Consider the following 72,089-nt stretch of genomic DNA (forward strand, 5'->3'; position numbering starts at 1 on the left):
GGCAACGTCACCCTGGATCCCGTGAGCTTTAACCTTCTGCGACAACCTACCATGCGGTACCTTGTCAAAGACTTTGCTAAAGTCCATGTAGACAACGTCTACTGCAATGCCCTCATCTACCTTCTTGGTCACCCCCTCAAAAAACCTGTGACACCTGCTCTTGTTCCTTTTTAACCATCTGATAAAAAATCGTTTCTGATAATTGCACTTCAACTTCATCTTCACTCTTTGATTTCTCCTCTTGTCTTAACTTGTGCCTTTGCGACCTTGTTACTACACAATCCGGAAAAACTACACATGTCCACATTGACTCTTACCAACGTTTACAGATGCACCATAGAAAGCATCCTATTGGGCTGCATCACAGCCTGGTATGTCAACTGCTTGGCCCAGGACCGCAAGAAACTTCAGAGAGTCGTGAACACCGCCCAGTCCATCACACGAACCTGCGTTCCATCCATTGACTCCATCTACACCTCCCGCTGCCTGGGGAAAGCGGGCAGTATAATCAAAGATCCCTCCCACCCGGCTTACTCACTCTTCCAACGTATTCCATCGGGCAGGAGATACAGAAGTCTGAGAACACGCACGAACAGACTCAAAAACAGCTTCTTCCCCACTGTTACCAGACTCCTAAATGACCCTCTTATGGACTGACTTCATTAACACTACACCCTGTATGCTTCACCTGATGCCAGTGCTTATGTAGTTACATTGTATATGTTGTGTTGCCCTATTATGTATTTTCTTTTATTTCCTTTTCTTCTCATGTAGTTAATGATCTGGGGAGCTGCTCGCAGAAAAATACTTTTCACTGTACCTCGGTACACGTGGAAATAAACAAATCCAAACCAATCCAAAATCCCAGGATATTCATCCTTCAACACTTCAGTTGACTGATTTTCCACTGGCTTATCAGCCACAGTGGCATCACTCCCACCTGCGATCTCGCTATATCATTACCCAAGATAAACTGTATTCCTGGACAAGATAGTTTCTCTATTACTCCTGCTACCACTTCACCACTCTTCACTGGACTTTCCAACCTTAGCTTATAGAATGGAACACTACTCCTCTCACCCTGAATTCCACACATCACCACCTTTTCTCGCAATATTCTTCCCAGACTACATAATTCCTCATCTCTTACCATTAAAGATTGACTAGCTCCCGTATCTCTTAAAATTGTGACTCCTTTACTTGCTCCTCCTGAGTAAACTTTACCCACACAAGTAAATTATTTAAAGAGATCTGGGATCTTCTTATCAATCACCTATTGATCAGGCTGTACAAGCTTTTGCACCTCCTTCGTTTTACTTGGCCTTTCCTTTACCACTTTCACAAACCTCACTGTCTTATCCTGTTTTACCACATCAGCCTTCCCAATGCTTTTCTTCAACAACCAACACTGTGACTTTACATGGCCTAGTTTATTACAGTGAAAACATTTGACATTTTTCATTTCTCATCCACCCTCCAGGGTTTCTTTTTTAATCTGAGGTACACTCTCTTTATTGTCTCCCATTTACCGCTTGAGTATTTCTCATGTCCCCAGTTTCTATCCCTCACAGGCTGAAACTGATGTCGGAAACCAAGCTATGATTTATGAACTAATTCTTAATCATCTGCAATTTCTGCTGCTAATCTTGCAGTTTTAACCCTCTGCTCTTCCACATGAGTTTTCACTACATCAGGAATTGAACTTTTAAACTCCTCAAAAAGTATAATTTCTCTGAGAGCTTCATATGTTTGGTCTATTTTCAAAGCCCTCATCCACCTATCAGAATTACTCTGTTTCATCCTCTCAAACTCCATGTATGCTTGACCAAATTATTTCCTTAAATTTCTAAACCTTTGTCTGACGACTTCAGGCACTAGTTCATATGCACCTAAGATGGATTTTTTCACCTCTTCGTACGTCTCAGATACTTCCTCCGGTAGTGATGCAAACACTTCACTAGCACTACCTACGAGCTTTGTTTGAATCAGTAATACCTACATGTCTTGTGGCCATTTCATTTGTTTAGTCACCTTCTCAAATGAAATGAAAAAGGCTTCTACCTCCTTCTCATCAAACCTTGGCAATGCTAGGACATATTGAAATAGATTCCCACCAAGCCTTCGACTATGACACTCTTTCTCACTATCCTCATCAAAATCCATCAACTGTACGTTTCCCTTTACGTCTGCCAATTTTAACTGACTGTCATGTTTCATGGCCATTTTATGAAGTTCAAACTCTGTCACTTTATCTTTTTCTCTAATCTGACCTCCCTTTCTCTTTGTTTTTATTCTGCTAGGACTATTCTTTCTTTCTCCTCTCTTCTCTCTCTTTTCCTCTCTCTCTCTTTCTCTCTCTCTTTCTTTTTCCTCTCTCTCTTTCATATTCTAGCTGCTTTAATTCTTTCTCATGTTCCATTTGTTTAATTTGTAACTGAATTTTTGCCATTTCCAATTAGTCAAACTGTATCTCAGGCAACTTTAAATGCTTAGCCACCGCTATAATTACCTCATCTTTTCACATTTTGTCAGGTAATGTTAACTGCAATGTTTTTGCCAAATTTAAGAGTCTGCTTTTAGTCTCTGTCCGTAAGGTACTGCATGTGACCGTCTCCACCCCCAAAAACCTCAGAGCCTCTACACACTCCCTACTTAAACTGAAATACCACACCTGAAAAGCAACCACAATATGCTCACCCCTCACTGTCTTTAAGTTCACTAAGCCAATCCAATAGAGAAACTTTTATCCCCCTCAATCCCCCAATGTTTTATGGGCCTGCGTTTAGAGAAAACCAAAGTGTATCATGGAGTTCACCTGACACACAACTTTTACTAGATTATGGTGTGGGGAGCCCACAGCCCACTCTACAGGTGTGGTACAGCAGGAATGGAAAAATATTTCTTTAAGCAAAACAATGTTTATTCTATAAACTCAAGTTAACCTTTTTAAAACATACAGTGAACATCTTAGCAACCATTTATTCAAATACAACCCCCAAAGAATACAACACTATGTAATCCTTTAAGCTTTCCGTTTAATATCCATAAGACTTAAAACACCTTTAACAAGAAGCACATCAGGTTAAAGTCGCTACTGTTATTAGTTTTAAATCACCAGGATCGATTTACAGTCTTTCGATTACAGAGGGTGATTCATACACCTTCTGCTGTGTCTGCAGCTACCCAGCTCTGAAAACGAAACTAAAACGCACCCTGCAACAAACAGCCTAAAACGAAAGTAAAGAGATGACAGACAGCGCTGCTCTACCCACTCTCGGACATCACTGCAGTAATAAACACCCATTTCTTAAAGTTACTCTCACTACAGATATTTATATACACACCCATTTATAAACACCCATCTCATAAAGGTACTCTCACATGACAGAGGCCATTGTTTTTAGACACCACCTCAATATGTGTTCCTTCGTCACTGAATCCAACCCTCTCCCTGGCAACAGTCAAAGATTAAACAATCTGTTTGCAACTTTGGTATCAAATTGATCATGCGATGAGCTTCCAACATCATATTTGTGCCATTATGAAGACCACCTTTTTCCACCTCCATAACATCATCCACCTTTGTCCCTATCTAAGCTGTGAAGTTGAGGATAGTGCAGTTGCTGTAGTTTATATTGATTTCAGCAAAGCCTTTGACAACGTCTCACATGGGAAATGTATAAAGAAGGCAAATGCACATGGGATACAGGGTAATTTGATACGGTGGATTCAAAATTGGCTTAGTTGCAGGAGACAGAGGGTGATGACAGACGGCAGTTTTAGTGACTTGAAGCCAGTGACCCAAAGTTGTGGAATTATCTCCCTACACCTCTCCGCCATCTCTCTACCTCACTTTTCTCATTTAAGACATATCTTAAAACTATATATTTGATCAGACTTTTGATCATCTGATTTCTCATCTCATATAAAATAAAAATGGGAAATGCCGGATAAACTGGGCAGGTCTTGCAGCATCTGTACAGAGAGAAACAAAGCTCATGTTTCAAGTCCGTATGACTCTTCTTCAGAGCTGAAGAGGGGTAGAAATATCTTAGATTAAATAGTTGGAGGGGAGGATGGAGGATGTGGAGCAGAGTAAAAGGTAAGGGATCGGTGGGAGTTAAGGGCAGAGTGATAAAGATACCATGACACAAGACAAAAGGAGTGTTAATAGTAGTATTAAGAACTAAAGGAAATGCTGATAGTGGCAGAATGTGTTTATAGGAGAACAAAGGTTAGCGCGTTGTGAAACAAAACTAAAGAACTGGTGACAAATGGTCATGTTGTGAAGATGGATGGGTGGGTTGGCGTTCGGACTAACAAAGAACACAAAAAAGGGTCAAGGTGGAGTGGAAAATTCTCAGTCTAAAGTTGTTGAACTCAATGCTGACGCCAGAAGACTGTAACTGTGCCTAATTGGAAAATGAAGTGTTTTCCTCCAGTTTGCATTGGTCTTCACTGGTGCATTGCAGCAGGACAAGGGCAAACATGCGGGTGTGAGAGCAACATGGTGAATTGGGACGACGAGCAATAGAAAGGTTAAGGTCATGCTTGTGATCTGAGTGAAGATGGTCCGCAAAGCGCTCACCCAGTATGTTTTTAGGCTGCTCAATGTAAAGGAGACCACATTGGAAGCAGCAAATACAGCAGACAAAATTGAACGAGTTGCAAGTGAAATGATGCTTCACCTAAAAAGAGTATTTGGGGTCTGAGACAGTGAGAAAGGAGAAGGTAAAGGGGCAAAGTTTTGCACCTTCTGTGATTGCATGGGAAAGTGCTGTGTGGTAGGGATAAGGAACCAGGGTTGACTAAGGAGTGGGCCAGGATGTCACGGAGGGAACGGTATTCAGAATGCTGAGAGGGGTATGTTGGGAAGATGTGTTTCGTGGTGGTATCATACTGAAATTGGAGGAAATGACGGAGAATGATCCTTTGAACGTGGACTCTGGTGGGGTGAAAAGTGAGAACAAGGAGGACCCTATCACGTTTCTGGGAGGGCGGGAGGGGAAGAGGAGTGGACAAATGTACAGGAGTTGGGAGATGTCCCTGGAAACCAAAGCAGCATCTACTCACTTCAAAGTCAAGGAATAAGTTAAGCTCACCAGGTGCACAACACTTATGTATAATTGTAAATGTAAACGTTCTAATTTCTGACCAGTGGAGAACTTAATTTGGAAGCGGAAATTTATTCTGGCGAGGTGGTCATTTGATGGGCATCCATGGCTTGCAAATGCATACAAAAGGACTTCCCAGCATTCTTCGTCAGGAAGATCAACCAGCTATTCAAATCACAAGAACTTAATGGCTAAAGTTCATCCTGCCATCGAGTCACAGCTATACTTATTTCAGCCATGTTCATGTCACAGACGGGCCCATGTGCTCTCCATAAAATTGGACTGCTGTGCACAATTCAGCGATTTAGGGGGTGAGATTCTCTGCTCGCTGCCACTGAAGTTGGGAATCCCAATTGCGTGGAGAATCCAAAGACGGGATCGGCACCAGCCGACAGAGTCGCCCTCAATCCAGCCAAAACGGCTACTTGCCCCACGCTGGCAGGACCATGCAAACAGCTCATTTGTATTCAATTGAATGCGATTAATGGACTGGTAGCCAGAATCTCCATCTCACCCCATTGTTCTGCACCCCTACCAGCCGGGACTCACGCAGGCGTAATTTGGTGCAGGTATTTACAAATGGGGTCCTGGGTGCTTTGGCTTTTGAGAAGGAGAAAAGAGATAGGAACCATTTTCATTGTCTGTGGACTTGCTGAGGGTGTATGCATTGAGCTCTGGGATTGGTGGGGAGCAACTGGGATTAGTGAGCAAGAGTTTGGACTCGGGGTGCCCCCCTCAGGATCGGTAAGCTGTGGCTGATCCTCCCATTGCTGCTAGCAATGCCCCTTAAGCATTACTTACAGGCTCCTAACTGTTTAAACTGTTGACTGTTGCCAGAATCCTTGAAATGCTCTGAGGTCCCGTGATCATGTAGCGATTCAACTGCCCCGCCCTTCTGGAAACCCAGCAGTATAATCAAGGGGATGGGCGTAGCCATGCTCAATCACTGGATCACCAGGTGTTGAGACTCCTCTTGGCTCTCTTTAGATGCACAGCTCCACAGCACAGAAAGCAGGGGATTGATAGAGCTAACACCACAAAAAGGACACATGCATTGATGGACACTGGAACTCTCTCTGGCAGACAGCCCCTCTCAGAGTAACAGCCTCACATGTGAGACTATCAGCCAAACCACTCCTAGGTATCAGGTGATTTCTCCTGGCTCTGTAGGCCAACTGTGCCCCATTGGCATCATATGGTATATGAGTGTATGATACTGGACCAGCCTAGGAAACTAGACAGCTCCCTGTCACAACATCTGTGGTAAACCCAGGCTCCACATCACACTGTGATCTTCATCTGTAGGATGAGCCTGCCCACCAATCTCTCAGCATAGAGCTGCATGCCTGCACAATATGAAAGTCTCCAACACACAACCTGCTGCCACTGTTCTGGCAGGAAGGCACAGCAATCACTCAATGAGGACACCCACAGTAGACCTCACTGGGCAAACCAAGACAGGGGCATCTGGGCCCATTGTTAACACCTGTTGTGGCAGCCACAGGTATCCCATTTGACTAAATCTGGTTGCTAAATCTATAAAATGCAAAATAAATATATTGTTGACTTTATCCCAGATCTTAAGGTCCATGGCCACAATGTCGTTAAAATCCCTGGCCAAAGGTAGGGCTACTATCGGTCGTGCTGGTGTCCTTCTGTACTTCCTACAAACTTCACAGCGGTCACTAACCTGTTCTATCCGCTTAGTATTGTCTTCATCCCTTTCCCCTGCGAATACATTTTTCAGCCTCCGAGTAGACGGATGAGCAAATTGCCTATGCAGTTTTAATACAACAAGCTTTTTATCAGCTAAAGTCCCATTTTCAACTGCCATTGACACATCCTTAACAACGCTACTTGAAATATTATTTATCAGTAATGGAATACAATTGTGTCCCGACTGTGTAAATTGTAAGTCCACCGTCTTTCTAAAAGCTGTTGCCTTCTCCTGTTCCATATCCAGTTTCATGTGTGCTTTCTTCATCGACGGTCTGCTCAGAAGCAAAGGTATCTCACTTGATACAACATCCGTGCTTATGAAATGATTCACTCCTGCAATATTCCAAGGGATCACCACTCTTTTCAGCAACTTCAGAGTATTATCATCCCCAAACCTGAAACCTGTAGAACTTTCAAATTCCTTAACCTTGTTACGATTTTCAGCATTCAAGGAGTCCAGATATTTTAACCAGTCAATTCCACAGACAGTAGATGTGCAGCCACTGCCCAATACAGCACAGTTGAAGGATTCTGCAACCAACACCCTCATTACCGGCGTAAAACTGTTTGTTAATAGGACAATGTCTTCTTTCTGGACATTATCTGTTTTCTCTTCTGACTCTTCCATGTTATGTGTCGCTTCAAACACTATTATAACGTGTTGGACAGTGGAAAGCATAATGGTATTGAGAGTCACATCGAAAACATCGATTTATCATGCACCGTGCATTTCTGGGGTTCATATTCCTATTGTAGGTTGTAACTGGGTTTCTGTCTTTATACTTTCCGGGTCCCGATATCCTCCTATAGTTTTGGAACCTGTTCATAGCCGTACGATTTCGCCATCCTATTAGTAGTGTATCTTCCATATTCTGCTTTATTGCAGGCTGAACTATTTGGGTCATCAGAGCCATCGGAATCGAATGTTTCCACAGAAACGTTTTTTAAAGCTTTTGTCATCTGATCGAATACGGTATCCTTATCAGTAAACTGAACTCCTGTCAAAACCAGGAGCCTACCCATGTTGCTCACTCTAGCACAGTCAAGTAATTTAAAGGCCAACACAGGCTCTGGAAATTCCAGGTTGTGTTTCTGCAGCTTTTTATATAGTCTGCAAATCCATTATATAGTCTTCAATGGAGAAATCCGCTATTTTCCGGAACCTATCAAAATCCATCCATGCTTCATGCACTGAACAAGTCATCCTTTTCATAAATCTTATCCATATAACGTAATAGAGTCTGCAGACCTTCTTCTGAGTCTAATTCTTCCAATTCCAGCTCAGAAAACACTTTGCTCCAGATGTTACTGTCATAAGGTAGAGAAAGAGCCAATGCCGTACCTTGTTTTCTCTTTCCCAAGGCAGTTACCTTCGTCCACATAACTACTGCACTTCTCCATTGGCCGTACGATCCCCTTTCAGAAAATAATGGGGGATGGGTAGTCATCTCCGGCCATCTTTATCCTTGGTTCAGCCATATATCTTCTTTTTTTTTCTTCACACTCACTCCTTGGTTTGATCTGGAAAAGTTGTATCTTTCAACCCTTCACATTTGCACAGCAACCATCCTCTGCTACCATTGTTAGACGTTTAGCTGCTGTTGTAAAAAGAGTCAACGGTTCTGCTCCTTTTCTCAAACACCTTTATTTCACTTTAACAGACTCTGCACAAAACTCTCTCATCACATCACCTGACACAAAGGCCACCTGAAGCCCCTTTACATGTCAGTTTCAATTATTAGATACTTAACATAAATGAGGCAACTAATTGGAATGTCTCTTAACCCATTACTTAACATCTGGGCCATGTCCTCCGTGGGGTTGCTGCCCTCGGTACCCTCAAGTAGGCCCACAATGCGGGGGTTTTCACGGCGCAACCGGTTCTCTTGGTCCTTGAATTTCACCTTCAGTGTCTCGTGTAGCCAGCAACCTTGCCATCTGCGTCTCCAATGAGGCATCTGGTCGGTCACAGCCTTCTCCAACTCTCTGTTCATCGCCTCCTGTATCTCCAATCATTGCTGTGCCTTTTCCAGCACTGCGCGAAACGGGACCAATGCCTCTGCTACTGCCGCCTTCACCGTTGCCGTCATTTCTAATTTGTGCAATGCGACCTCCTGTGTTCGGAGGTCCATCCATTCATTTATCGGAGGGTAGCCCGGAGGGCAGCACGGTAGCCTTGTGGATAGCACAATTGCTTCACAGCTCCAGGTTCCCAGGTTCGATTCCGGCTTGGGTCACTGTCTGTGCGGAGTCTGCACATCCTCCCCGTGTGTGCGTGGGTTTCCTCCGGGTGCTCCGGTTTCCTCCCACAGTCCAAAGATGTGCAGGTTAGGTGGATTGGCCATGATAAATTGCCTTTAGTGTCCAAAATTGCCCTTAGTGTTGGGTGGGGTTACTGGGTTATGGGGATAGGGTGGCGGTGTTGACCTTGGGTAGGGTGCTCTTTCCAAAAGCCGGTGCAGACTCGATGGGCCGAATGGCCCCTTCTGCACTGTAAATTCTATGATAATCTATGATAATCTATGATATGACGTGGTGACCCATCCCGTTCGAGTGCGGCCGATCCCTCATCGCCCCTCGTGTTTGTTGTCGCCTCAGTGTTTCTCTCCAGGCTTTTACTGATTCTACCTCCTTTCGGCTCCTCAAATTGTTATCTGGCATGTCTCGTTCATTGTGGTGGTGTTGTAGAAGGATGGATTCTTTTAAAATTTGGGTTTAGCAGCCTATTTTAGGGCTAAAAGTGTCTCGGACAAAACCCTGTGGCACCCCACTAGTTACATCTTGCCAACCTGAAAAAAACACTTTTACTGATTCTTTACCTTCTGCCGGTTAGCCAGTCTTCTATCCAGGCTAATAAATTACCCCTAATCCCATGTGATATTACATTGTGTATTAAACTTTTGAGTGGCATCTTAGCAAATGTCTCCTATAAGTCCACATATTCTACATCTACAGTCGAAGAACTCGAGCAAATTAGTCAAACACGATTTACCCTTTATAAAACCAGCCTGACTCTGATGGTTTGCATTTTGACTTTCTAAATGGCCTGTTATTACTTCCTTAATAATGGATTCGAACACTTTTCCAACTACAGCTCTTAAAGTAGCTGGTCTCTGTATTCTTACTTTCTGCGTCTCTCCCTTTTTGAATGAGGGCGTTACATTGGCATTTGTTCCTGAGAAGACAGTGGAAACAGAGAATCTTTGAATGTTTTGAAGACGAGGTATGTAGATTCTTGGTGAGTAATAAGGTGCTAGGTTATCGCGGTAGGTGGGATGCAGATTTGAGGTAACTATCAGATCACAATGATTTTATTAAATGGCAGAACAGTTCAAATGGGGCGGATGTCCTACCCGGTTCCTGCTCAACAGCCAGCGCAACATTCACTTGCACTTGACGTGGAGTACGAGTCGGGAAGTGGTCAGCTGTCTAGGACTGGGGGGGATGCATCTGACGACAGTCACACCTACCGGACAGTGAGAGGTAAGCCAGGTCAGGTTTGTCAGCGAGGAATGCCAACCAAATGAGGCCAGTCAATACACTGACACATGTCAACTATGGAAGAAACCTACACATTCATAACTTTGTGCCACTGCTCTCTGAGAACCAGGAAGAAAGCGCTTTTGGTGGGAATGGAAAAGGAGATGACTTGGATGTTTGAATAGTTCTATGCAGTGGAACCAGTAAGAAATAATAATAATAATATTTATTAATGTCACCAATAGTTTTACATTACAATGAATTTATTGTGGCATTGTATATGTTTGACAAGTTCCTCCACCTAAAGACTCCTTCTGATTGGGACACCCTCCATTCATGGATTGGACATCTGCGGGCCCCCCTCCCGCTAGCCCCCCCTCCCCCAGCCTATTCCCCCAATAAAATTCTCACCCTCAGGCCATCCGCTACGAGACCGTCGACTGGACCCCTGTAACCTACCTCACATCGGCTCCCTGCACTTAGTTTCATGCATGGCGCTGCAGTGTCTCTTTCGGACTCTGCAGCGCTGTGCCTGGATGTGCTGGAGAGTTTTTGGCCAATCAGATTGACAGAAAGCTCTCCAAGGCGGGACTTACTTCCAAGTTTGGATAGAAGTCACGTCTGCTGCCAATCAATGCTCATTTGAGCGTGAAATAGCAGTGGGCCGGTCAGAGTAGCTCAGGGTGTGTTCCCCAGCCATTGTCTGGTTTATCGGAGGGTTCAAAACATTCAGGCTGAAGTGAATCCTGCTTAGTGTGATGGGTACACTGAATTGCAGCCAACCATTTTGTTCCTGAATGTTCAATCTTTAAAGAATTGTCAGGCGCAATTCACCCAAAATTGTGGTGGCTTTGGCGGGGTGTTTCCCGCCAACTCTTTGGGTGATCCAGACCTGTATTCACCCACACACATTTTTGGGGGGCTTGGGGAGTTCTCACCAGTCAATCCCACAGTAAGGGAGCGCACTTAAAGTGTCTCGGCCAGTCGATGCCAGGAGATTCTTCTTCCGAGTTCTGCCCAGCTTGCCACGCTTCTGAGATCTACCATGCTTGACATAACAATCTGAGTTCCCCCCTCCTGTGGGCAGGATCACTATTTTACAAATCTGCATATAAAACGTTTTCATTTTTCTCTGAAAACAACTTTCAAAACAAACTGCTTGCTGCACAGTTGGATTTTAAGTGGAATCTATTGGATCCCTTTCTAATTCAGTACCTATGTACATATAAGTTAATGTATTTTTAAGGTTGTTCTAGTGTGAGAAGATGGAAGATCCAGAAACACTTGTGTTATTTTTTCCAGAACATTCTGTGCAAGTGAACAAAGCAGCTTCTTCACTGGGACGATGATATTGCAGAATTAAGGTTAATGCATTGGAACCTGACACACATTTCTGCACAATCAGTAAAATTAATAATTTTCATGGATATTCACAGAATTCTGAGCATTTTGAGAGGAATTTTGCTGCCTTAGTTCTAAACCACAGCTCGGACCATTATTGGTTCCTGACCCCAATGATTATTGTGGTCTTCCCACCTGCATGACATTCCTGGGAGGTGGCCAATTAACACGAGGAGCAGAAAGAAAGTAGGAAGGTACTGAAGCGGGAAATTAGGAGGGGTCATGAAAAGTCCTTGGCAAGTAGGATGAAGATGAACCGCAAAGCTTTTTATTTTATTCATTTGTAAAAAGTAAGAGAGTGACGTGGGAAAGGATTGGACCACTGAAGGACAGTGGGAGAAATCTATGTTTTGTGCCAGAGGAAATGAGCTGGGTAGTGAATGATTACCTTGCATCAGTGTTCACTAAAGAAAGGGACTTTGCAGAAGTTGATTCTGCGGTAGGATATGTGGACAGTCTGGATCATGTTAACATCGAAAAGGTGGAGGTATTGAGTCGTTTACAAGATATTAAGGTAGATAAGTCTCCTGGGCCGAATGGCATTTATCCCAGAATACTGAAGAAAGCAAGGGAGGAAATTGCTGGGGCCTTGACTGACATTTTTGTATCCTCGTTGGCTACATGTGAGTTCCCAGAGAACTGGAGAATAGCTAATGTGGTACCGCTGTTTTAGAAAGGTAGCAGGGATAATCCTGGAAACTACAGCCCGGTGAGCCTCACGTCGGTAGGAGGTAAATTATTGGAGAGAATTATCAGGGACAGGATTCATACCCATTTGGAAACAAATTGACTCATAAGCGATAGGCATCATGGTTTGGTGAAGGGGAGGTCGTGCTTCACTTAACCTGATCGAGTTTTTTGAGGAGGTGACAAAGATGATTGATGAGGGGTGGGCGGTGGATGTTGTTTACATGGACTTCAGTAAAGCCTTTGACAAGGCGCCTCATGACAGACTGGTACAAAAGGTGAAGTCACACGGGATCAGAGGTGAGGTGGTAAGATGGATACAGAACTGGCTCGATCACAGAAGGCAAAGGGTGGCAGTAGAAAGGTGTTTTTCTGAATGGAAGGTTGAGACTAGCGGTGTTCCACAGGGATTGGTGTTTGGGCTACTGTCGTTTGTGGTGTACATAAACGAGTTGGAGGAAAATGCAGCCGGTCTGATTAGTAAGCTTGGTGGAGTGGCAGATAGTTTTGAGGATTGTCAGACGATACAGCAGGACATAGATAGATTGGAGACTTCGGCAGAGAAATGGCAAATGAGTTTAATCTGGACAAATGTGAGGTAATGCATTTTGGTAAGTCGAACATAAAGGGGAAGTATACCGTAAATGGGAAATCTCTAAGAAGAATAGAAAGTCAGAGAGATCTGGGCGTGCAGGACCATAGATCTTTGAAGGTGGCAACACAAGTGGACAAGGTAGTCAAGAAAGCATACGGAATGCTTGCCTTCACCGGACGGGGCATTGACTATGAAAACTGGCAAATCATGCTAAAGTTGTACAGTTGGTATGGCCGCACTTGGAATATTGCTGGTTGCCACACAACCAGAAGGATGTGGAGGCTTTGGAGCGGGTGCAGAGGAGGTTTACCAGGATATTGCCTGGCCAGGATGGTGTTTGACTATGTGGAGAGGCTGAACAGACTTGGACTGTTTTCATTAGAAAGACGGCGGTTGAGTGGTGACCTGAAAAATATCTACAAGATTATGAGAGGCATGGATAGAGTGGATGGGCAGACACTCTTTCCCACGGTGGAGGGATCAGTCACCAGGGGGCAGAGGTTTAAGGTCCATGGGGTAAAGTTTAGAGGAGATGTGTGAGGCAGGGTTTTTACGCAGAAGGTGGTGAGTACCTGGAACGCTTTGCCAGGGGAGGTTGTGGAAGCAGATACATTAACTGCGTTCAAAAGGCATCGTTTCAAACACATGGAAAGGATGGGTATAGAGGGATACGGCACAAGGTTTTTGCAAAAGTTGGCATCATGACCGGTAGAGGCTTGGAGGGCCGAAGGGCCTGTTCCTGTGCTGTATTGTTCTTTGTTCGTTAACAAGACACGCCTGGGAGCCCTGTCAAATTTAGGGCAATGGGAGAATCAATTGGAATGCCTGCAGCTGTAAACACTGGGATAGCAAGGTGCTGCCGTTATGGGAAGAAGACTGGGAGGATACCCTCACGGTGGTGGCATCTTTACAAACAAGTAAGTATGGCCCTGCTGCCAGGCTATCATTGGAGGTCACGCTGGCACCTGTGGACTGTCACCGTGAGCCCATTTTCAGGCACCTGCTAGGCTTTGGCCTCAGGTGGGTAATCAATCTACCTGAGATCTGATCCGGTGGCATCACCAATTTGTCTCTAACTGAGCACTTAATTATTAGTAATTAGCTACCCGCTGCTGTCAGGTAGTTAGTTGTTGCCATTAGATTCTGTCTCCGGCAGGATTGTTTGCAAGTAGAAATCAATAGGCAATCCTATTCCAATGCAAGCTTTTCTGAAATTGCTTTCTTTCAGCTCCCAAGTTGCATCTTTTATGCTGGTAAGATTTCACCCACAATAGAAAGGTAATCCTGTGGAAGCAGGGGGGCTGCAGAAGGACTTGGACAGACTAGGAGAGTGGGCAAAGAAGTGACAGATGGAATACAAAGAACAAAGAAAAGTACAGCACAGGAACAGGCCCTTCGGCCATCCAAGCCTGTGCCGGCCATGCTGCCCATTTAAACTAAAATCTTCTGCACTTCCGGGGTCCGTATCCCACTATTCCCATCCTATTTATGTATTTGTCAAGATGCCCCTAAAATGTTACTATCGTCCCTGCTTCCACCACCTCCTCCGGTAGCGAGTTCCAGACACCCACTTCTCTCTGTGTAACAAATTGCCTCATACATCTCCTCTAAACCTTGCCCCTCGCACCTTAAACCTATGCCCCCTAGTAATTGACCCCTCTACCCTGGGGAAAAGCCTCTGACTATCCACTCTGTCTATGCCCCTCATAATTTTCTAGACCTCTATCAGGTCGTCCCTCAACCTCCGTCGTTCCAGTGAGAACAAACCGAGTTTATTCAACCGCTCCTCATAGCTAATGCCCTCCATACCGGGCAACATTCTGGAAAATCTCTTCTGCACCCGCTCTAAAGCCTCCACATCCTTCTGGTAGTGTGACTACCAGAATTGAACACTATACTCCAAGTGTGGCCTAACTAAGGTTCTATACAGCTGCAACATGACTTGCCAATTCTTATACTCAATGCCCCGGCCAATGAAGGCAAGAATGCCATATGCCTTCTTGACTACCTTCTCCACCTATGTTGCCCCTTTCAGTGACCTGTGGACCTGTATTCCTAGATCTCTCCGACTTTCAATACTCTTGAGGGTTCTACAATTCACTGTATATTCCCTACCTGCAATAGACCTTCCAAAATGCATTACCTCACTGTTGTCCGGATTAATCTCCATCTGCCACCTCTGCGCTCAAGTCTCCAAACAATCTAAATCCTGCTGTATCCTCTGACAGCCCTCATCGCTGTCCGCAATTCCACCAACCTTTGTGTCGTCTGCAAACTTACTAATCAGACCAGTTACATTTTCCTCCAAATCATTTATATATACTACAAACAGCAAAGATCCCAGCACTGATCCCTGCGGAACACCACTGGCCACAGTTCTGTATCCACCTTGCCAGCTCACCCCTGATCCCGTGTGACTTCAGCTTTTGTACTAGTCTCACATGAGGGACCTTGTCAAAGGCCATACTGAAGTCCATATCGACAACATCCACTGCCCTACCTGCATCAATTATCTTTGTGACCTCCTCGAAAAACTCTATCAAGTTAGTGAGACACGACCTCCCCTTCACAAAACCATGCTGCCTCTCACTAATACGTCCATTTGCTTCCAAACGGGAGTAGATCCTGTCTCGAAGAATTTTCTCCAGTAATTTCCCTACCACTGAAGTAGGGCTCACCGGCCTGTAGTTCCCTGGATTATCCTTGCTACCCTTCTTAAACAGAGGAACAACATTGGCTATTCGCCAGTCCTCCGAGGCATCACCTGAAGACAGTGAGGATCCAAAGATTTTTGTCAAGGACTCAGCAATTTCCTCTCCAGCCTCCTTCAGTATTCTGGGGTAGATCCCATCAGGCACTGGGGGCTTATCTAGCTTAAAAAAATTTAAGACGCCCAACACCTCGTCTTTTTGGATCTCAATGTGACCATGGCTATCTACACACCCTTCTCCAGACTCAACATCTCCCAATTCCTTCTCTTTGGTGAATTCTGATGCAAAGTATTCATTTAGTACCTCGCCCATTTCCACTGGCTCCACACATAGATTCCCTTGCCTATCCTTCAGAGGGTCAACCCTTTCCCTGGCTACCCTCTTGCTTTATATGTACGTTTAAAAATCCTTGGGATTTTCCTTAACCCTGTTTGCCAATGACATTTTGTGACCCCCTTCTAGCCCTCCTGACTCCTTACTTAAGTTCCTTCCTACTTTCCTTATATTCCACACAGGCTTCGCCTGTTCCCAGCCTTTTAGCCCTGACAAATGCCTCCTTTTTATTTTTGACGCGGCCTACAATATCTCTCGTTATCCAGGTTTCCCGAAAATTGCCGTATTTATCCTTCTTCCTCACAGGAACATGCCGGTCCTGAATTCCTTTCAACTGACACTTGAAAGCCTCCCACATGTCAGATGTTGATTTGCCCTCAAACATCCGCCCCCAATCTAGGTTCCTCAGTTCCCGCCTAACATTGTTATAATTAGCCTTCCCCCAATTTAGCACATTCACCCTAAGACCACTCTTATCCTTGTCCACCAGTACTTTAAAACTTGCTGAATTGTGGTCACTGACCCCGAAATGCTCCCCTACTGAAACTTCTACCAGCTGGCCCGGCTCATTCCCGAATACGTGGTCCAGTACCGCCCCTTCCCTAGTTGGACTGTCGACATATTGTTTTCAGAAACCCTCCTGGATGCTCCTTACAAACTCCGCCCCGTCTAAGCCCCTGGCACTAAGTGCGTCCCAGTCAATATTGGGCAAGTTGAAATATCCCATCACCACAACCCTGTTGTTTTTACTCTTTTCCAAAATCTGTCTACCTATCTGCTCCTCTATCTCCCACTGGTGGTTGGGAGGCCTGTAGTAAACCCCCCAACATTGTGACTGCACCCTTCTTATTCCTGATCTCTACCCATATAGCCTCACTGCCCTCTGAGGTGTCCTCCCGTAGTACAGCTGTGATATCCTCCCTAACCAGTAGCGCAACTCCGCCACCCCTTTTGCACCCCCCTCTACCCCGCCTGAAACATCTAAATCCTGGAACGTTTAGCTGCCAATCCTGCCCTTCCCTCAGCCAGGTATCTGTAATGGCAACAACATCGTAGTTCCAACTACTAATCCAAGCTCTAAGTTCATCTGCCTTACCCGTAATACTTGCATTAAAACGTATGCACTTCAGGCCACCAGACCCGCTGTGTTCAGCAACCTCTCCCTGTCTGCTCTGTCTCAGAGCCACACTGTCCCTATTCCACAGTTCTCCCTCAATGCTCTTACCTTCTGACCTATTGCTCCCGTACCCACCCCCCCTGCCATGCTAGTTTAAACCCTCCGTGTGACACTAGCAAACCTTGCGGCCAGGATATTTATGCCTCTACAGTTTAGATGCAACCCGTCCTTCTTATATAGGTCACACCTGCCCCGGATGAGCTCCCAGTGGTCCAGATAGCGGAAACCATCCCTCGTACACCAGCTGTTTAGCCACGTATTGAGCTGCTCTATCTTCCTATTTCCAGCCTCACTGGCACGTGGCACAGGGAGTGATCCCGAGATTACAACCCTAGAGGTCCTATCTTTTAACTTTCTGCCAAGCTCCCTGAACTCCTGCTGCAGGACCTCATGCCCCTTCCTGCCTATGTCGTTAGTACCAATATGTACAACGACCTCTGCCTGTTCCCCCCCCCCTTCAGTATGACCTCTATCCGTTCGGAGACCTCCTGGAGCCTGGCACCAGGGAGGCAACATCCTATCCTGGAGTCTCTTTCACGTCCACAGAAGCGCCTATCTGTGCCCCTGACTATAGAGATCACTATTACTATTGCTCTTATGCGCATTGACCCTCCCTTCTGAACATCAGAGCCAGCCGTGGCGCCACTGCTGTGGCTGTTGCTGTTTTCCCCTGATAGGCTATTCCCCCCGACAGTATCCAAAGGGGTATACCTGTTCGAGAGGGGACAACCACAGGGGATTCCTGCACTGACTGTCTGCCCTTTCTGGTGGTCACCCATTTCTCTGTCTGCACCTTGGGTTTGGCCACATTTATATAACTGCGATCTATGACGCTTTCTGCCACCTGCATGCTCATAAGTGCATCCAATTGCCGCTCCAAACGAACCATGCGGTCTGTGAGGAGCTCCAGTTGGGTGCACTTTCTGCAGATGAAGCCATCCAGGACGCTGGAAGCCTCCCGGATCTGCCACATCTCACAGTCAGAGCACTGCACCCCTCTGACTGACATTGCGTCAATTAATTAGTAAATTCAAATTAAAAGTTTAAAAATTTTGTTTTTTAAAGTTACTGTTAACTATCTGTTTCACAGCACTAGATTTCTACTATAAATGTGAAAGCTAAATATAGTACTCTCCGATCTCTGCCTTAGATACCCCTCTAAATTATAATTAAGTAATTATGTTTAATTAGTTACCAATGCTTAGTTTTTTAAATTTTGTGTAGATTCCCAACCAGCCACTCAGGTCACAGCTTTTCTGTGATGTCACTTAAGTCCACCCCCCCCCCCCCTACACACACACATACACACACACACACACAATTTGAAAAGGTAATAAAAGTAAAAATGAGTAAAAATCACTTACTTACCTTCTGAGGGACCCAGATGTTCTCAGGTTGTCTCCCTGACAGAGACTGCTCCTCCTCCTCCGAACGGCTCCCGAAACTAGGCCGCGATCTTTTTAAATATCCGCTCTGACTCTCCGCTGCGGCGTTTTTTAAATCATTCCAGGATGCTGCCTAGAATGGTGGGTGGGTCTTATGAGGAAAGGTTGAGGGAGCTAGCGCTTTTCTCATTGGAGCGAAGGAGGATGACAGGCGACTTAATTGAGGTGTATAAGATCATCTGTAAAGTGAGATAGCGACTGAGCTGCAGGCATACTTCTGGAGAGGAACAAAGAGAGAGGAAAATGCAGGGTGACTGAGAGAGAAAGAAAGAGTTAGATGGAGGAATACCTGGACATAAGTGATCTTAATATACTGCATCAAAAGACTTCGAAGACAGGACTATATTGGAGAAGAACCGATTTCGAGGAAACTGAAATGGACAAAAGCATTGACAAGCAATGGCATATATCAATAATATGAAATTGTTTATCATTATTTTCAGCAGCGTGCATGACAAAATACAATCAGACAAATCAGCAAGAAAAACAATGGGAACATTTTAAACTGCTCTATGGAGGCGAGAATAATTTGAACACGAATAAGAACACATAGGTGAATAGAATCAGAACGAAAACTGGATTTTAAGAAGTGCAGCATGTACCAAGTACATAATAAAACAGAGATGGGGATGGTGGGGGAGGGCTGAATAGCTGATGGCTGGAGGCACAGAGCAACAAAGGATATTGGGAACTTGGAAGAGTTGTAAAAATAATCCAGGAGGGATTGAGATTAATTTAAAAAGGAACGTTAAACAAAATACTATAATATTGCACAGCAACATGAACAAAATCGACAAATTCAGCATGAGGCTAGAACCAATTAATTACTAATACTGTGAAATCAAAAGGTTGGAAATAATAGGAACATAGAAAGCCCATTGACACTTTTTCACCATCCAGAAAGCTTATAGCTGATATGATTGTGAAATTGACGCCTCTTTCCTGCCTGTGCATAATCCCAGATTCAACAAACCGTTGTGTGGAGCCTCAAAAATATGCAATGACGCATATTGGCTCCCTGGAAACGAGAGTATATCCCTGGTAGCGACATCCAAAGATAAAAACCCTTCTGAAAAAAGAGATTCAACCACACTGAAATCTTAAATGCAAGCATCTTATTTACAAATTGTATCCACGTGTAAATAACGAGCATTGACAGTGAGATACAACAAACATTGTCGTTCTTCAGTGTTTACCCTGGAGGAAATGAATGGAGATGACATTGGAAGATTAGATTAGAAGTGATTTAATCTCTTAAAACGTAAATGCAGACATTAAACTGACTAAATTGAGGAGGAAAATATCCATGCAATGGATATGCATGCAATTTTTAAATCTAAAAAGGCAAGAAAAGTAACATTACAGATGTTTAACAATTGATTAGATGATGATGTAGTGCCCGTACTGTCAGACAACTATCAGTAATGAAATATTGAAAATGGATATGAGATGTCTCCTTGGAACGATGAAACATCCAGTTTAATATTGACAGGGGATAAGGAATGAAACTTCTGCTATTCAGAATACGAGAAAACATAAAACAACACAAATATACAATAATGACTCATCAACATGCATTTAAAAATGAAATGCCTTGCTGAACCAACATCATCAGAAACTTTTAAAAGGAATCAAGCATGTTACTGTTCAGATTTTAATTCAGGAATATTTCCAGTTGTCCATCGATAAAGTGCCGTATTATAGACCAATGAATGTAATGAACGCATATTTGGAAGCGTCGGCAGTTGGCAGTGCACTTGTTTTTCATGTCGAAGTTACTCCAGCAAGTGAACATCGGATTCAGGATTGATACTTCAATGCAGGGATGATGGTAGACTCCATTGTCACAGATGTTTTAATTTCCGGTACATTCTGAGCTGAGACGCAGTATTCCTTCGCATATCAACACATTTCTTTCAGGGCACTACTTTAAATAATGGGCGGCCGGGATGTCCACAGTATCCTGGCAAATATTATCCCCTCAATCAAAATCGGAGAAGTATTTTACATGATGTTCACTGTATTTGTTTGTGGGTAATGCTGTGCGCAAATCGGTTACCTTCCCTGGGGGAAGGGCAATTAAGATGCCATTAGACATGACTTGGGGGGAGGGGGGGTAGGTCGGAGAAGTAGGCTGCAAGTGTTGGGCACACTGGATAAGTGGAGCTTGTTCAAGGAACAGCTACTGCGTGTTCTTGATAAGTACCTACCGGACAGGCAGGGAGGAAGGCTTAGAACGAGGGAACCGTGGTTTACCAAGGAAGTGGAATCTCTTGTTAAGAGGAAGAAGGAGGCCTATGTGAAGATGAGGTGTGAAGTTTCAGGTGGGGCGATTGATAGTTACAAGGTAGCGAGGAAGGATCTAAAGAGAGAGCTAAGACGAGCAAGGAGGGGACATGAGAATTATTTGGCAGGTAGGATCAAGGAAAACCCAAAAGCTTTCTATAGATATGTCAGATATAAAAGAATGACTAGGGTAAGAGAAGGACCAGTCAAGGACAGGGATGGGAAGTTGTGTGTGGAGTCTGAAGAGATAGGCGAGATACCAAATGAATATTTGTCGTCAGTATTCACTCAGGAAAAAGATAATGTTTATGAGGAGAATGCTGAGACCCAGGCTATTAGAATAGATGGCATTGAGGTACGTAGGGAAGAGGTGTTGGCAATTCTGGACAGGCTGAAAATAGATAAGTCCCCGGGGCCTGATGGGATTTATCCTAGGATTCTCTGGGAGGCCAGGGAAGAGATTGCTGGACCTTTGGCTTTGATTTTTATGTCATCATTGGCTACAGGAATAGTGCCAGAGGAGTGGAGGATAGCAAATTTGGTCCCTTTGTTCAAAAAGGGGAGTAGAGACAACCCCGGCAACTATAGACCGGTGAGCCTCACGTCTGTTTTGGGTAAAGTCTTGGAGGGGAGTATAAGAGACAAGATTTATAATCATCTAGATAGGAATAATATGATCAGGGATAGTCAGCATGGCTTTGTGAAGTGTAGGTCATGCCTTACAAACCTTATCGAGTTCTTTGAGAAGGTGACTGAACAGGTAGCCGAGGGTAGAACAGTTGATGTGGTGTATATGGATTTCAGTAAAGCGTTTGATAAGGTTCCCCACGGTAGGCTATTGCAGAAAATACGGAGGCTGGGATTGAGGGTGATTTAGAGATGTGGATCAGAAAATGGCTAGCTGAAAGAAGACAGAGGGTGGCGGTTGATGGGAAATGTTCAGAATGGAGTTCAGTTACAAGTGGCGTACCACAAGGATCTGTTCTGGGGCCGTTGCTGTTTGTCATTTTTATCAATGACCTAGAGGGCGCAGAAGGGTGGGTGAGTAAATTTGCAGACGACACTAAAGTCGGTGGTGTTGTGGACAGTGCGGAAGGATGTAGCAGGTTACAGAGGGACATAGATAAGCTGCAGAGCTGGGCTGAGAGATGGCAAATGGAGTTTAATGTAGAGAAGTGTGAGATGATTCACTTTGGAAGGAATAACAGGAATGCGGAATATTTGGCTAATGGTAAAGTTCTTGGAAGTGTGTTGGAGCAGAGTGATCTAGGTGTCCATGTACATAGATCCCTGAAAGTTGCCACCCAGGTTGATAGGGTTGTGAAGAAGGCCTATGGAGTGTTGGCCTTTATTGGTAGAGGGATTGAGTTCCAGAGTCATGAGGTCATGTTGCAGCTGTACACAACTCTGGTACGGCCGCACTTGGAGTATTGCGTACAGTTCTGGTCACCGCATTATAGGAAAAACGTGGAAGCTTTGGAGCGGGTGCAGAGGAGATTTACCAGGATGTTGCCTGGTATACTGTGCTATATCGTTCTATGTTCTATGTTCTATTACAACACCGACTGTACTTCAGAATTACTTCATTGGTTATTTTAAAGCCTTCTGTTTTTGGCTCGACGTGGTGGGAGGATGTGGGGGAAAAGTGGAATGGGAATAAAGCCTTTACTGATTAGTACAGTTCTTCCTGGGGACACTGCTTTTGCACGTTGATAGTCAGAGAAGGAAATTGTACTCTTTTATTTTAAGGGACACGAGGAGTCCTCTTGTGGCGGAAGACTAAATAATATAATGCACGAAATCAACGCTCAAGCTGAATGAGCGTATTTTCCATCTGAGCCTCTTCCTCTCCAATGCATTACTGCCAGAATATCATGCCATTTATCTCCGCTCATATGTTTGTCTAGTTTTGCCTTAAAATGTTTTATTTCTCGACTGTTCCTTGCGATTGAAAGGTCCCTCCTGCAATCATGTTTGAACTAGTCAGTGTTACTTTTGTCATTGACGGAGCCGAATGTTGGGCACCGATTCATCACCCATCACTTCTTGCTACGCTGACCGGTTTAAAAAAAAACTCTCTATATCACCCCTGAGTCCGATTCTTCATGAAAGTAAACTCTCAGCGTGCTCATATTCAGAATAAGGGTGACATCTTGTAGAGTGAGTTTTGAGAGGCTAGACAGCGATCATCATCTATGTCGGAGGGATTGAGTTGAAGAATCATAGAAACAAAGAACCAGATCTTCCTTCACAACGTACCTAGATGACTTGTCTACCTTTCCCATTGGGTTTACCTTTTACATTATTCATAGATTCTTAGAGCACATCATCGGGCCATTCAGTCCTTCGTGCATATATCTACCATTCAATGGGAAGGCGTGAAGCCAGGTATGGATCGTCTGCTTGCCCAATCGTTTCCAGGAAGATTCATACTGGGGCTTGTTTACTGGCTAAGTGGAGGGGAAGAATTTACAAGTGAGAGAGGGAGGGTTCTTCTTCCTCATTGCGTGGACATGGAACGGTGGATAGTTTGAGAGGTCAAAGTGAGGAACGCAACGCCGGGTATAACTGGGTGTGATGGAAAATTAATTTCAGGCCTGGGCCCAAATGGCGGCTGGTACTCCTGTGTGGAGGGAGTGGTCAAAGCTGGGCTGCCTTCTGATTTATGTCTGTGGCCTCAACCAGAGTGAGTTGAATGAGTGGGGTTATAGTTTATCGCTTGGATGATCACTGGGGTCAAGGTGCATGGCATAATTGATCATTAACGTTATTGGGGAAATGCATGACTGGAGGTCAAACATTTACTCTTCCATAAGGAACTTAGTTCATAGAAATGTTATCGACATCCACAGTGAGACCCCTCAGTGTCTTGAGTCATTCATTAATTTTCTACTGGGAGATGAGCGATTTAAAGAAGAGATTCAGAGTTGGGGAATATTTTCAATCGCGCACACGCAAAGAAAAACAGCTTCGAACCTCGGCAATGCCAACCTGCATCATGGCAGTGTCCCTGCCAACTGGCAGTGCCAGAATGGCACTCAGGCGACACCTCCAGGGTGCCAGGATGGCGCTGCCAGGGTGATGAATGTGATATAAAATAGTTACTTTCGAGATATTAGTTAATGTAATGTAGAAATAAGCCACTTTGATTCTGGCAGGTAGAGACAAAGGGATTTGAGACCGCATGGAAAACGCAGGAAGAGGTGTGTCTATGAGAGTGATGCTGCATTGATAGGGGCCGGAGAAAGGGATTGGAAGTGAGCCAATCAGAATAGATCAAACAAGTCAGGAGGGACATAGGATGACCTATGGGTGTCGAGTATGTGAAACTTGATGCCATTTGAATGTATGAGTACTGATCTCTTTGTCTGGGACCTTCACTTAGTTCCCGGGACTGCAGACAGCAACATGTTGTCTGTATCACTGTGGACTAGGTAGCTTGCAAGCTGAATAAAATAACTTCTTTTTACTTGCAAATCCATCTCGACTTTTATTGAGGCCAGACTGACGGAGAAAGAAATTTGGGAATCAACATTTGGTGCCGAAAACCGGGATTTCTCAGGGCGATCCTCATCCAACTGCGAAATCAGAATTAGACTGATTATGAACAGGAGGATGGGGAACAAAGGGCCCTCAATGTAGAACTGGAAAACGACCGCGCATTGATTGTTCCCCTCTTCTTATCGTCTGATTAGTCTGGTCACTCGCGGTTGGCACAGAAAGACCGCCTCGACGAAATCACAGGTCAGTCTGGGGATTAGCAATTTAATTGATGGGATTTCATATTGTTGTTTCGGCTTGGGTTAGGGTTTTGGGTTGATGTGACATCTCAAATGATGATTCAATTCCAAGTATAAGGGTTCAGAGGCTGATGGGACTTCAGTAATGAAGGTTCAGTCTATTATATGGGTTCAGGGGCTGATGGGACTTCAGTAATGAAGGTTCAGTCTATTATATGGGTTCAGGGGCTGATGGGACTTCAGTACTGAAGGTTCAGTCCAGTATAACTGTTTTTAAATCTGAAGATGGTTCAACTCTATGTGTGAGTGTTTTAAATATATAGTTGATTAAGCTAAAATTGTCGCCTTGGACTGTATTGGCGAAAAACGCAGTTCCGAGGACTAGTTGAGATTGTGGGGAATGCTGCATGTTGGTTGAAGCAGAAGTCTCTCAAAGGGTTAACAGCAGCAGGCAAAGTTAAAGACAGACAGTGCTTCTCACTCAGGCCTTGAGATAACAGCACCAGTCGCTAGTGTAATCGGATACCTTTCCTTTGAGTCAGTGAACACCAGGAAAGTTACGTTTTGAATTAATTAAAGGAAACCAGTGGGTTTCTCCACCTCTTTGATAAAAGTTATTATTTTCGAAAGCAATTGATTGAAATTGCCAGAATCTTAAGTTTTACTTACTTGAAATAAGGTTTATCTCATTTTATCTGGAGATTAATAGAGACTTAAAGAAGATCATGGACACCATTTTAAAAAGTGTCAATCTGGAGATGATAGTTGATTTTGCTAATACTTATGTGTATGTAAAAGAAAAAAACTTGTTAAAAGAAAAATTGTTAAGATAAAGAAATAATTAAGTTGTAAATGTTATACAAGTTTGTGTTAAGCAAATTGTAAATTTAGTTCTGAGTTGAGATCAGAGCTAAGCTTGCAAGTTGCAGTAATTCAATTTGAATTTTCAAACATTTTTAAGTTAAAAAAAAAAGCGCAAGTAGAGGAAAGGCGTGGGTCAAACAAGAGATGAGCTACGTAGTTCAATGGCTGGCCTTGAATTGACAGAAAAAGAAAAATTCAATAATTTGGAAAAGTAAGCATATCACCTAAGTCTCTCCAAACTAAGCAGAAACCACACGATTCGGGAACAAAGGAAGCTGAAACAACTTCTTTTGAAGAGAAAGAACCCCCCCTAGTGACAGGGAGAGACGTTGAAGTCTTGGAACAACCAGGGGAAATAGCTAGAGTGCCCCCTGGTGACATTCGGAGACAGTTACCGATTAGGAAGATGCGAAACCCCGACCCAGTGACTGCGGGAGCGAACCCCACGATAGACGTTTACTTCCCATGGACACCCAGTGAGATGATGGCTATTATGTCTACAATCCCAGATAGAAAAAATCTCCTGCTGCCTTCATGGATTCCTTGAGAACTACCATCTCAAGTTATCAAGCTGATTCAAGGGACCTCTGGGCCCTAGTCCAGCAGATTTTAACCCCAGCAGAGTACCGCAATTATCTTAACCACCTGAATTATGCTAGTCATGCCGCACTCCAGCAGGCCTATGCGTTAGACGACGATAGAAGGACACAGATCTTGAATGCGTTGCATAGCACATTTCAAAGGCCCATAAATCTTTCTGTTATCTTAGACCTAAAACCTAAGAAGACTGAAGAGCCAGAGGAATTTCTGGAGCGTTTTAATGAAATCTACCGGGGGCAGTCAGGCGATTTGCTGTATCAAAATGGTCAGAAATCCCCTCAATACTGTGCTATGTTAATGCATTGCCTACCACCTTCTGTGGTTACTGCTGTGAAATGTAATAACATGAATTGGACAGAGAACGACCCTTCCCAGATGGCAAGGGCAGTCAGATGTTACTGGAAGGAGGGTGTAGGCCAAGAAGGAGGCTCAGTTACAAAGGTTAAGACTGAGTATGTAATGAAAAAGGATGATCTGCGACCCCAACAAGCGGCAGAAATGGTAGTTTACCAGCAGGAGCCCCAATATAGTGACTTTGGGTGGGTGGATCAGCGAAGAGGAGGATCCCAAACCCACCAAAAGGGACCCTCACCCCCTTTTTATGGCCCACCGAACGAATCAATAGCTCTACAACCGCAGCCCCCTCTGAGGGGCCATTGGTCTACTGGAAGAAGAGGACGGGGCAGCCATGTCTTCTGTGCAATCAGCACTTAAATTACCATTATCCGACCACACGCAGCAATTGTCAGGGTTCCAAGGACAGGTGTGTGAGTAGCCTATTTCTGAACCTGTGACAGTCACTTACGAGAATAAGTCTGCAGATCATCAGTTTGTAGTGACGACTGGATTGGACTGTAACTTGTTGGCCCGAGATTTACTGTGTATCTTCCAGCTACAGCTAGAATGCGGAGATGAGGGGGTAACGGTTAAATCATGGAGGATGAGACAACAGTGCTATATTTCTATTACCCCCCCCCCCCCCCCCAAGTGGTGGACGTTAGACGTTGAACAGTCACTGCATCACGTTACCCTGGCCTATGACAAAACGGGACGAAACAGGGAGTTGGAGGACAAATACCGGCCATTACTTGAGACCGAATGGCCAGTCAAGGTTACAGACACAGTCACGGGAAAAGAAGGTACAGCCGATTTTGTTATGTCAATCCACAGGTCTGGGCGGAATACCCATCACAAGTGGGAAAGACAAATGTTACACCTATTAAGGTGATGATTAAGGATCATGTAAAGCTACCTTCCATTCGACAATACCCCCTGAAATCTCAAGCTGCTCCATCAATAGATAAATTAATTCAAGAGCTGTTGAAACAGGGTATTTTGGTCCCTTGCCAATCAGAATGTAACACCCCCATACTTGCTGTGCCTAAACCAGCCAAACCAGACCAGTACCGATTAGTACAGGATTTACGTTCAATCAATGCCATCGCATAGCCATTACATGCTCTCACCCTCCAACAGGATATTACGGTGTATAGCTCCCACTCGGTCATCGCACTACTGAGGCAACTGCAGACTCAGCATCTTACCGCAGCTCGTCAGAATAGGTATGAGATATACCTTTTGAACAATCCACGTCTGACATTTAAATACTGTACCACTATCAATCCAGCCTGTTTTCTTAGTGGTCCCCCTGTCCATGAAGACGCACCTGGCCACGACTGTTTAGCCTTGATTCAGGAAACTACCACAATAAGGGGCGATTTGAGTGACATTTCGTCAGAACAACCTGACATGATTATGTGTGGTCAAATATCCCACCGGGGTTTAGTTAATGACCTACTGCAGGCCCTCCTTATGCCCGCGCAGATTTCCGTTATTAAATGCGCTGCCCACACGAATGGTACAACCCCAGTTGATGTTGGTAATGAACGAGCAGATTGTGCAGCGCGAACAGCCGCGCAAATTCAGCAAGTGATGGTGCCTAAGATGTTAAGTCAGACTAAACGATCTACTATAAATATGTCTGCTTCTGACAAGCCAATGCCAACCATCCAAGACGTCATAAGGTTACAGGAGGACGCTCCTGAGAGTGATAAACAAATGTGGAAACGGTTAGGTTGTACATATGATTCTGTTTCCTCTTTATGGACCACGTCTGTACATCAGACTTGTATGTCTGATGTGCTGGCTTTATGGGTCATTGAATGTGTACACTTTGCAACTCATTGTGGGGCTCGAGGGACTAGTGATTTGTTGCTGGACACTTGGTGGCACCCTAAAATGCAGGGGTTGGCCCAGAGTATCAGTAATCGGTGTTTGATTTGTCAGCAATATAACACCGGAAAAGGTATCCCTTGTGGGAAGGGGCAAACCCCGTTGCCCAGTGGTCCCTTTGAGACGCTCCGAATGGATTACATTGAGTTGGAAAGGTGTCAATGTTATAAATATGTTTTGGTCATTGTGGATGTGTTCAGCAAAAGGGGTGAGGCATATCCGTCTATCGATAATAAAGCTGCTACTGTGGTTAAAGTCTTGATGAGGGAAATCATTCCCCGGTACGGTATACCAGCTCAGTTAAGTTCTGATAATGGGCCTCATTTTATTGGACAAATTAACAAGGAGTTTTGCTCCCAGTTGGGCATACGCCAGCAGTTACACTGTGCTTACAGACCGCAGGCGGCCGGGTTGGTTGAGAGACACAATCAGACCCTCAAAACTAAATTGGCTAAATTAAGAGCAGACACGGGACTGACATGGCTTAAGTTGCTCCCCGTTGCCCTCTTCCAGCTGCGGGTTACACCTGCGGGACCGGCCCGGCTCTCTCCCGCCGAGATTCTTTATGGCAGGCCTCTTAGAACTCCCTGGAGCCTGCAGGTTCCCAGACTGGTTCAGTTTCATCAGATGACTGAAGAAATGACCACCTATGTTCTAGCCCTCATGCAAGTGCTCAAGGAACTCCATGGCCAGGTACGCGCGGTTCACCAGCCATTGCCCCCAGTACCTAGCTCACTTTCAGTCCAGCCCGATAGTTATGTCATGGTCAAAAATTGGACTAGGAAGGGGTCGGAGCCGCGATGGGACGGGCCCTTCCAAGTTTCCCTTACCACCCCCACAGCACTTAAAGTGGAGGGGCGAAGTGCTTGGGTCCACCTACATCACTGTAAATTGAGTCCATCTCCACTACTGTAAAAGGTCGGATACTAACCTGCCTCCCTTCTCCAGTGCTATTTTACAGGTGTGGAGCATAATGGAGTGGCTACGCATCGTCTGTCTGATATTTGGCCTCACTTCGCTTGGCGTGTTATTGGCGATGGACATGGAAAAGGGGAATATCATGTATCTGTGTAGCCCCAACCAATCTACAAGGTTACATCACCTCTGCAAAGGTGATGTTCTTCGCTGCCCCCATATACGAGGACATGGTATCGACTCATGGAAGGTCATCAAAGTTAAGGAGAATGCAGGAGTCATGAAGCTGTTGCACCGGTCCCGGCGATGGGAAGGGAACATTATATGGACATAGCCTTGTTTTCGGAATACATGTATATTCGATTTTGGATGTGTTAAGAGTGGTACAATAAAGGTAAAATCAGGCTGTCAGAAGAATGTAGGAAGAGGCTATGAGAAAGAGAAAGGGACTAGAGAGAGGACGGGGCGTGTGAGAAGGGAAGTACAGCTAGAACGTAGGTTACCGGGAGATACACTTAAGTTAATTAAAGGCCAAACTGAGGAAAACCCGGGTAGTATGAATCTCTTCTACCAGATTTACCACCGCTTGTATGGCCAGGGACGGGTTGTCTGCTACCCAAACCCCGCAGCGGTGTCTAGGTTATTTTCTGTTTCACCGCTTTGGGGCACTCCCCAAACGGTGGTTCATTGTCAGCATTCCGAACCACTGCCCGATCAGGTCACTCTTCCTTATGATCCGGGTTCAGCACCACCGGCTATTTGCCTTCCCCTTCCTCGGGATAATTCCCATTCACAGTACGATAGGCTGCGACGGTGGAGGGCGTACATACCTAGCCACTTCACTCCCAATAGGGATTCCCGGTCGTATGAGAATTGCTTCAGCAGTGAAGGATACGGCTGTTTGCTGGTAGAGGTGGACACAAATATAACATGTCTGTTTCCCACCTGTACGGACAGGAGGTGCCATATCACCCAGGCGTCTGGCCAATGCGTTTGTTATAACACCACTTGCGTTCCATTGAACGCTGGCCTCCAGCTCCTTTGTGGCTGGGCGAATGTCTCTTATATCACTGTTGGGACTAGGGCTTTCCGCATTGCTGGGCGGCCCGAATGGGCATTTCAAAGTTGGATAAACTGGGCTACTGGGGGGTCCTTACGCAACCGATATGCTGATTTTGATGCTAGCCTGCACACGGAACAAGGATACTACTTTTTATTTAATGGTACAGCAACCAACGTTTTGTCACCCCCATTTCCCCGCCGAATTGCTATAGGGACTCTAATCCCTACCACAGTCCCCTGCCCTTCGGCGTGTAACCTGCATAATCAGTTAGCACGCCGGGCAGTCTCTGCTGAATTTTGCAAGAACTGGAAAAAACCTCAGGTTATTGCACCCAACCGGGGCCACTCAGCCGGGTGGGGCATTCTGAGCGTATTGACACTGGGAGGTGTGGGGGGTTCCTTGGCTGTCAGTGATCGGAATTATTTTATTTGCGGCCTTTCCATCTTGGGAAATGAAACCTTGGGAGCCCTCGGGGCAATAACCAAGGAGTTGTCTCAGCTACGGTTGTTTGCAATGCAGAACCGGTTTGCTCTTGACTATCTTCTGGCCCGTGAGGGTGGGGTATGCGCCATAGTACAGGGCAAGTGTATCATGGGAGTTCAGGACTTGACCGCTAACATCACTAAATTTATGGATCGCATACGGGATAACTTGGAATGGATGCAGGATCCTGGCTCTTGGGGTAACTGGGGATTTGGAGGATGGAAGGACTGGTTGATAAATATGGCCATGTATCTAGTGGTAGATATCGGCTGAATCTTTGTGGGCCTGGCCATCCTTAAATGTGTGATGGGTAGAATGCGGGGTGCACTGGAACAGATCACCGCCCCAATCACCGCAAAAAAAAATTTAACTGTTAAAATCCATGAGGGTGAGGCAGATGAAGACAGGAATTAGAAATGCAGCGACGGATCTTTTTAGCTGAGGAACCGTAGCTATGGATTGGATAGTTCGGTTATCATGGAATGATAAAAAAGGAGGGAATGACGAATGTGATATAAAATAGTTACTTTAGAGATATTAGTTAATGTAATGTAGAAATAAGCCACTTTGATTCTGGCAGGTAGAGACAAAGGGATTTGAGACCGCGTGGAAAAAGCAGGAAGAGGTGTGTCTATGAGAGTGATGCTGCATTGATAGGGGCCGGAGAAAGGGATTGGAAGTGAGCCAATCAGAATAGATCAAACAAGTCAGGAGGGACATAGGATGACCTATGGGTGTCGAGTATGTGAAACTTGATGCCATTTGAATGTATGAGTACTGATCTCTTTGTCTGGGACCTTCACTTAGATCCCGGGACTGCAGACAGCAACATGTTGTCTGTATCACTGTGGACTAGGTAGCTTGCAAGCTGAATAAAATAACTTCTTTTTACTTGCAAATCCATCTCGACTTTTATTGAGGCCAGACTGACGGAGAAAGAAATTTGGGAATCAACAAGGGTACCCAGCTGGCAGAACCGCTGCAGCTTTATATCCCTTTGACACATTTTAAAACCCTTTTCATATCTTATATAGTCCCTTTTTATAATTACTTCGTGGAATTGAAATTTATAAAACAGTTTGTAGTTAACTGATTTTAAAACCTATTGTTTCATGCGTCATTAATATGTGTTAATATGTGCCTAATACCTGCAGTAATGGCCAAGGACATAGTTGACATGGCAGAGAAGAGGGAGATAGAATATAGTATTTAATTGATACTCTGTTGGTCCAGATAAGCTCTGACAGCAAACCATAGAACCGCTTTATCCTTCATATTACACAGGCTGCGCCTGTGTAGAGTCTGTTTGGTGTGACCGCGCAGAGACAGTTTTAACTTGGATTCAGTGGGTGGTATTTTCCGGCCTCCTCCGCCCCGAACCCGAGATTCAGGCTTGCGATCAACTGATCTTTCAACGTTCTGTCAAATTTTCCGTCGTGCTCATGACGTTTCCCGAGCTGGGCGGGAATGGAAGATGTTCGCCAATGGGTAACTTTGTGTTTTTCCTCGATTGGGTGCTGATAAAATAAATGTTTTTTTGTTGAGGGGTAAATTGCAGGATTTGTGTACCGTTACAGATTTCTACAATACTCAGGAGTCACAGTTATTTTAATTTTAATGTTTATTGTGGATTATTGAAAAAATAGAGCACAAATACCAAGTACATTGTGATGAGTGATCGTGAACATAAAGCCAATTGCACAATTTAACACCTTTCACAAAAATATGCTAAAACCCTGAATCTCGTCGGATTGTCAAAAGAACATTAGCAAGGCTGAATAATCTTCTGCCTTCAGAGGTGCCTTATCCTGATTAATTTCCGTTTATATAATTAATGATCAGTACTTCATTGCTATCCCAGCTACATCACTCAACTGCCTCTTGCAAACGAACTGTTCAATTATCATTTGCCGGATACCTTCTAATAGCAGCTCCGTTTTACCTACCATTTTATTACTTACATCCTGAACGAGTATCTCATTAATTTAGTGGGGTAAATGGTCAAACCGTTTTTTCCTATATGACTCAGGAATGTTTACATGATGCATATTCCGAAGAAAATGTTATTACGGCGATAAGCAGCTTCTGGAGAAAAAGTTACAAGTTAACATGCTGTGTCTATGTTATCGTCAGCAGGACCGAGAGTATTCCTTGAATTTTGGAGGAGAAAGATGGCGAAACTTCCCCACAAGTGACCACTGTCTCACGATTTCTTGTGATTATTTCTAGTAATTGCATTTCAGCGAGATCAACACTTAATTTGCAAACTATTCTCAGAACTGTCACAATTCCTGTGTGAGTGTGTGTTGATGCAAGTCCAGATATGACAGTGAGGAGGAGAGAGAAGACATTTGACAGGGATATGGCGTTAATGTTATTGCGGGTTGGAGATGTCAGAACGAAATGGAGGTTCTCGGTTCATAAGTGTCGGCCATAGAACAGTCCCAGCGATTTAAAACAGACCCACCTCCCCAATGAGCAAGGCAGTCAGAATGATGATTAATCTGACCCATTCTGCTTCTCCATGTCTTCTGCAGTAACACCGGAAGGGATGGTCGTCGATGAACAAGGAGAGAGACGTCTGGAAGGGCAGCTTTTAAATCTCAAAACATATTGGGTGCTGAGTACTGGAGGGGGAGACATGCCAGGTACAGTCTTGGAACTGTACCAGTTGTTTTGCCTGTATTTGGTTCCATTCAGGGCTTTGCAACGTTTGGCACGGATCGCCTGCCGGGCTGTTGCAGCGAGGCAACATTCAATAAGCGAACGGTCTCGTTACCCGACTAAAAGGCTTATTTCCAATTCCGTAAAATGCTCAGTGCTCCCAAATCATGACTCACCGGAGAGCATTTCAAAATGTGAATGGGCTGCCCAACTTCTTAGAATGGACAATCTGTGGTGACTCTCCATTGGGGAAACACCTGGGGGACATATTGCCTCGAAGGCGAGCTCTATGTAATTCGCTCCCCGATTTGAACCACAGTCTACCTCCGAACGAAACTGATAAAGTGGACATTTGCCCGACCTTTTTTAACCAGGTGCGACGGTCTGTGGACCTCAATTGAAAATCGCGGCCTGGCAACTGACGAGGCAGGGAGGTTATGATGCAGCCGTAGTAAACACTCGTTAGGATACAGATAGTGCACAGTGTGCAGTTCTGGTCAGCACAAGCAGGATGTGATTGCAGGTTAGGTGAATTGGCCATGATAAATTGCCCTTAGTATTGGGTGGGGTTACTGGTTTATGGGGATGGGGTGTAGGTGTTGACCTTGGGTAGGGTGCTCTTTCCAAGAGCCGGTGCAGACTCGGTGGGCCGAATGGCTTCCTTCGGCACTGTAAATTCTATGATAATGTATGATTCTATGATTAAAAAGGGGCGGTGAAGAGGAGATACACCAGGACGCTGCCGGGGATGGGGCTTCAGTAATCAAGATCAGGTGGTTAGGCGGGGCTTTTTTTCCCCCTTAGAGCAGCCAAGGCTCGTGGACGCCTCATTGAGGGATGTAAAATTATGAAACATAGATAAGTTAGATCGAAACGACCGTGTCCCAGCAGAGAAATAAATAAACACGGTTCACGTGCAGGAGATTTACAGGGGGCACGTGGAAAATCGCATTCTCCCGGTGGGTGGCGGGAATGTGGAAATCACTGTCGGAAAGGTGGTAGACGCGGCATCCCTCCCAATATTTAAGAACCATTTATATGAGCACTTGAAACGCCGCAGAACATAAGGCTACGGAACAAGTTGTGGAAAATGGGATTTGGATAGATTAGTACTCGATGGCCAGTTCTGGGCTGTGGCACTTTATGGCTCTATCAATGTGATGCCCCTAGGACATATTGCGATTTGCAGTATGGTGCGGGAGTTTCCGCTGGCGCCCATAAGGCCGGAAATTTTCGCCAGAGGTAAACTGACATTGAAAGATTCCTTTAAAATTTCATTCCGCCCACGACGATTCCAGCGTTCGGTCGGTACGGAAAACTACACCCAGGTTAGTGGCGGGTCGGGAACGAGAAACTAACTCGCCACCAATTAATGGGAGCAGAGCTCTTCAACTACTTTGCTAGACGAATTGCACTTTTATACTTCATTTGACCGATCTTGAGCAACCTGGTGAACATTAGCTGTCCGATTCGTCGCCGTCTCACATAGAGTTTATTAACCTTTGCTTTGTTTCCCCGACTAATGTTTCTGGCACCTCTAAACAATGGTGCCAGAGTTACATCTTCTTTATATTCCACGCATGGTCCCTTTTATTAGCGCTCTGAGTAACGGAATGCCAACTCCACCAAATGCGGAAGCTCAAATATGGCTTCCGCCTCCATTTGCAGCTTTAATAAATCATGATCCTCCAGACTACTGTCGCCGCCCATCTATCTGCTTTGACTTGCATGGCGATTCTTGGTCAACTGGGGCCATTTGTATTTTCAAATAGTCTCCCGATAGTGGTGCTGCTAATGTCCCGGGTCGCCACCTTTTCCTCTGGGTACCGAGTTCTCAAACGGTAGAACTTCCTATCCGTCAGACGCGGGAATCGTCGCTGGCGGGAAGGAAGTATTGATCCACCTTCAAGCTCATTCACTTCGGGCAGGAAATGTCGGTCTCTTGGCGAGCAGCGATGAGAATGGGAGGTTGGAAACAGAGTGTTCCAAACCGCAGCCCAGATAACGCTTGTCTACCTACTCAGATTCTGTCTCGGCGAAGTGCGAAGGAACAAATGTCCTCAGCCCATTTACTGACAATTAAAGAAAGGGAAAAGTTGGAGGGACTAGAGTAACTCGTCCCCGCCACCCCCCCCCCCACCCCCACCATGGCGGTGGAGGCGTGCGACAGCAATCCGGTGGAGCCACGCCGCAGTCAACAATGGCTGAAACTCTCCCGTCGTTCGCTTTCTCTTTTTCCAGCTGATAGCACGACCCCGCCCCCAGCGTGGGTTGAATCCAATGTTAAATTCCATTTATATGAAGCGTGAAGATAGAATCCGGCCGGCAACGAATGGCAGGCCGTCCAGAAACATGCGGCTGTGGCACCCATTAGTGGGAATTTCCAATCACATGGGCGGAATGTCCGGGAACTTATGAGGGAGATACTAATCACCCTCTCCTGACAGAAATTGATCATTATTGCTGTCTAGACTGCTTGAAGTCCGTCAGGATTGGCACCACGGAACACAGTGGTTCCCCAGGAAGCAGAGAAACATAGAAACATGGATGACAGGAGCATAAAGAGGCCATTCGGCTCTTCGAGCCTGCTGCGCCGTTCTTCACGATCATGGCTGCTCGTCCAACTCAATAGCCTAATCCTGCTTTCTCCCCATACTGTTTGATCCCATTCGTCCCAACTGCTGTATCTCGCTGTCTCTTGAATAGATTCAATGTTTTAGTATCAGCTACTTCCTATCGCAATGAAATCCACAGGCTCACCATACTTTGGGTGAAGAAATGCCCCCTCATCTCTGTCCTAAATTGTCTACCCTGCATCCTCAGACTGTGAACCCTGGTTCTGGACAGATCCACAATGGAATCATCCCCCCTGCAACCAGCTGGTCCAGTCCTCATATAAATTTAATAAGTCTCTCTGAGATCCCCCCAACATTCGTCTGAATCCAGCGAAAAGAATCCGAACCTTTTCAACCTCTCCTCATATGTCCAGAAAATGTCCAGATGTTCCCGCCATCCTGGGAATCAGCCCGGTAACCTAAGCGTGCCATATTTTCAAATTCGTAGCGACACATTATGCAAATAAATTGATACATATATACTAGTTAATATTAAGTTGTTGGTCGTGAAACATCAACATATGGTATTGTTAGGGACACAGTTGCAAAGCCTGTAAATTAATTTAATCATTAAGATTACCGAATATTTCACTGCCCTCTTGAAATGCTCCCTGAACTTGGACTGTGTAGCTCCATAAATCAAAGTGTTGGTGCAGCATTTTATATTCACCAACATGATTCCGACCTGCTGCAAGATTAGTAAAGAATCACTGTAATTATTGGGATCTATTCCGGAAAAGCTATAATAGAGAAATTCCACAACATATGTGGACCACAGAAGTAAGAAGCTGCCGGATATGGCGAACAGTAAAATCATAGACTTCCTCCTGCTCTCCATCTCTGGGTCACTGCGATTCTCTCCATTTCCCTGATCCCAGAGTCCCTTACGGACTCGACTGACGACTAAAATGTGTCTGACTGTCAAAGCATCGAACAACAAAATTAAAGCAATCGGGATGAAAGGATTTAGCATCTTATCGAACAAATCAAATGCAAACCATGCGGGTTCAGTGTAATAGCTTAACTTGGTGTAGCAGAGAAATGGAACATTATCAGATGTTCCATACGGTTCATATGCAAAGTAGAACGGAATGTTTTTCAAACAGAGAAAAATGCTGCTTGTTGCTAATATTGTGACTGCAGTTTTCTCGGTGCAATATTTAATTTTCAATTTCTGGCAGCAAATGGCGACAAAACGATCGAAGGCAAAAGTGACAGTGAACCAGACAGAACAGTCTGAGGCCGCATGCACCAGGACAATTGGGACACTGCATTCAGGGCTGATGCTCACGAATGATGTTGGAGTATAGTATTGATTTACCTGCCTCAGTATTACCTCAGTAATAATGACCAGTAGATCCACCGTTGCCATGGCCACCAAATAGCGAATGGTACAAGAGGAGAGGCCACACTTCTCCCGGGACATGATCACAATTGCCACTAAATTTACTTTAAGACAAAAATAAAATAAGAATCTGAAATTTACTGTAAAATAAACATTTCTGCATGTTTAAGCTCACTCACTGATTGATGGATTTTATGTCAAAAATGTTTTGATGCTGTTCGTTTCAGCTGTTATTTCAACCAAAGTCTGACCCACCAGCCAAACACTCCCATATCTAGTTCAGGACACCAGAATAAAGGGTGAGAAAATATATTCGCAAAGAGGCGGGTTGGTATGGTAAATAAGGATATACCGTTACCGATCTGATGTAACCTGGTTGAAGCCTTAACATCGACTTTTAGTGATTCCACGGTTTGAGAAATTCAGACAGCTGAGCAAAGTTCAGCGCAGTTTCTCAGAGAATTTAAATGACTTTGTAGCAATGCTTGTGAGCCACGTGGTACAGGGATGACTCTGACTGCACCCACAATATTGAACGTGAGAACAAACCTTGTTTGTGACAGGAGTCTAAAGTATCACAGATTAAAATAATAATATGTATTGTCACAAGTAGGCTTACATTAACACTGCAATTAATTTACTGTAAAAAGTCACTCGTCGCCACATTCCGGCGCCTGTTCGGGCGCACAGAGTTCCAATCATCCTGGGATCTGACTGAACTGTAGCTTTAACATCGGACATAAATGCCACTGCTCTAGATTCCTTCTGCCTATCTCATAACCAATGCGAATCTCCACTGGGAATTAGTCAAGGAGTGAAAACCTCTAGACTTCTGGACGTCCGATCTTCCACAGTATCTACGTATCCCATTCATGTTAAGTGGCATGTTCAAATGCTCGTGGAGAAATGAAATGCTGAACCATTTGTAAATATGATAGAGAGAGAGAGCAAATAGATAACACATTGATCAGGCCAATCAGCAACTGGGGAGAGAGGGAAAATGTCAACGCTTCTGCGTGGTCATCTAAATTCTGAATTGTAAGACAACCGGGACACTCCGGTCGCTCATGCCAGCGGGATATTCCGGTCGAACGGATCTTACGACGGTGAAGGACGCATTCAACCGGAAAGCCCGTTGACAATAGAAGGTCCCGCTGCTGGCCAATAGCGGGCCGGCAGCCGCCACCCTGGAATACGTTAGGGTTTCCACGGGAGTTCGAGTCTCATTAGACATGTATTGCTCGGCAAAAGGGTAATGGGACTGACATTGGATTAATAATCAAGAGACCAGGGTAATTCGCTGGGAGCCATGGTTCGAATCTAACAATTTGTTACATTTTGAATTAAAATTCTCATGGTGTCCACTATTGTAGACACCCGCACTAAAGCTCTTTAAGGATGGAGATAGCCCATCCTTAATGGCCTGGCTTACATAGATATTCAGAATTACAGCAATGCCGTTGACTCTGATGTGTACCCGCCCCCACCCCAGCTTTCAATATTGGCCCAGGCATTACAACTTACATAGCATTGAATTATATTTTAAACGTTGCGTTAAGGCAATGAACGAGTGCGTCAGAAATAAAACCTCGGGAAATATAAACTGGTTGGACAATAAATATGATACTGGCGCAAGGCTGTATGGGCAATTTAAGGAACAGAATAGGTTTACAGTGGATGTGTATATGTTTCCAGCAGAATCACAGTAAACGACGGAACATTGGGAAATCTGACCAAAGGAAGGATCCTTTAGCGATCCGTGAATGTGATCGAGAAGCACGAGAACAAATGACGTGTATGGAGCAGTTCACGAATCGTTGACAGATATGAGAAACAAAATACGACACGAACCCACAAGCAGGACAATCACAGTTATTCCAGAGCATCCAAACTCCATGAACAGCACTTTCCGTCTGAGAAAATGGTTATATTCTGATTATTTCTATCCCAGTTTGGAGTCTGGAAGATATTCACTTGTTGAGTCCAGAGGTGTGGTGGTTCATGTCAGTCAGCTTACACGTGGCACATTGCAGGAAGCAGAGGATAGCGGGATCAGGGCACCATAGGCATGCAGAAAAAAAGTGAAAAAACAAGGGAATTCTCTGCCCACTGCCTTGAATTATAGACTGCACTCAAACATCAGTCAATGTCATTCAATCACGCCTTATGTCCAAGGACGTTGACCTGTACAATGCGCACCAACTACAAACTATTATGACAATATGAAGAGGTGAAGCCGGGAACTTTAGCCTCCCATAGCCGGTCAGGAGTGAGACGTTCAACAGGAATGATGAGCAGAAGAAATGCTTTCCAAATGAAACCCAGACGGTTAATGGAATTCGGTGGCAAGATCAAGCCCATAATCAGGACCGAAGCTGTCCACGGTTTAACTAAGGTCAGTTCCTGCTTCACTTTTGGTCAGGTCGAACTGAATTTGAAATGGATATAATCATAAATAATCAGGAACGTAGCTCCGACCTCAGGATGAAGGAATCCACGCATTTTTCTGGCCTGCCGGGCATCAAATGAAGCAGTTAGTGAGAATTTTCAACTGTGTGGTGGCAGAAAATGAGAGAGAGCACGTCGCCCTCAGGAAATAACTGGTTAACTCTATCGAAGGACCTGCATATATTTACCTCAGGTATGGGGCAGCTACATTTACCAGGAATGAAAGTACAAGGGGCTGGACTATCTGCCGGCGGGATCCTCCACTTCGCCGGAAGCGCAGTCACGCCCGCTGAATTCCGGACGGCCTGGGAGTGCCCATAATGGAAACCTCATTGGCCGGCAAGGCGCACTGAACTGTGCGGCGTAATGGAGAATCCCGCCATAGGTGTTCCAGGGTTTAGAAACAAAACATTGGTTTAATTAGAGGCAGTGAAAAACAGCATATTTGAAATGCATTTCCTTTTTCCGGATGTCGAGAGCGGCTGCATGGGAGGTCGCACCCACCAGAGTCGACCATTATTGATTATTTTGGGGGGTTTATTTGGTGAACAGATCCTGCCTGACCATGAATATACTGGATGAGGAGGCACATGGCCACAAAGAAAAGCCTAATTTTGAAAGGGAAAGAATTAGTCCGTCAGAGGAATCGAGGCACGTGAGGAGCCCAGGGGCACCTAAGGTGGCGAAGGGAGTTTCAGCGTGTGGAGTAATGCCGACTGCAGTCCATAAATTGGCGGAGGTGATTGTCCTCCGAATTCGACAAACAATTCGGCAAGCATTATCAGCGACATGAGATGGTAATGATGGAAAGCCTCAGACAGTTGATGCAGCAGCATGCTGAGGTGCGGAATGAGGTGGCGGAGGTGCTGTCGCGGCACAGTGACCAGCTAGCCTCGCTAAGTGCTGCGCTGTGGACGATTGAAGAGGAAAATAATGGCCTGAGTGTAAAGTACGTCGACCTGGAGATTAGGCCGAGACGGCCTGTGGATGGTAGGGCTGCCTGAGGGGGTGGACGTCCGAGGCCAATTGAATACTTTGAGGCGATGATCGAGAGGTTGGTGGGAAAGGAGAAGCAAGCGTCGCCAATCGTGATTGATCGGCCACTGCTCACTTCGCGGGAAGCCACGATAGAATGAACCACCGAGATTGGTAACAGCGTGTTTTCACAGCTATCGGTTGAAGCAGTATGTTTTAAAATGGACCAAGTAAATTGGAGGTGGCTGCGACGGAAAGCTATCACAATCTACCTGTATCAAGATATTGTGGTGGAATTCACGAGAAAGAGGACGGCCTTAAATTAAATATTCACCTGAGGAAGGAGCAGCGCTCCGAAAGCGAGTGACATCGAAACAAACCTGTTGGACTTTAATCTGGAGTTGTAAGGCTTCTTACTGTGCTCACCGCAGTCCAACGCCGGCATCTCCACTTCAATTAAATAGGCACTTTATCAGAGCTGGTTGCGGTTTGGTGTTGTTTACCTGGCGAGGCGGAGAATTACACCCACGATCATTTTTGTGAGATTGCGGAGAAAGCAGAGGAGCTTATCAGGGCTGAAGGACGTGGACTGAACTGAAGGGTCTCAGGTGAGGCTTTATTAGTACATGGGATGGATCTGTGTCTGTGGAGGTTGTTTGTATTTCTGTGTTCCTTGGTCGTTTTCCCCCTTTTTCCAGGGGGCCGCGCAGTTTCTTGACGATGGAGAATGGGGGGATGGGGACGTTATGGTTTTGATTATAGGTCTGGCTTTGTTCTTTGTGGGGTCTGGCGGGGTAGCTACCATGCTAGCTTATTGAAGATGGCTAGTGAACGGCAGTGAGGTGGGCGGCGGGGAGTGGCTGAGGCTTGCAGAGACTGTGCAGTTTGGTTTAATGCAGCATAGAAGCTGTGAATGGTCGGGAAAGGGAGATTGAAGTGAGATACAGCTGTTCAAGAGAACGTGGATGGGAGATTTTTGGAATCAGGGAAGGTGGACAGAGAGATGATGGTGTCAGGGAGCAGGAAGCTGTTCTGCAAACGGACCGAAACAGGCGACCATAGGTGTGAGCTCGGATTCCAACAGTTTGGAGGACAGAGGGGGCGGCACAGTAGCACAGTGGTTAACACTGTTGTCTCACAGAGCCAGGTTCCCAGGTTCGATTCTGACCTCGAGTCTACTGTCTGTGTGGAGTCTGCACATTCTCCGCGAGACTGCGTGGATTTCCTGCGGTGTTCCGGTTAACTCCCACACACCAAATATGTGCTCGATAAATGGATTGCCCAACATTTAGGTGGGGTAACGTGTCTAGGTGGGGTATTGGGCCTAGGTAGGGTGCGCTATCGGAGCAAGGGCCGGTGAAGACTCGATGGGCCGAACGGCCTCGCTCTGCACTGCAGGGACTCTATGGCACTGTGGAACTGGCTGACTTAAAGGGGAGGGGGGATGATAATCAGAGATCCGATCGCTCAAGTGGAATGCGAGGTTTCGGGGGGCACAAAAGTAATGCATAAGACATTTCACTCTTTTGAAACGTTCGAAGGCCGATGAGATGCTGTTGCATGAGAGCCATCTGCGACTCAGAGACCTGGTTCGGCTTCAGAAAATGTGGGTTACCAAAGTATTCCACTTGTTCTTTAACAACAGTGCCCGCGAGGTAGCAATACTTCGCAATAAAATAGTTTTTTCCCAGATGGAGCAGGTTGTCGCAGGTCAGCCGGGCCGATGCCTCATAGTCAAGGGGACATTAGAGGGTAAATCGGTGTTGTAGTGAGTGTTTATGCCCTAAATTGGGATCACGGAGATTGTATAAAGAGGATGCTGACTGCGAGACTTGACCTGGATGGACAGAAGCTGAGTTTAGGAGGGGAGATGAATTGTGTTATGAGCCGCAGGTTTGATTGGCCCAAGTCGAAGTCGCTGGTCCCTTCGGAGATAGCGAAGGTGTTGGCTGCATTTGCGAAGGAGATATGGGAAGCAGTTGCCTGGTCTTTCATATACCCTGGGGGCAGAGAATTGTCATTTTCCTCTCCGGCACATAATGGGTATTCATATGTTGATGTTTTTGTTGCTGGGTTGAGGAATGCTGCCGACAGTAGACCACTCTCTGCATCTGGTGGATGTGGTAATGGAGATGGAGCTGTCCCATCGGCCAATGTGGAATTTAGATGTGGTTTGTTTTAGCTGTGCTGGGATTTTGTGTGAAGGGGGACCGAGTGATTTATGGATTAGTAGGGCTCAGTAAGGACTGTAATGTGGGAGGCTTTGAAGACGGTGTTGCGAGGGGAGGCAATTTCGTTTAAGACACACAGAGAGAAAGACGCAACAGAGGAGTATCAGCGTTTGATATTGCAATTCTGGAAGTTGAAGGTAGGTAAGTTCTCCCAGTGAGACAGAGAAGACAGCCAGAGTGAGACAGCAAAGAGTGAGTTTGGGAATTTGAATCGAGGTGGGAATTCGAAGCTGGGTGGGGAGGAAGTGTTTTTTTATCCCTGGTAAGTGACTGGTAAGTAGTGTTTCTGTTTTTCTGTTTCTTTTCATTGCTATATATATATATATTTTTCTTCATTGTTTATTTATTTAGTTAAATTTTTTTGGGGGAAATTGAAATTGTTCAAGTTAACCGAAGGTTTAAGACATGGCAGGAGATCTCAGACCCGTGTCATGCTCCTCGTGTGCGATGTGGGAGCTCAGGGACACGTTCACTGTCCCTGACTCCTTCACGTGCAAGAAGTGTGTCCAGTTGCAGCTCCTGTTAGACCGCTTGACGGCTCTCGAGCTGCGGATGGACTCACTTTGGAGCGTCCGCGATGCTGAGGACGTCGTGGATAGCACGTTTAGAGAGTTGGTCACACCGCAGGTGAAAGGTAAATAGGGAGATAGTAAATGGGTGACCAAAATACAGAGCAAGAGTAGGAAGGCAGTGCAGGTGTCCTCTGCGGTCATCTCCCTGCAAAACAGATATACCGCTTTGGATACTGTTGAGGGAGATGGCTCACCAGGGGAAGCCGGCAGTAGCCAGGTTCATGGAACCATGGCTGGCTCTGCTGCGCAGCTGGGCAGGAAGAAGAATGGCAGGGCTATAGTGATAGGGGACTCAGTTGTAAGGGGAATAGACAGGCGGTTCTGCGGACGAAATCGAGACTCCAGGATGGTATGTTGCCTCCCTGGTGCAAGGGTCAGGGATGTCTCGGAGCGGCTGCAGGACATTCTGGGGGGGGGGGGGAGGGTGAACAGCCAGCTGTCGTGGTGCACTACGCACCAACGATATAGGTAAAAAACGGGACGAGGTCCTACAAGCTGAATTTAGGGAGCTAGGAGTTAAACTAAAAAGTGGGACCTCAAAGGTAGTAATCTCAGGATTGCTACCAGTGCCACGAGCTAGTCAGAGTAGGAATGTCAGGATAGAGAGGATGAATACGTGGCTCGAGAGATGGTGCAAGAGGGAGGGATTCAAATTCCTGGGACATTGGAACCGATTCAGGGGGAGGTGGGACCAGTACAAACCGGACGGTCTGCACCTGGGCAGGACTGGAACCGATGTCCTAGGGGGGGTGTTTGCTAGAGCTGTTGGGGAGAGTTTAAACTAATGTGGCAGGGGGATGGGAACCGATGCAGGAAGTTGGAAGGTAGTAAAACAGGGACAGAAATAAAGGCAGTAAGGGGGAAAGTGTAAGGCAGAGAAGCCATAGTCAAAAATCAAAAAGGGCGACAGTACAAGGTACAGTGACTGAGGGGAGCTCAGTGAATAGGACCAGGAATACTAAAATAAATAAAACGGGAAGTGAAAACATTAATGGTAAGCGATGCGGCAGGTTGTTACAGGAAGATGTGGGTTCGACGGCAAGGAAAATTAGGAGAAAGGTTAAGAGGAAATATAACTCAGGAGAGGTTACTGATCGAGGTGTTAAGATTAAGAACAGAGGTAAAAAAGCCAACATAAGTGTACTTTACCTGAATGCTCGTAGTATTCGGAATAAGGTAAATGAGTTGATGGCGCAAATCATCGTGAATGACTATGATTTAGTGGCCATTACTGAAACATGGGTAAAGGATGGTCACGACTGGGAGTTAAATATCCGACGGTATCAAACTTTTCGGAAGGACAGAGTGGATGGTAAGGGAGGTGGTGTAGTTCTGTTATTTAAGGATGACATCCGGGCAACAGTAAGGGATGACATCGGTGCTATGGAGGATAAGGTTGAATCCATTTGGGTGGAAATCAGGAATAGTAAGGCGAAAAATTCACTGATAGGAGTAATCTATAGGCCACCAAATAGTAACATTATGGTGGGGCAGGCTATAAACAAAGAAATAACAGATGCATGTAGAAATGGTACAGCAGTTATCATGGGGGATTTTAATCTAAATGTTGATTGGTTTAACCAGGTCGGTCAAGGCAGCCTTGAGGAGGAGTTTATAGAATGTATCCGCGATAGTTTCCTCGAACAGTATGTAATGGAACCTACGAGGGAACAAGCGGTCCTAGATCTGGTCCTGTGTAATGAGACAGGACTGATTCAGGATCTCATAGTTAGGGATCCTCTCGGAATGAGCGATCACAATATGGTGGAATTTAAAATACAGATGGAGGGTGAGAAGGTAAAATCAAGCACTAGTGTTTTGTGCTTAAACAAAGGAGATTACAATGGGATGAGAGAAGAACTAGCTAAGGTAGACTGGGAGCAAATACTTTATGGTGAAACAGTTGAGGAACAGTGGAGAACCTTCCAAGTGATTTTTCACAGTGCCCAGCAAAGGTTCATACCAACAAAAAGGAAGGACGGTAAAAAGAGGGAAAATCGACCGTGGATATCTAAGGAAATAAGGGAGAGTATCAAATTGAAGGAAAAAACATACAAAGTAGCAAAGATCAGTGGGAGACTAGAGGACTGGGAAATCTTTAGGGGGCAACAGAAAGCTACTAAAAAAGCTATAAAGAAGAGTAAGATAGATTATGAGAGTAAACTTGCTCAGAATATAAAAACAGATAGTAAAAGTTTCTACAAATACATAAAACAAAAAAGAGTGGCTGAGGTAAACATTGGTCCTTTAGAGGATGAGAAGGGAGATTTAATAATGGGAGATGAGGAAATGGCTGAGGAACTGAACAGGTTTTTTGGGTCCGTCTTCACAGTGGAAGACACAAATAACATTCCAGTGACTGATGGAAATGAGGCTATGACAGGTGAGGACCTTGAGAGGATTGATATCACCAAGGAGGTAGTGATGGGCAAGCTAATGGGGCTAAAGGTAGACAAGACTCCTGGCCCTGATGGAATGCATCCCAGAGTGCTAAAAGAGATGGATAGGGAAATTGCAAATGCACTCGTGATAATTTACCAAAATTCACTAGACTCTGGGGTGGTCCCGGCGGATTGGAAATTAGCAAACGTGACACCACTGTTTAAAAAAGGAGGTAGGCAGAAAGTGGGTAATTATAGGCCAGTGAGCTTAACTTCGGTAGTAGGGAAGATGCTGGAATCTATCATCAAGGAAGAAATAGCGAGGCATCAGGATGGAAATTGTCCCATTGGACAGACGCAGCATGGGTTCATAAAGGGCAGGTCGTGCCTAACTAATTTAGTGGAATTTTTTGAGGACATTAACAGTGCGGTAGATAATGGGGAGCCAATGGATGTGGTATATCTGGATTTCCAGAAAGCCTTTGACAAGGTGCCACACTAAAGGTTGTTGCATAAGATAAAGATGCATGGCATTAAGGGGAAAGTAGGAGCATGGATAGAGGATTGGTTAATTAATAGAAAGCAAAGAGTGGGGATTAATGGGTGTTTCTCTGGTTGGCAACCAGTAGCTAGTGGTGTCCCTCAGGGATCAGTTTGGGCCCACAACTGTTCACAATTTACATAGATGATTTGGAGTTGGGGACCAAGGGCAATGTGCCCAAGTTTGCAGACGACACTAAGATAAGTGGTAAAGCAAAAGGTGCAGAGGATACTGGAAGTCTTCAAAGGGATTTGGACAGGCTAAGTGAATGGGCTAGGGTCTGGCAGATGGAATACAATGTTGGCAAATGTGAGGTTATCCATTTTGGTAAGAATAACGGAAAAAGGGATTATTATTTAAATTATAAAATATTAAAACATGCTGCTGTGCAGAGAGACCTGGGTGTGCTCGTGCATGAGTCGCAGAAAGTTGGTTTTCAGGTGCAACAGGTGATTAAGAAAGCAAATGGAATTTTGTCCTTCAATGCTAGAGGGATGGAGTTTAAGACTAGGGAGGTTATGCTGCAATTGTATAAGGTGTTAGTGAGGCTACGCCTGGAGTATTGGGTTCAGTTTTGGTCTCCTTACTTGAGAAAGGACGTACTGGCACTGGAGGGTGTGCAGAGGAGATTCACTAGGTTAATCCCAGAGCTGAAGGGGTTGGATTACGAGGAGAGGTTGAGTAGACTGGGACTGTACTCGTTGGATTTTAGAAGGATGAGGGGGGGATCTTATAGAAACATATAAAATTATGAAGGGAATCGATAGGATCGATGCGGGCAGGTTGTTTCCACTGGCGGGTGAAAGCAGAACTAGGGGGCATAGCCTCAAAATAAGGGGAAGTAGATTTAGGACTGTTTTTTGAAGAATAAAGGGATTAAGGGTTATGGTGTTCGGGCCGGAAAGTGGAGCTGAGTCCACAAAAGATCAGCCATGATCTCATTGAATGGCGGCGCAGGCTCGAGGGGCCAGATGGCCTACTCCTGCTCCTAGTTCTTATGTTCTTATGTAACGAAGGGACCCATCGCCAGAGCTTTTGTCTGTAGAAAGATGTTGCAGACGCAATTTTACTTACTTTCCTCTGTTAAGGTGCGCGGCAGTTACGGCGCGCGAGGGGTTGGTGTGCGGATGTGAGGAGAATGCCAGCCACCTGCTGGTGGGAGGAAACTGCCTCTCGGGAGTTAGTATGGATTGGATAATCGGAAGATGTGTGACAGCCAGGAGAGCAAAATCAATGAGCAATTTGTGGCTTTTTACAAGAAGCGTTATATTTCGGAACTGACGGTAAAGGAGTCGGATTTGCGCAGGAGTCTGGATGAGATGTGTTGCCTAATGTAGAGGACGAAGATCGCAAAGGGCTGGAGATGCTGTTGTGGTTGATATCGAGCCGAAATTCACGAAATGGGATCGGTTACTATATAAGATAACTATGGCTGACGTTCCCACAAACAATACGAGATCGAGATGTATGCAGGTACACAGAAGAAGGAGGAAGGGCTGTCCTGCTTGCCCCTCCCCTCTTGATTGCATTGGCAATTGAGTAGTTGGTCATTGCTATAAGATCTCCGATAGGTGGAGGGGCTAGCAAAAGGACGGGTGGATTACGGGTGTCTCTGTACGCTGAAGATCGACTTTAATATGTGCCCGATCCTCACACTGGGTAATGTCATTTCACTGCTGAAGCGATTCATGGCTGTTTCAACTTTCAATTAAATTGGGAGAACGTGAGCGTTGCCCGGTTACCCAACTGGGCAGAGTGCTCATCTGCAGGGCATTGCCGTTTCGTCTGACGGGTTCACATTTTCGGTACATATGTGTTCAAGTGGGCCGGGATTGGGGTCACATTGGAAAATTGAGTTTTACCATTCTCGTTCGCGCGGAAAAAGTAGATTTGCAGATGTGGCACAGCGTCCCTCTTCCTCTGGGTGGCAGAATATAATCGGTGAGGATGAATATACGGCCGCCTTTCCTGTTTTTATCTCAGTGCTTACCGATATTGTTACAAACAACCTCTTTGTGACTGATAGACTGTAATTGTAACTGTGGACTGATTTCGCGGTTCTTTTGACTGAGAACTGAATCAGGATCCGGAAAACGGTGCTCCAGAGGGCTTGGCAGTCGGGGCGTGGGGGTAGGGTTGCTGGTTTTACCAATTTGTTTCACTATTACTCGGCGTCGAACGGAAAGGAGTTGCTGGGATGGCATGGGGATTCGGAAGAGCAGTGGGGACGGATGAATCTGCTTGTTTTTAGAGTCCGAGCAGCGGGCGCTGGTGACGGCGACCTCATCCTTTTCTCCGGGGACGTATTCTCGGAATCTGGTGCTAGCCTCCACATTGAAGATATGGCGAAATTTGGCAGCAAATTGGGGCGGAATCGCGGCTGGAGTTGGTGTGTGCAAACCAGCTCGATGGTAGATTCCGGGGATGGGAAGAGGAGGAGGTCGTTGTAATGAAAGAATTGTATGTGAGGCCCGATTTACGAGCATTGAGTAGTTGGTAAGGACATTTTAGCTTTCGCGCGAAGAGACACGTTTAGACATTTGCAACTGCATAACGTTGCAAATAATGTTTTGCCGTCTTTGACGGTGATGCCCCCTTCTTTGCCGTTGGAGAGACTTGTGTCTTTGGCGGGAATGAAGGAGAGTAGCACCTCAGGCTTTAAGGAAGAGTAAGAGCAGAGGAGACGTCATCCTCTGATAATAACCAAGTGGGAAGAGGACCTGGGATCAGAGCAGGAGGAGGGAATGTGGTGCGAGACTCTGAAAAGGGTGCACGTGACATCATCATGTGCAATGTGAGGACTGATAGAGTTGCAGGTGATGTATAGGGTCCATTTCACCAAATCCAGGTTGATTTTTTTTTGTGGGAGTGGAGGATTCTTTATTCTTATTTACAGCACAGATGGAGGACGTTGTGTCTGAATGGGTTCCTAAAAGAGCTATTGCGGTATTCCTATCCTCATTCCTATCTCCATGGCTCTCTAAATTAATCACCTGCAAATATATATTCAGCTCTCTTGAAACCTCCAATGGAAATCACCTCCATCACACTCACAGGCAGTGAATTCCAACACCCAACAACACTATGAGTAAAGACGTCTCTTCTCGTCTCACTCCCAGCTCTCTTGTTGACCTTCTTGATATTGGGACTTTCGTTACTGGCGTGGCAACTAGTGAAAACACAATAACCTGCTTTAGCCGATCACAATTGTTCATAATGTTGAACACCTCAATAAACTAACGTCTTAATCGTCTCTGCTCCTAGAACAAGATCAATTCCTCCAACCTATTTTTGTATCTACACTTCCTCATTCCTCGTATTATTCTTGCAAATGTCCCCTGTATTCTCTCCAAGGAATAAACATCCTTCCCTAAATAAGGTATCCAGACCTGGACACAATACAGAGTGCAAGGTGTGTGGAAGGGACCTGACCAGCCATACACCTGTGTTCTGGGCAGATCCTACGCTATGAGTCTCCGTCTTCAGCAACTTGTCGGCAATCCGATAAACTGAGCTGAAGCCATGTCCTGTAGTGGCAATATTTGGGGTGTCGGACATGCTGCAGCTGCATACGGTACCACAACCGCTGTTGAGGTATTCTTCTCGCTGTGGGCGGCTGCTGATGGTACAGAGGTCAGCTTCTCCACCCAATGCTTCAGAATGACTGGGGCATCGTATGAAATTGTTGTACCTTGAAACAGTTAAATACAATGTGTGTCTGTGTGCGTTTGGCGGGGTGGGGGGGGGGGCATAATTGAGGGGTTTTATCTGAGATGGCGACCGTTCATTTTGTACATTAAAAGATGGTCACTGTTTGCTTTTCGGGATTGGGGGGGGGGAGGTGGAGAGGAGTGTGGGACGCGTTGTGGCTGTTCTTGTTGTTACCTGTGTTATGAGAATTATTGGAAAAACTGAATAAAATATATTTTGAAAGGAGTAAAAAACATATCTCATTTCTACTCGAAAGGAACTGAAAACAAACAGATTATAGTTAACATTAAAATTAACTTTAGTTCCGAGTTATCACCGCCTTGTATGTCGTGCTGGTGCTCACAATAACGGGGCGTTTGAGAAGGAGAATTCTTTTACATTATGATTCGAGGAGATGGAGAGTATAACTGCCAGGGAGGACAATTATTGGACAACAGTCGGCTGCAAAAGTTGTGTACATGTTTGCAGCAGTAAAATAGTACTCAAAAAGACAAACTTTAAAAATCATCAAATATTTACACAGGAAAAAGGAACATACCTCAACTTCCGAGGCAGTTCAAACCTGGATCGATCCAAGAATGGATACGGGGAAAAGAAAACATAAAAGTTTCTCAATACAGAGTGAGAATGAGAAATATTGTCTCACATCACGTTTTTACGATGACTAGCATTTAAGGGGATCACATGAACTGGAAGATATGGTTAAAATAATTGTTGAGACTGGTATGTGGCAGTACAATACTGGATGAGAGGTGGTTTTCAGGCGCAGTGATTATCATTCTTGTCTCTAAGCTAGAAGGTCACTTTTCCAGTCTCTCCTCATGACCTGATGGTCAAGGAAGGTGCTTTTCTGAAGTGGACAATCCGGGGGAATGTGTGGCTCCAAAACTACTTTTGACACGCGAAAAGCCACGCTGGAAGAGAAATGGCGACCTTCAAGCGATAACACACTGGCAACAGATTAGCGGCCTGTTCCAGGCATACCAAGATGTAACAACCGACAACTGATGAAGTCTGCCTAGTGCACGATTAACAGCGGGAAGAGAATTGGAATGATTCAAGTATGGAATGAAAGTTTACATAAATACATCCGCAGATCCATGTGGATAGCTACAGTGCTGTAAATCCAGATAATGTTTATTAATTGTGTATTTTCTCATGTCGCTGCTAATTACCTAAATGATGCATTTGATCCTCATTCCAAATTTATCGTGCATTATTTTATGCTATTCACCTGACCATTTTTTGCCTGTTTGGTCTGGGCTTTTAGCATTAATGAGCGTTTCTCCAGGAAAATATATTGCTCACTGTTATTCATTTAAAGATCACTGAATGTTCCATGTGCCCTGACGATCAAAACTTGTGCACCAAACATTAAACCTTGGGCGGCACGATAACACAATGGTTAGCATTGCCGGTTCACAGCGCCAGGGTCCCAGGTTCGATTGCCGGCTTGGGTTATTGTCTGTGCGGAGTCTGCGCATTCTCCCCGTGTCTGCATGGGTTTCCTCCGGGTGCTCCGGTTTCCTCTAACAGTCCAAAAACGTGCAGGTTAGGTGGATTGCCCATGCTAAATTGCACTCAGTGTCCAGGGGGATTGCGAGGGGTTACTGGGTTGCGGGTATGGGACGGAGTTGTGGGCTTGGGTGGGGCGCTCTTTCGAGGGCCGGTGCGGGCTTGATGGGCCGAATGGCCTCCTTCTGCACTGTAAATTACATTTATACACTATCAATACAATTTGGGCAGCACGGTAGCATGGTGGTTAGTACAATTGCTTCACTTGGTCTTGGGTCACTCTCTGTGCGGAGTCTGCACATCCTCCCCGTGTGTGCGTGGGTTTCCTCCGGGTGCTCCGGTTTCCTTCCACAGTCCAAAGATGTGCAGGTTAGGAGGATTGGCCGTGATAAATTGCCCTTAGCTTCCAAAATTGCCTTTAGTGTTGGGTGGGGTTACTGGGCTATGGGGATAGGGTGGAGGTGTTGACCTTCAGTAGGGTGCTCTTTCAAAGAGCCGGTGCAGACTCGATGTGCCGAATGGCCTCCTTCTGCACTGTAAATTCTATGATAAGTCAATAATTACAATTCTCTTACAGCACCTTGTGCTTTACTTGGGAAGATTCCGTTTGTTTTCACAATTAGTTATTGCTGGAACAGGGCGCTATCTTGTCGTCACGCGCGCCACTCCACATTAAAAGTGGCTGACCAGGCGACTTCCCGTTCATACCACCGACTTCGGCGAATTTGGAAGGAGTTGCAGGTTGACCCTTAACGTGTTTGACAGCGACTTTGAACGCAACATTCTTGTCCAACAAGTCTTGGGGTGGTACTGAACCCGGGAGCTTCTTTTTCGGAGGCAGGGACCCGAACCACTGCACTACAATACATGAGAAGTCAATCACCGCAGGCCTCTGACTAATGCGTGCAGCAACAAGATAATGATGCTCAGCGCTCACGAAGCATGTATTGTGAAAACGCTGTTGGGGAATACAGAGGATCATCAATGCGGTAGTACATAAAATATTCTATCCAGCTTTTAATAGATAACCATTATTTGTTCCCGTATCCACCGATGATTCGGAAACAGATTGAGATCAATGTATTTCGCTTTCTTAGCAATCGTCACCTACCAATTAGAACCATAGAACCCCTAAAGTGCAGATGGAGGCCATTCGGCCCCTCGAGTCTGCACCAACACTGTGAAAGAGTACCCCACCTTCACTCACTCAGTCACCCTATCCCCGTAACCCCATTTTCCCATCTAACATGCACATCCCTTTGACTTTAAGGGACAATTTAGGACGACCAATGGATCAAACTGCATTTGTTTGGAATGCGGGAGGAAGGACCGAGAGGAAAGCCACACAGAGGGAGAAAGTGAAGAATCCCATAGACAGGTTCCAAGGTCTGTATTGAACACGGACCCTGGCACTGTGAGATTGCAGTGCACACCACTGTGCTACCGTGCCGACCATTGTATGAATTTGCTGCGGAATTACTAAACTATTTTTCTTTACAACAAATTGCATCCAGAAAACATATCACAATGGAGTGAATTCGTCAGTAAATTGAAAAATAATAGAATGCAAAATGGGCTCCATTCCGTTAATGATCCACCTCATGTAAACATTTTCTTTGTCATAAACTATTAATAAATGACGAGTGGGCTCAAGTAGCAGGCAGCCCGTTAGTGATAGTCAGTAATATCCTGCAACGTTCGAATCGCACAAAAGCCTTCCTTCAGAGAGTTCTATTCAGTGAGGAATCATTTGTGCTCAGTATTTTGCTGAAATGAATATATCAACAATTAAGCTCACCTGGGAGAACAGGCATACTTGTTTTAAAATGATACGGGGGAATAAAGCACATATATACTTTGAGACATTTTTCTGAACAAAACAATACCATTGTTCAGATACCCTTTTAACGGTCTGTTAAACCAGCAGATTATTATCACTGCGGGAAACACAATCTAGGTTCAATACACTGGAAAATGTCAACGATTATACTCAATTACCTGGAACACCGAGTACAGCAAGGATTGGGTAGAATATTTTATCAATCCGCTCAAATAGGTCCATAGTCTTGTGTGAGAAGTGAGTTGTTCCTAACAGCAGGACGCAATGACCTGCGTTTGGATTCTGATTCCATGAATTTTCAGGAGCTCCAATTTAAATCCTGACAAATATCCACGGGGAGACAGAGATTGCAATAACCTGCAAAATGTATTTTTCTCGCTCGTTAAGGGCATATAGATGACGGTAGCTGAGTTAAGTCCCTGTGGTGATTAACCATACCTATCACAGATGTTGAATACATCAACATCAATTGATAGGAAAGTCTTTTTAGACAATTATTATTTATGCGAAACCGGGATATAAGTGAGGTGTGACTTGATAGACGCTTATTAGATCCAGAACTGTATTGACAAGGTGGACGGGGGAAATATGTTTCCTCTTGAGGTTGAGTCCAAAACTAGCGGTAACTCCTTTCAAATTAGGGGCCCTATCGGACACAGATGAGAATAGTATTTCTCTCAGAGGATTCGGTGACTTTGGAACTCTCTGTCCAGAAACGATGGAAGCGAGCTTACTGAATATTTTTTTAAGGTGAGTTTGCGAGATGCTTCTCAGGAAAGGGAATCAAAGGTCTTGGTGTGGGAAGTGTGGAACCCAACACCAACAGATCAGCCGTAACCGTATTGAATGGTGAAGCAGACTCGGAGACAAAATCTGCCCCTATTTGGTACATTCTTCCGTCGATATGAGCAGTTAAGCCAAGGGATTTATCCACAACTTGATTGAATGTAAATGGTTGAAAATAAATACATTATTACTATTGACAGAGCACAATATTTTGAGGCCAACATTATAATCGTGAACAAACTAAAATAATCGATAGAGAAACTGGCGCTTCGAAAGGAGGCTGCATGTTTGTCAGAGTTCACTCAGATAATAATAATCTTTATTGTCACAAGTCGGCTTTCATTGACATTGCAATGAAGTTACTGTGAAAAACACCGAGCCGCCAGATTCCTGCGCCTGTTCCGCTGCACAGAGGGAGAACTCAGACTGTCCAAATTACCTAACGGAGGTCCCCTGGCGCCCCTGCCTCTCGATAAGAAGTCCTACGTTCGTGATCCACTCCTGGAATTGATGGTAAATAATGCGCTCATGATGTCGCAAATCAGGTTGAGTGTCGACCTGTCCTTGCAAAATCCTTGCAGGACGCCAATGATCAGCCAAACCCGATGCACAATTTGCCCATCGAACTCGAAGCCTCTGGCGATTTCCGTTCGACCTGTTCCAGGAATAACTGAAGATGGAAGGAGATGCGCATCTGTCTTAATGATTCAACAGTTGCGCGAAGATGATTGGATTTGTATCCGGCAAATGCACAGTGTATTTTTGCCAATATAATAGAGAATGCCAGATAATGCCGAACCAAGTGTTAAGGAGCAGAAATGCACAAGTGGATCATTTTAAAACAGTATTGTGAGTAAAAGATAGTTGTTCTGAGTGGTAGAATTCGGAAATGGGAATTAGGAAGAACTAATGCTGGGAAGAATTTGGTTCAAACCATTTTGTCAATTATTTTGATTTGTAAATCAATGATTCAGCACACTTGAGCGTGACAACACATATTCATTTGGGTGAGTGGGTGGGGGAGTCGGCTGGTCAGCAGAAAGAAATGTCAAAAATATAGAAATTACAAATCGATATCCTGAAAATTGCAAAATAACTCTTGGAAACATTCAGGCACATTTTCAAGCGCCAGTGTCGCTACCGATTATTTTGGTTTATTCATGATTGTAATATTGGCCCCCAAAATATTGTGTTCTATCAGGAATAATGCATTCATTTTCAACTTGTCAAATCAAGACGAAACTAAATGAATGCCTTTTGGTGGTGGTGAGGAGGGGAGGCGGGTGGGGGTAGGATCCGCAACATTGCATAGGAATCTAAGTGGTGTGCAGGATAAATGGAATCTTGGAATCCATTGGCAGAAACCATAACTTCAGTTTCTTCATGTTTCAAAGAAGCTACGCATGCATTTGAAGCGTTTGACGCATCTCTCCCCATTCCCGTGCCCCTCTGAACTTTGGCTACTTTTGTTTTCAGAAAACAGAACCTTGATGGGATGTCGTTATAGACAATCTGGATGCAGTGGTCAGACCACAGAAGCTGACATTGCTTCAGGTTTTTCCTGGATGTTTGTGGAATTGGCTTCAGGGTCGAGACTCGAATTCTGCAGTGCACGCCACCCATTGAAATCTGCGTATTCAACGGACACATTGTTGTTGGTATGTGCCAGTGATACACAGACTAGAACTCACTGCTTATCAGAACAGGGGGGACGTCCTGTGCTCTGTACACTGAGAAACACTCGGCCTTTTGTGGACTTTAAGAAGAATTTCCAGTCAAACACCTCTGTAATTTGCTTTAGTCTGAACTGGAACAGCTGTTCCCTTTGTTAAATATCCTGTTCATCGCTGACCTGTCGAGAGTTGCAGCCGGAGCGTTAAAACAACCCAGGGTCTCCACTTCAGTATATACAGGGTCTGGAATGGTTGACAAACTCGCTGTGGGTTGTTAAAAATGTTTCCGGAACACAGGAACAGGAAAAGGTCATCTAGCCTGTCCAATCGTTTCCCCCGCTTAACAGAATGATCGCTGGTCGGACACTTCTTTATCTATCAACCTCAGCATTAAACATGCACAATGACTGCTCTTCTGCAGGCACTGTGTTTAGAAATTCGAAGAGTCACAACCCTGTGTGCAAAATAAGTTCTCCTCATATGAGTTCCAAATGCTTTTTCCCATATTCTAAATTGTGCGTCATGGTTCTAGTCTCCTCAACAAAAGTAAACATGTTATCTGCATCTGCCCTGACTTTTCAGGGAACGATTTTCTATGTTTCAATGAGAGAATTTCTCATTCTTCGAAACTCTGGGGAACACAGGCCCAATTTGCACATTCCCTGTTCATAAGACATCCCTCCCATCTCCTGAATAAGTCTGGTGAACCTTTGTTGTGTTCCCTCTCTGAAAATGTTATCGTGTGTGCGGTAAAGGGACCAAAACTGCACACAATATTCCAAGTGTGGTCTGATAATCTTCCCCTACAATTGTAGCAAGATCTCACTTATCCTGTACTGAAACACTCTTCCGATAACGGGCAACCTACCTAGTAGCTTGTTGCGCCTGCATGCTAGCCTTCAGTGACTTATGGACAAGGGCACGCAGGTCTCCTTGCACATCTACACTTTCTAATGTCTTCCCATTGACGAAATAATCTGCACATCTATTCCATCTACCAAATTGCATGACCTAATGATTCCCCAACTGCCACGTTCTTGACCTCTCTCCACATCTGTCAAAACCTCCGGTAGCAGCTTTATATCTTCCTCACGAAACAATTTCGTGCCCAGCATTGTACCATCCGTGAAACGGCATGTATTATATATGGCCCTCACATTCAAATCATTAATGCATATTGTATACTTGGGACTTGTAAATCTGCGGCGCAGAGATAGCAACAATAGAGCAACCATTGACAAACTGTAGACGATAAATCTATGGACTGGACAACTCAATTTAGTCCCGCAGATGGTTGAGGCAAAAAGAGGTTTCATCCAAGCGGTATTTCATTTTTACACCAGAGGGCAGTGATAATTGATGAAGTCAACGGTCACTGTCGCCGAGATTGCATGGAGCAGGGGTGCGGTGGCGAGTTGGGTGGTTATCACTTTGACTGTCCAGACTCTGAAACGTTTTGTCTCCGCATCTGGCAATTGAAGCAGTTGTCGTCATATCACCGTGAATGAATTGCAGAATTAAAATCAGATTTATTCGACATCCAAATCTTTGAATTGCGGTCATCATATTTTCCCTGTGTACTAACAGAACTGTCGTGCTCGGGGTCAATACGTCCTGGTGACGATCTCCACAGCTTCGTTGCATGTAACTTGTAACTTATACCATGAGATATATGAGATTATCATGATTATCATGAGATTAACCATGAGATTATCAACCGTCCCGGTTGATAATTCCAGTTTAAGATGTAGAAAATCAGGAGAAAGTGTGTCAGTGTTTTTCATAGTTATGGACAAGCGTGTACCAGGCCGATGTCATCCATATCAGTATTAATCTCCGTTTCTCGAAAAAGGGGACCGGGGGAGTGACTGCCTTTGACACCAGCAACATTTGATCAACTGACGCATTAAAGTTCCCTTAAAATGGTAATCGGTGGGGGCGGGGGAATAGTGCTGGTAGCTCTCCACAGGTTTGACTCATATTCAGCACAGGTGGTTATGGATGTTGGTGGCCAGTCATCGCAGTCCCGGGACAAGGCGCTGCGTGTTCCTCAGGGCACTCTCCAGCCCGTAAGTTCTTCAGAGGCTCGTTTCTTTCCTCATGAGATAAGAAGAAATGCTGATCGTCGAGGCTTGCACACTATTTAGCACAGTTTAGTACTCAGATACGGAAGCAATAATATCCACATGAAGCAATCCCTGATCAATATTCAGGCTTGTGATGATGGGTAACAGGTAGCGTTCGCGCCACACAACGGCATGGATATTGTCATCTCAAAAAGAGAGAAGCTAAATACCTTCATTTGAAATACAATGGCATTACCATCTCTGGACACTTCACGATCAAGATTCTGCAGTTACAACTGAGCTGAAAAGAATATAAAGCAATAATATCGTGTCTCAAAGAGCCGGTAAAAGGCTGACAATTCTGTGGTCACTAAAAAAGTCTGTCCACCATCGACAAACCACAAGTTTTGAGTGTGATGGAATTCTATCTAAATGCCTGGATGAGTGCAGCTCCCAAAAAAACCTCAACATTTTTGTCCACATCGAGTACAAAGCAGCCAACTTTACGGACCCCATACATGACATTGTCAGCGCACTCCATGCCCGCAAAGGCATAGCGGAGCAGTGTCTGCCATCAGCAGGGATGCTGCAACTCAGCAATGTTTCTTCGATAGCCCGTTCAAAACCAATTACCTCCACCACCTAGAAAATCAGGGCTGTCAGACGCACGGCATTACCTGCAAGTCCACTAAAAATCATACACCATCCTAACGTTAAACCACATACCGTCCCGGCACTGTCCGCCAGTCAAAATCGAAAATAAATCTTCATTAGAGCACTCTGTGTGTATCGAAACAGAGAAACATGGAAAATAGGAACAGGAAGAGGCCAATGATCCTTCGATTCTACTCCACCATTCATTATGACAATGGCTGATTATCTACCTCAATTGCCTAAACGCCATTTCTCTCCATATCCATTGATCTCTTTCACTCTAAGTGATACATCTGACTGTTGAAAATGAATGTTTTGGCCTCAACTACTCCCTATTGTTACGTATTACACAGGCCAATCACTCCATGCATGAATAAATGTCTCCGAATCACTGTCCTAAATGTTCTACCCCATATTGTGAGATTGTGACCCTTCCTTCTGGACAATCCCATCATCGGGAACATCCTTCCTGCATCAATCTTATCTAGTCATGTTAAAATGTTACCAGTTTCTGTGAGGTTCCCACTCATTCCTCTGAACTCCATCGAATACAGTTTAAACCGATTCTAAATGGCCTCATATTTCAGTTCCGCCATCGCAGGAATCAGTCTGGTAAACCTTCACGGCAATTCTTCTTGAGCAAAACATCCTTCCTCAAATAAGGAGTCAAAGCTGCACAAAATATATCAGTTCCCGCCTCAGTGAGGCTCTGTATAATTGTAGCAAAACAGCCCTGCTCCTGTACTCGATTTCTCTTGGTATGAAGGCCAATATACCATTTTCCTTCTTTAGCACTTGCTGGACCTGCATGCTTAATTTCAGTGACTAGTGTACGAGGACACCCAGGTCTCTTTCCCCTCTCCTAATTTATGGCCATTCCGATAATAGTCCGCTTCTCGGTGTTGCTGCGAAAGTGGATATTTAAAAAAATGATACGGCGTCTGCCATTTATTTTCCCACTCACTCAACTAGTTCAAATCATATTGAACGATCTCTGCATCCTTCTTACCGCTCACCCTCCCACCCAACTTGGTGTCATCTGTTAATTTGGAGATATGACATTTTGTTCCCTGCCTAAATGATATATATATTGCGAATAACTGGGGTCCTTGCACCGATCCTTGCGGTCCTCCACTAGTCACTGCCTGCCAATTTGAAGGAGACCCGGTAATTCCTCCTTTGTCCCTGACTGCCAGCCGGTTTTCTATCCATCTCAATACACGACCACTACTCCCATGCACTTTCATTTTCCACACTAAGATCTTATGCTGTACTGTGCCAAAAGCCTTCTGTAAGTCCAAATATAAAACATCCACGGATTCCGCCTTGTGAACACTGCTAGTTACATCATAGAAGAATTCCGCTAGATTGGACCTTGGGTAGGATGGTCACCTTCCTAACACGAGAAAGTTAGCTAGTTAACGGATGTCAAGTGGGATATGGGGCTGAGACTGATAGAGCTAGTTTTGTCACACAAAATGTCTCTAGAAGGGATAGGGATAGCGACTGGTCTATAATAGCGAATAGCAGAATCTGTTGACTGGGAAGACGGCGGTGGAACAGACAGTGACCAGTTATTTTTTTTTTCTGCTTCACTATCTAGGTGGCTGGATCGCCATCTAATATGAGCATGCGGCCTGGGAATCATCGATGAAGCAATTACATTTTGCGGTTGTAATGACTGACTCGAGACTGGGGGAGGGGGTAAGCGACGGCCTACACGTCTGGTTTACTGCAATGTGCGGGTCTGTGGGGGGGGGGGGTGCAATCAAGACAGCGCAGGCTTTTGCTTATTTATAGAAATTAGGAGCGGATGTGACATTCCTCCAGGAGAACCGCATGCGCGACTGAGGTCAGGCGTGGCATTGGAAGGCTTGGTTGAGCAAGGTTTTCTATTCAGGATTTGACAGCAGGGCCCGGGTGGTGGCGATCCTCATTAAAAATGTTCCCAGTTTGATTCGGAGAAGGTATTGGCAGATGCGGGATTGAGGTATGTTGTGGTAACTGGCGTGTTAGAAGAGATACCGGTGGTGTTGGTGAATGTGTACGCACCGAGCTGGGATGCAATAATGTTCATCAAACGGTTACCAAACGAGAAAATGCTGTAAAATCTCAGCAGGTCTGGCAGCGTTTGTAGGGAGCGAAAAGAGCTAACGTTTCGAGTCCAGATTACCCATTGTCAAAGCTAAAAGGCAGAGAAAGTTTGAGATACTTATACTGTGGGGTGAAGGACTGAAAGATGACTATTAGCCACATAAACCAATGAAACGGGGTTCTAACAACCACAGAAACCGGGGAAAAAGAGCTAAGGTCAGTCCCCAGAGAGAATACAAGGTGTGAAAGGCCAAACAGCAGATAACCTAAAATCAGAGGGTTAGCTTGAACGTGTTGGGTGCGGGGGTGAGGAGGGGGCTGGGGGGAGGGGGGGAGGGCGGGGGGGGGGGGGGTGGAGAGACAAAGCAAAGTGGAGAAAAGGTAAGGAGAGGGAAAAAGAACGATGGATATATATAAATGATTTGGAGATGCCGGCGTTGGACTGGGGTGAGCACAGTACGACGTCTTACAACACCATGTTAAAGTCCAACAGGTTTGTTTCGATGTCACTAGCTTTCGGAGCGCTGCTCCTTCCTCAGGTGAATGAAGAGGTATGTTCCACAAACATATATATAGACAGATTCAAAGATGCCAAGCAATGCTTGGAATGCGACCATTAGCAGGTGATTACATCTTTACAGATCCAGAGATGGGGTAACCTCAGGTTAAAGAGGTGTGAATTGTATCAAGCCAGAACAGTTGGTAGGATTTCGCAGACCAGATGGTGGGGGAATGGATGTGACATGAATCCCAGGTCCCGGTTGAGGCCGCACTCATGTGTGAGGAACTTGGCTATAAGTTTCTGCTCGGCGATTCTGTGTTGTCGCGCGTCCTGAAGGCCGCCTTGGAGAACGCTTACCCGGAGATCAGAGGCTGAATGCCCTGGACTGCTGAAGTGTTCCCCGACTGGAAGGGAACATTCCTGCCTGGTGATTGTTGCGCGATGTCCGTTCATTCGTTGTCGCAGCGTCTGCATGGTCTCGCCAATGTACCACGCTTCGGGACATCCTTTCCTGCAGCGTATGAGGTGGACAACGTTGGCCGAGTCGCCCGAGTTTGTACCGCGTACCTGGTGGGTGGTGTTCTCACGTGTAATAGTGGTATCCATGTCGATGATCTGGCACGTCTTGCAGAGATTGCCATAGCAGGGTTGTGTGGTGTGGTCACTGGTCTGAAGACTGGGTAGTTTGCTGCAAACAATGGTTTGTTTGAGGTTGCGCGGTTGTTTGAAGGCAAGTAGTGGGGGTGTGGGGATGACCTTGGCAAGATGTTCATCGTCATCAATGACGTGTTGAAGGCTGTGAAGAAGATGACGTAGTTTCTCCGCTCCGGGTAAGTACTGGACGACGAAGGGTATTCTGTCGGTTGTGTCCCATGTTTGTCTTCTGAGGAGGTCGGTGCGGTTTGTCGCTGTGGCGCGTTGGAACTGTCGATCGATGAGTCGAGTGCCATATCCCGTTCGTACGAGGGCACCTTTCAACGTCTGTAGATGTCTGTTACGCTCCTTCTCGTCTGAGCAGATCCTGTGTATATGGAGCGCTTGTCCATAAGGGATGGCTTCTTTAATGTGTTTAGGATGGAAGCTGGAGAAGTGGAGCATCATGAGGTTATCCGTGGGTTTGCGGTAAAGCGAAGTGCTGAGGTTACCGTCCTTGATGGAGACGAGTGTGTCCAAGAATGCAACTGATTTTGGAGAGTAGTCCATGGTGAGTCTGATGGTGGGATGGAACTTATTAATGTTATCGTGTTGTCGTTTCAGTGATTCTTCGCCGTGGGTCCAAAGGAAAAAAATGTCATCGATGTATCTGGTATATAACGTCGGTTGAAGGTCCTGTGCGGTGAGGAGGTCCTGTTCAAACTTGTGCATGAAGATGTTGGCGTATTGGGTTGCGAGTTTGGCCCCCATGGCTGTTCCGTGCGTCTGGATGAAGAACTTGTTGTAGAAGGTGAAGACGTTGTGATCCAGAATGAAGCGGATGTGTTGCAGAATTGCGTCTGGAGATGGGCAGTTGTCGGTGATGAGTACTGAGGCTGTTGCAGCATTGTCGTCGTCATGGGGGATGCTGGTGTATTGTGCCGAGACGTCCATTGTGACGAGGAATGTTCCTGGTTCAACTGGTCCATAGTTGCTGAGTTTCTGTAGGAAGTCTGTCGTGTCGTGACAGAAGCTGGGCGTACCTTGTACGATGGGTTTCAAGATGCCCTCGATGTAGCCAGAGAGGTTCTCACACAGGGTCCCATTGCCTGAAACGATTGGGCGGCCTGGTGTGTTGGCCTTACGTATTTTCGGGAGGCAATAGAGATCTCCAATGCGGGGAGTACGTGGGATGAGAGCACGTAGGATACACTTTTTACTTTCGGTCATTTTTAGTAGACTACGCTGATAAGGTCTGACACTTCTTAAAAATATCATGGTTAATATGCCTCATTAGTTACACTCTGTTTCTTCCACGGCTATATTGAAATAGATTCTGTATACTGTAGGGCACTGCTGAAATGGATTCAGTTTAGTAGAGGACATTGGTTAATTACATGCTGTTTCATATACGGCTATAATGAAACATATTCTGTATCCTGTAGGACACTCCTGAAATGGATTCCGTTTCGTATAGAAGATTGGTTAATTACACTCTGTTTCTTGTACGGCTACATTGAAATAGATTCTGTATACTGTAGGGCACTGCTGAACTGTATTCAGTTTAGTCGAGGACATTGGTTAATTACACTCTGTTTCTTGTACGGCTACATTGAAATAGATTCTGTATACTGTAGGGCACTGCTGAACTGTATTCTGTTTAGTCGAGGACATTGGTTAATTACACTCTGTTTCTTGTACGGCTACATTGAAATAGATTCTGTATACTGTAGGGCACTGCTGAACTGTATTCTGTTTAGTAGAGGACATTGGTTAATTACACATTGGTTAGCTCCACTCTTTCTTGCAGGGCTATATTGAAATCGATTCTGGAAAGTGTGGGACACTGCTGAAATGGATTCTGTTTAGTATAAAACATTGATTAGTTACACTGTGTTTCTTGTACGGTTAAATTGAAATAGATTTTGTATTCTGCAGGACACTGCTGCAATGGATTCCGTTTAGTATAGGGCATTGGTTAAATAGACTCTATCTTGTGTAGGTTATTATTCAAATGGATTCTGTTTAATTTGAGGCATTTGAAGTCTGTTCCTTACACTCGAGGGCGAAATAGACCGTGCTTACTGTCGGGTATTGTTTAATTGGCAACAAGTTCAATTGTTTAAATTGGACACAATGGTCTGGATCTTCTCCATTCAGCGATTTAAGTGACTGGCGCGCTGCGCAGACACAGCGTGAACTCCCGGAAGTCTGGACGTTCAGGCATCCACATTTTACCTTCCGGACGGTATTGCCCCCTGCTCGAAGCGCTATGATGCGCTGGAGCTGCTGAATGAACCATCCAGGTGCAGCGCCAACTTGGTCAATTTACCCGCATTTCTGGTGAGTTTTTACAAATTTTCATTTACACTGAATATTTTCGGTCTGTCGGAGGCAGGAGACTTCGGGAGACATTTTTCGATAGGTTAAGGTTTATTATTCTTCTTCTTTACGTTTAGACATACATATAAGAGAAAATAAAATTAAAGCGAAAATAAATATATATGTATTTTTCTTTTTTAAATAATGGGTTTGTCAAGAGGCTTCTAATTCCATTACAGAAACTAATGGACAGGAAGCGGTGCTCACTCGCTTATGGGTAAGGTTGGCTACCTTCGCTGGGCAAGGTTTCTTTGGTCCTGGTGTCGTTGATTGGCCTAATCCTAGATGCGCAACTTCAATCATCACTCGGCAGGAGTTTTCAAAGTTGGGATTGGCGCATGAACACTAATTCGTAGGAATTTCTTTCTCAAGCTACTCTTCCGGACCTCCTCTTGCCGTAGAGTTTTACCAAAGAATGGTGATCCTATTGAATTTATTTAAACAAATTCCCAACAGTGAATAAAGTCTATTTAAACAGTCACCTCCAGTGGTCTGTACGTATATAAACAGTGCCCTATAGTAAACATTTTGTTCAAACAGTCAACCACAGAGGATTGGATCTGGTTAAACAGTGCCCTGCAGTCAACGGACTCCATTTAAACAGCTCAATAAAGAAAACGGAGTCTATTTAAACGGCCTGCCTGCAGTAAACAGATCATACATGAACCACGCCGGCAGTACATTCACTTTAAACTTTAAACTAAACTTCACACAGCGTGCTACAGTAAACAAAGCCTACTTAAACAGACCCTTGCAATAAACAGCCTGATTAACCAGTGCGCGACAGTAATCAGACGCAATTTAATCAGAGCCATACAGCAACCAGTGTTTATGCAAATCGTGCACCATATTAAAAAGAGTCTATGTAAACAGTTCCCCAGAGTAAACAGAGTCAAAATAAACCGTGCCCTACAGTAAAGAGTCTGTGTAAACAATGAACTACAGTACAAAAAGTCTGTGTAAACAGTGCGCTACAGGAAACAGAATATCTGCAAGCAGTGCCATACGGTAAACAAAGTATATGTAAACCGTGTACGATATTCTCATATTAACCTCTCTGAATGCAAACGGCAAATATGTCAAATTGCTTAACTTGATGAGAAAACTAATTTTATAAGAATATTAGCAGGATGCAAAATGTAGTAATTTATGAAGTCCAACTCTCCGAAAACCAGTGGGACATAACTCAAAATTCTTAAATAGATCAGAAAATCACTTTGGTTTCAAAATAAACATCTCGCAAAAAGTTCTTGACTAATAAGGGGATCAGGGGAGAAGGCAGGAGAATGGGGATGAGAAAATATCAACCATGGTTGAAAGGCGGAGCAGGCTCGATGGGCCAAGTGGCCTAATTCTGCTCCTATGTCTTATCGTCTTATGGTCTTTTGATTTCACCGACTTTGAAAACAAACGGCAAGTAAGCAAAATGAGATGAAAAAAATCACTTTTGTTGCAAAATTAATATCTGGTTAAAAAGTTGTAAATTATGAAGTCCACGTCTCTTATGCCAACTGGCAAAGAACTCAAATTGCTTTACTCGATCGGAACATCACTTGAGTTACAGGATAAATCTGTGGCAAAAAGTAATACATTATGATATCTGCGTCTCTGAAAACAAATATCATAACTCAAAAAGCTTAATTCGATGTGAAAATCACTATTGTTACAAAATACGTGTCTGTTAAAAAGTACTAAATTATGAAGTCCACCTCTCTGAAAACAAATGGCAAATAATTCAACATGCTATATTCTATTTACTGCCGGGCACTGTGCAAGCAGACACTGCTCTCATATGGACACGGTTAAAGTCTATTCTGTTTAATGTAGTCTTCTGTTTAAAGAGACTTTGTTAAGAGCTGCTTTGAATAGACTTTGCTTCCAGTCGGAGACGGCCTAAGTAGACTAGGTTTAAAGAGACTGTGTTAACTACTTTTTTTTCTACAGGGAGCTGCTTAAATAGACTTTATTTGTAGTAGGACACGGATTAAATAAATTAGATTTACTACAGCGCACTTTTGAAAGACACTGTTTACTATAGACAGCTGGTTCAGTAGACTTTGTTTAAAGTGGGACACCGATTAAATCGACTCGATTTAATGTAGAACACTGTTGAAATAGTTTCTGGTCACTGTTCAGATCCATTCTGTTTACTGTGGAGCTCTATTGAAATAAAGGCTGTTTATTGTAAATTACTGTTTTTCTGGATTGTGTTTTTCGTGCGGCTCTGGCTAAATACAATCGTTTTTACGTCGGACATCTGTTAAATGGAGTTCGTTTAATGTAGAGGGAGGTCGAAATATACTCTGTTTTCTATAGGGCGCTGTTTAAACTGTTTAATCTGGGGACTGTTGAAGAAGACTGAAAAGCACTGTGTCAAAAGGCTGTTTTGTGTGGTAAAATGTTTAAATCGGAACTGTCGACTGTCGGGCACTGGTTAAGTATACTTTCTGTTTCCTGTAGAGCACTGTTTAAATCGATTCCATTTACTGCATAGCGCTGTTAAGAAATCTGTTTACTGCAGAGATCTGTTTCAAAAGACTGTTTATTTAAATTCATATTATAGAGTACCGTTTTCGTAGATTGAGTTTACTGTGTGTCACTGTTGACATGGAGTCTATTTACAGCAGTGTATGGTTTACTTAAACATTGTTTACTCTGGGACACAGATTCAATAGACTCCGTTTACTGTAGGGCACTGTTTACATAGATTATGATTATTTTAGGGCACAGGTTACGTAGACTCTGTTTTCTGCCGGACACGGTTATAATAAACTGCGGTTACTATAGTGCACTCTTTAGAGATACACTGTTTACTGTTGGACACTGTTTGCTTTGACACTGTTTTCTGTAGTATATTGATTACAGAGAATCTGTGCACTGTAGGCAATGTGTACATAGACTTTCTGGAATGTAGGGCATGCTTTACATTGACACTGTTTACTCGAGTGCACTGTTTCAATAGACTGTGCTTACTGTTGGGCACTTTTCACAGAGGCTCTGTTTACTGCAGGCCAATGTTTATATAGGCCTAGTTTGCAATAAGGAGCTGTTTACATATCCTCTGTTTACATTCGGACACAGTTTACGTAGACTTTGTTAATGTCAGACACTGTTTAAATGAACTATGTTTACAGTAGCGCACTCTTCATATCGACCTTGTTTGCTGTTGAGCACTGTTTCTTTCGACCATGTGGACTGTAGAATACTATTCACATAGACTCTGTTGACCGTAGAGCACGGTTTATGAGAGAGATACAGCAAGATATAGAGAATGTGTGTGTGAGAGAGAGATTCAGCAAGATAGAGATAATGAGTGAGAGAGAGAGAGACAGCAAGATAGAGAGAATGTGTGTGAGAGAGAGATACAGCAAGTTAGAGAGAATGTGTGTGTGAGAGAGATACAGCAAGATAGAGAGATTGTGTGTGTGGGAGAGAGATACAGCAAGAGAGATGGAATGTGTGTGTGAGAGAGAGATACAGCAAGATAGAGAGAATGAGTGAGAGAGAGAGAGACAGCAAGATAGAGAGAATGTGTGTGAGAGAGAGATACAGCAAGATAGAGAGAATGTATGTGTGAGAGAGATACAGCAAGATAGAGAGATTGTGTGTGTGAGAGAGAGATACAGCAAGAGAGAGAGAATGTGTGTGTGTGAGAGAGATACAGCAAGATAAAGAGAATGTGTCTGAGAGAGAGATACAGCAAGATAGAGAGAATGAGTGTGTGAGAGAGAGATGCTCAAGATAGAGCGAATGTGAGTGAGAGAGATACAGAAAGATAGAGAGAATGTGTGAGAGAGAGAGATACATCAAGATGGAGAGAATGTGTGTGAGAGCAATACAGCAAGATAGAGAGAATGTGTGTGAGAGAGAGAGATACAGCAAGATAGAGAGAATGTGTGAGTGAGAGATACAGCAAGATAGAGAGAATGTGTGTGAGCGACATACAGCAAGATAGGGAGAATGTGTGTGAGAGAGAGATATAACAAGAGAGAGAGAATGTGTGTGAGAGCGACACAGCAAGAGAGAGAGAATGATTTTGTGAGAGAGATACAACAAGATTGAGAGAATGAGTGGGAGAGAGAGATACAGCAAGATAGAGATAATGCGTGTGTGAGAGAGATACAGCAAGATAGGAAGAATGTGTGTGAGAGAGAGATACAGCAAGAGAGAGAGAATGTGTGTGAGAGAGACACAGCAAGAGAGAGAGAATGATTTTGTGAGAGAGATACAACAAGATTGAGAGAATGAGTGGGAGAGAGAGATACAGCAAGATAGAGATAATGTGTGTGTGAGAGAGATACAGCATGATAGAGAGAATGAGTGAGAGAGAGAGATACAGCAAGATAGAGAGAATGTGTGTGCGTGAGAGAGATACAACAAGATAGAGTGAATGTGTGTGAGAGAGACACAGCAGGATAGAGAGAATGTGTGTGCGTGAGAGAGATACAACAAGATTGAGAGAACGTGTGTGTGTGAGAGCGATTCAGCAAGATAGAGAGAATGTGGGTGTGAGAGAGATACAGCAAGATAGAGAGAATGTGTGTGTGAGAGAGATACAGCAAGATAGAGAGAATGAGTGTGTGAGAGAGATACAGCAAGATAGAGAGAATACGTGTGAGAGACACAGCAAGATAGAGAGAATGCGTGTGCGAGAGAGAGATGCAGCAAGATAGAGAGAATGTGTGTGAGAGAGAGAAACAGCAAGATAGAGAGAATGTGTGTGAGAGAGCGATACAGCAAGATAGAGAGAATGTGTGTGTGAGAGAGAAACAGCAAGATAGAGAGAATGAGTGTGTGACAGAGAGATACTCAAGATAGGGAGAAAGTGTGCGAGAGAGACACAGCAAGATAGAGAGAATGCGTGTGCGAGAGAGAGATGCAGCAAGATAGAGAGAATGTGTGTGTGAGAGAGAAACAGCAAGATAGAGAGAATGTGTGTGAGAGAGAGATACAGCAAGAAAAGGAGAATGTGTGTGAGAGAGAGAAACAGCAAGATAGAGAGAATGAATGTGAGAGAGAGATACAGCATAATATAGAGAATGAGTGTGAGAGAGATACAGCAAGAGCGAGAGAGTGGGTGTGAGAGAGACACAGCAAGATAGAGAGAAAGTGTGTGCGAGAGAGAGATGCAGCAAGAGAGTGAGAATGTGTGTGAGAGAGAGAAACAGCAAGATAGAGAAAATGTGTGTGAGAGAGCGATACAGCAAGATAGAGACAATGTGTGTGAGAGAGAGAAACAGCAAGATAGAGAGAATGAGTTTGAGCGAGAGATACAGCAAGATAGAGAGAATGTGTGTGAGAGAGATACAGCAGGATAGAGAGAAAGTGTGTGCGAGAGATACAGCAAGATGGACTGAATGTGTGTGAGAGTGACACAACAAGATAGAGAGAATGTGTGTGAGAGAGAGACAGCAAGATCGAGAGAAAGTGTGTGCGAGAATGAGATACAGCAAGATAGAGAGAATGTGTGTGAGAGATACAGCAAGATAGAGAGAATGAGTGTGTGAGAGAGATACAGCAAGATTGAGAGAATGTGTGAGAGAGAGAGATACAGCAAGATAGAGAGAATGAGTTTTAGAGAGTGAGATACAGCAAGATAGAGAGAATGAGTATGTGAGAGAGATACAGCAAGATTGAGAGAATGAGTGAGAGAGAGAGATACAGCAAAATAGAGAGAATGTGTGTGAGAGATGTTCAGCATAATAGGGAGAATGTGTGTGAGAGAGAGAGACACAACAAGATGGAGAGAATGTGTGTGTGTGAGAGATACAGCAAGATAGGGAGAATGTATGTGAGAGAGGTTCAGCAAGATAGAGGGACTGTGTGTGTGTGTGAGAGAGATACAGCAAGATAGTGTGAATGAGTGTGAGAGAGAGATACAGCAATATAGAGAGAATGTGTGTGTGTGAGAGAGATACAGCAAGGTGGAAAGAATATGTGTGAGACAGACACAGCAAGATAGAGAGAAAGTGTTAGAGAGAGAGAGATACAGCATTATAGAGAGAATCAGTGTGAGAGAGAGATACAGCAAGATAGAGAGAAAGTGTGTGCGAGAGAGAGATACAGCAAGATAGAGAGAATATGTGTGAGACAGATACAGCAAGATAGAGAGAATGTGTGTGAGTGAGACGCAGCAAGATAGGGAGAACGTGTGTGTGAGAGACACAGCAAGGTAGAGAGAATGTGTGTGTGAGAGATACAGCAAGATATAGATCATGAGCGAGAGAGAGATACAGCATGATAGAGAGAATATGTGTGTGAGAGACACAGCAAGATAGAGAGAATATGAAAGTGAGAGATGCAGCAAGATAGAGAGAATGTGTGTGCGTGAGAGAGATACAACAAGATAGAGTGAATGTGTGTGAGAGAGACACAGCAGGATAGAGAGAATGTGTGTGCGTGAGAGAGATACAACAAGATAGAGAGAACGTGTGTGTGTGTGAGAGCGATTCAGCAAGATAGAGAGAATGTGGGTGTGAGAGAGATACAGCAAGATAGAGAGAATGAGTGTGTGAGAGAGATACAGCAAGATAGAGAGAATGTGTGTGAGAGACACAGCAAGATAGAGAGAATGCGTGTGCGAGAGAGAGATGCAGCAAGATAGAGAGAATGTGTGTGAGAGAGAGAAACAGCAAGATAGAGAGAATGTGTGTGAGAGAGCGATACAGCCAGATAGAGAGAATGTGTGTGAGAGAGACACAGCAAGATAGAGAGAATGAGTGTGTGACAGAGAGATACTCAAGATAGGGAGAAAGTGTGTGAGAGAGACACAGTAAGATAGAGAGAATGCGTGTGCGAGAGAGAGATGCAGCAAGATAGAGAGAATGTGTGTGTGAGAGAGAAACTGCCAGATAGAGAGAATGTGTGTGAGTGAGACGCAGCAAGATAGGGAGAACGTGTGTGTGAGAGACACAGCAAGGTAGAGAGAATGTGTGTGTGAGAGAGATACAGCAAGATATAGATCAGGAGCGAGAGAGAGATACAGCATGATAGAGAGAATATGTGTGTGAGAGACACAGCAAGTTAGAGAGAATATGAAAGTGCGAGATGCAGCAAGATAGAGAGAATGTGTGTGAGAGAGATACAGCAAGATAGGGAGAATGTGTGTGAGAGAGAGATACAGCAAGATAGAGAGAATGTGTGTGCGAGAGAGAGATGCAGCAAGATAGAGAGAATGTGTGTGAGAGAGCGATACAGCAAGATAGAGAGAATATATGTGAGAGAGAAAAACAGCAAGATAGAGAGAATGAGTGTGAGAGAGAGAGATACAGCAAGATAGAGAGAATGTGTGTGTGAGAGATACTGCAAGATAGAGAGAATGTGTGCGAGAGATACAGCAAGATAGAGAGAATGTGAGTGTGAGAGACACAGCAAGATAGAGAGAATGTGTGTGAGAGAGAGATACAGCATGATACAGAGAATGAGTTTTAGAGAGAGAGATACAGCAAGATAGAGAGAATGAGTGTTTGAGAGAGGTTCAGCAAGATTGAGAGAATGAGTGAGAGAGAGAGATACAGCAAGATAGAGAGAATATCTGTGAGAGATGTGCAGCAAGATAGGGAGAATGTGTGTGAGAGAGAGAAACAGCAAGATAGGGAGAATGTGTGTGAGAGAGA

The sequence above is a fragment of the Scyliorhinus torazame genome, chromosome 20, assembly GCF_047496885.1.
Source record: "Scyliorhinus torazame isolate Kashiwa2021f chromosome 20, sScyTor2.1, whole genome shotgun sequence".
Classification (NCBI taxonomy): domain Eukaryota; kingdom Metazoa; phylum Chordata; class Chondrichthyes; order Carcharhiniformes; family Scyliorhinidae; genus Scyliorhinus; species Scyliorhinus torazame.